Raw genomic sequence first — 56959 nt, 5'->3', positions numbered from 1 at the left:
GAGTTTAGTCCAAATTTTTATAAAACAATGTATATTTTTATTTAATTAAATAATATAATTAAAAATATAAATTATACAATTAACAGTAGCGTTATTCAGTTATAAAAATATATTCAGTACTATATATGATAATTTTATAAGAATAAAATTTTCCTACACCATTGATATGTCACTTATTGATTGGCCTCTTTCAACACATTTAATATATTTATAAAATTACCTTTTCAGTTCTTATATTTTATATAAAACATGTTCACACAATTTATGACTTCTAAAATTGCAAACTGAACAATAGTATGATTATTTATTTCCAATTAATAATCTTTGTCTATATTTTAGTTTTTTTAGACGGTAGTGTTGCATATAATAAAATGATAGTTAAAATATAATTATAAATGAAGTTAACAAAGATTAATAAATTAGTTAACTAAAAATAATTTTTTACAAGTTCAGCTACTAAAAACTGTTATTAATTTTTTTAAAATAATATATTATTTTAAATAAACATATATTTTATTAATTTTTATTTTTAAAAATTATAATAAGTTACACTTAAATGATTTTAAATAATTGTTAAATTAGTACTTAAAATTTAGACTATATTATTATTAATATATGAGTTAATTTATATTAATTTAATTTTTCATTCATGATAAATGTTAATATACTTTACCTAATGATCAACTAAACCCATTTTAACATAAATTGACTAAAATATCCTTCAAATCTATAAGTAAATACAAACAAATCAGACAACCTCGATCTAACCAAATCAAACATAAACCAACCAAATCAAATATAATCTAACCAAACTTAATTGTATTCAAAAATTAAATAAAAAATTATTTTTCAATTTTAAAAAATTAAATAAATAATTAGTTTGTATCAGACTCACCGGCGTGGGTCTAGTGTTTGTATTTATTATTTGAATATTGTTTTTTTTCTGGCGATGGGCGGTGGTGGCTGGAAAAAACTAGCGGCGGAGGGCGGCAGTTTCCGGTTGAGTGGTCTGATTTAATTGAGTTGATTAGCGATTTAGGTATGGTTTGATTGGATAGATGGATTATGTTTGATTTAGTTGGGTGGTTGATTTTAGATTTTGTTAAATTGGATTGGTTTGGTTTTTGTTATTGACTTTAGGGAACATTTTTTAAAAAATAAAGAATTTAGGGCGGTTTTTTGGACAGATTTTGGGTAAAAGAGGCTTAGTTGATCATTAGGTACAATTTAGAAAGTTTAGCTGCCAATTTTAAAATTCAGGGATTTAGTAATAGGGGGCCTAAGTTGGAGTGTCATAACTGATTGATAGTCTAGTTTTAGGAGTATTTAGAAAAATAAAAAAAACTCTAAATAATTAAAATATAATTTCCAACAAAATATAAAAATTAAAGTTATAACTTTATAGATATATTAAACATATTGAAAAAGATCAATCAACAAGTGTCATGGAGTTTATACAATTAACATTTTAAAATGTTCATTAGCTATGCAAGCCAAATTAAACATCCATTGAATGAATAAACACTATAAATTAGAATATCAAATTAGAATACAGTCATATACTGCCTCTAAAAAAAAACAAATACAGTAATATACTACCTCCAAAAAGAATATGGCACGTCGGCACATAATATTTATCGTATTTAACTATTTCACACGAATTATAAAAATAATAAATATATCTTGATTAATATATATTTTTTAAAAAATAAAAATAGATAATTGTCCATATTATTTTTATATTTGACTAATTGTTTTAATCTTACTAAATTAATTATAATTAGGAATAAACTTGAAAAAATAGCAATAAATATTTTTTTAAAATTCTAAAGTGACAATATTATAGAACAGAAAAAAATTCAAATCCGATAAATTTTTATGAACTGGAAAGAGTACTAAATAAGTTAAGGACAATAATAGGGCGGGGATCTCCCGTTTCCCAACATATCTCCGATGGAGTGGAAAATTCCCATCAATTACCCCCATAAACACAGAAATGAGAGAAAATCATTTTCCATCAACGGGGATGGGGACGGGACAGGGAGTATAGTTTCCAACCCATGAGCATTTCTATCCCATTCTTCATGAGAACTCGATTTATATTTATGTTACATTATATTTTTTAGTATATTATTTATTTTTTAAAATAATTTAATTTAATTTTTTTAGTATATATTTTATTATAAATATATAATATCATAAAAATAACAATAACAATATTTTTTTAATATTCCTTTAAAAAAATTTATAAAAATAATTAAATTATTTATAGATTTATATTAAATTATATAGAAAATAGGAATTCCTATGTGGACGTGGATGTTTCATCCCCATATGTTAAATAAAAATGGGGATAGAGATTATGCAAAGACACGGAGATAGGAATGGCTTCTGCATCTTCACCCGTCCCATTACCATCCCTAAAGTAAGTTTCCCAATCAAAGTAAGCATTTCAATTAAATTAAATATATTAGAGGTCATTTAATTTAAAAATAGAACTCAAAATGAAAAAAATAAATAAAAAATGATGGAATGAGTAGCCAATACAAAAACCAAACTAACTTTAGTTTGATTTGATATTGTAAAAAATTTAATCTTTTAGTTCGGTTTTGTCTTAAAAATTATTGGTTTAGTTAAAATTTGATAAACCGAACCAAAAATCCAATCAATTAGACATATCTCTTTATAGCTCTAAATTTATGCGTATTAATTTATTTAATTAATTGAATTTCAAATATTGAATTATCATTCAAATGATATAAATATTAATTAATATTTTATTAGATCAATGAATAATTCTTTTCTAAACGCTCCTCCTCTCCAATGTATTTTATTTTTTTACTAAACTCGAAGTTGAGTAGTTTATAAATGAAATTCAAAATCAGAAAATTTAAGGAGAAAAAATCATAAATACTCATACGGTGGGTAAATATTCCCACATATACAGATTGACCAATCTGTGTTGATGCATTACTGGGTTGACTTAACTTTATTTTAAAACTAAACTTTATGAATTGAAAAATACGGTCTGTATATCTTTTTCCTTATTCGGTCCATTGAAGATCTGGTTGGACTTGACCCAAATTTTCTCCGGCAAACAATTCCCTCCCCCTTCCTTTAAAATTGGAAACTTCAATGACATGACCCATTTGGCTTCTTATACTGGTATTTATCTATGTTCTTTTATTCAATTCAATTTATATTTGTTCTTCCCAATTTTTGATTTATAATTTTTGCTATAATTAATTACTTAATTGTAGTGGTTAAATTGAGTTTGATATTAGTGTTTAGCTTGAGCTGGGTTTGTGCTACTGTATTTGCATGTCGGATTTTCCACCGCCGCCGACACAGCAGCAAGAGGATAAAGGCCGGTACGAGCACCTCTTTGGACGACTTAGTTGGAGACGATGGTTTGAAGTGGTTGGCTTTAGGATAGTGGTGGTAAACGGGGTCTATCATTTTTCTAAATTGAATCTAAAATCCACTTGGACTACATTATATTTGTTTATAACTACATCTGGAAAAACAATCTATGAACACCATATGTTCGATGAAATGACAAAGAGAGAGTTGAAATGTTAGTTTTATTTCTCATGTTTTCAAAATACTGAAATGCAGATTGTGGTCTTTTGTTAACTGCACTACAAGTATTGGATTTTCCACAACCTATGGAAAACCACTCTCAGTATTAGATATTTAAGCACTATACAAATTGGTAAAGAATTTGTCATTCTTGTCACAGTTATAATATAATTCATATCTAATTGTTTAGTTAATATGTCATCATGGTCTGTGTTGCATTGTTAATATAACACTCTCAGTATTAGTATTTTAAAAATATATGCATTCAGTTTATTCTCTATATATATACAATTACAATGATCTATTATTCATCTCAAAGTATAAACATTTACTTTACTGTAAATTTACTAACGGTCACTCTCGATTTATTTAAAAATCAATTTACTATTTTTATTTTTAAATTATAAAATGTTTAAATAAATTATTACTTAGTCGACTATCAGTTTACCAATAATATTAAACTGATAATCAACTAACAGTCAACCGATAGTACACTGGTAGTCAACAGATAGTAGACCGATAATAAACCGGTAGTCCACGGATAGTAAACCGGTAGTCAACTGATAGTGAACCGGTAGTCAATCGATAATAAACTGACAGTCAACCGATAATAAATCGGTAGTCAACTGATATTAAACTGATAGTGAACCGGTAGTCAACTGATATTAAACTGACAGTGAACCAATAGAAAACCGATAGTTAACCAATAATAAATAGATAGTGAACTAATAATAAACTAATAGTAAATTTGTATTTTAAGTATAAAGTATAATTAATTTTATTATCCGTTTACTAACAGTTTACTATTCGTTTGCTAAAAGATGGATTAATTTACTAACCGTTTACTAACAATTTACTATTGTTTTACTAAAAAGACAAAAAATCTAAAATTATTAAAATTAAGACGTTACATTGTAATTTCATTATTATTTTGTGCCAAATTAAATGAGCAAAAATAACCTTTGTTGAATTCATTTACGTACACAATTTTAAAACGGGACATACAATTCATCTCTCTCTCGGGTCTTTTTTTTGTAAAACTCCGTCATCTATCTAAGGCAAAGTGTGAAAATGGAGAGTTTTTTTTTTGAAATAAAGACCACTAATGAAGCACAATAGAAACATGTCAAATTTTCTAATTTTGGTTATTAATCAGTTTTTGTTAATCAGTTTTCAATTTTCCAATTTCTCATTAAAACATGTTAATTATTTTTTTTTTTTTTCTAATTAATGTTCAAGTGATAGTAAATCAGTAGTCAAACAATAGTAAACCCGTAGTGAACCAATAGTAAACCGGTAGCCAACAGATAGTAAACCAGTAGTGAACCGATAGTAAACTTGTAGTGACCAACAGTAAACCGGTAGTCAGCAGATAGTCAACCGATAGTCAACCAATAATAAACCATCAGTCAACTAATAGTAAACCGATAGTCAACCAATAGTAAACCGTTAGTGAACCAACAGCAAGCCGGTAGTGAACCGATTATAAACTGGTAGTAATATAAGTTTATAAAATATTTAATATTAAATGCTCAATAATACTGGGCGATAGAATATTTCACAGGCAATTAACATAGCAATATGTTATAGGTCAAAAAAATCCAAATAAACATCTATATAATTTCATTTGTAATGCCATCATAACCATGACAAACAAAGAAATAATTTCATAAGATAGTGGTTGACAATACAGAGTATAAATCACATATAAGAAGACTTTTAGAAAATCTTGGTTGACAAAATCTCAAAGAAGTGCAGCAGGTACATGTAAAAATAGTTATACATGGCAGGAAGATATTTGAAGACAGCAGATAGTAAACTGTCAGTCAACCAATAGTAAACCGATAGTCAACCAATAGAAATGTGATTCAACTAATTAATTGAATGATTATATACTTGTTTAATCAAAAGTACAAAATGAAAGAAGAAAATAAAATAAAAAAATTGCTACATCATTCTACAAATACAATTAAATTATAATTAAAAAATCATCCCTCATCTTGTTGCATTCCTTTTGTCAAGAAGCTTCATGCCAAAAGCCTAACTCACAAAGCAGTCCCCAATTTAGCACTTTAACATCTTTAGGCCAAGCAAACCTGCAAGAATTTGACTAGAAAAGGACAAGAGAAGATGTGCAAATGCAACAAGGTTCAACAAATGTAAATCCAAAACACAATACTAGAACCACACACAGTTAACAAGTAACTTAAGTATGATTAAAACTTAATATGTATCATATTTTTGAATCAAAATGCTCAAATATGATAATGCTAGATTCAATTTTGACCGTTTAACCAGATTATAAGTGGGTCTAGCAGGTGAATCCAAACATTGAGAAGCATAAGCATCATTATCAAGAAAAGATGTAGCTTTTCTAGAAAGAGCCCCCCAAAGCCATTCATTCAAATTCTTCATTGAAGTGTACTCGTGTGACTTTGAATCCTACAGTAACCCACACAAACAAAAACAAACCATTAGGAACAAAACCCAAATAAAAACAATCAAAGATTAACAAAACTTGATCTGGGTACTTAATAAAATTACCATAGAAGCCGTTGTAGTAGAAACGGTGGTGGCAGCCGAGGCGATGAAAGATGAGCGGTGGTTAAAACCATAAGCAGATGAGAGAGAGGAGTCTCTACGAGCAGCAGAAGAAGCTCTAATAGCTCTGGCAGCGAGAGAAGTAGGAGACGATGAGTTAGTTTTATGATCTTCCTCGTCGTCGTCTTTTTCCTCGTCAATACGAAATGGAGATTTCTCAAAGCAAAATCTATCTTAGCAGCCATGAATTTCAATAAAGATAATAGAAAATGAACTCATGAATAAAGAAGCCAAAGATTAGAGGAAAATTTATGAGATTTGGAATAAAGTGTATATCTCAATTTTTTGACAGTAAAAATATATATTTAAAGAAAAAAACTGAAAGCAATTTAAAGTGTACAGTATTTTTGAAGGTGAAATGGCCGGATAGTATAATTGAGATTATTTTAGGCTTACACAGTGCTGAATCTAATTTCCTCAAATTTAAGTCCATTCTAAAGATGCTATAATTGAGATTCAGCTCAGCTCCTTTACACACCTATACTGCTATACATGAACTTTCTAAATTGGGCTTCTTCAGACTAGCCCATTTACTTAAGGCCCTGCTCTTACATACCCTAAAAGCCCAAGAAATACAAACTTGATCTCATCTCAGGGAAACATCACCGGCAATTTAACACGGTACAGAATCATTATAATACAGTCCCAGAAAATTGAACTTTCATATGATATCATTTTCAATCCAATTAAAAAACTAAAAAATAACAAATATAGACCAAAAATTAATATTAAATAATTACTCACTGTCGACTTTCCAAATCTTGCACACAAATTTCATCTCTAGCCCTAGACGATCTATCCCTAGAAACCATCCATCTAAACGACCCGAACCGCGAGCCAGCTGACCCACTACCCTTCTCCATCTCAGGCCCATTACCACGAAACGACGACGTATTCCCCTCCTGCAACGGCGGAGCCGACGGTTGTTGAACCACTCGCTCCTCAAGCTGAACCCCAACAGTCGGTTCAACCGCAGCTCGACATATAGGACACGTAGTATGTGACCCGAGCCACATATCAATACACTCTGCATGAAACATGTGCTTACAGTTAGGTAAAACCCTAACCAAAGAACCATCCACTACGTTAGCCAAACAAACGGAGCACTCGCCGTGATCGTCAAGTAACTTGTCGGTTTGGTTTTTGTATTTAAACGACGGAAATGAAGCTATGACCAAAGGATCAAGCCCTAGTTTAGGTTCTTCAACGGAGAAATTCGCAATTTCCGGCGCGATTTGGCTTGTGAGTCGTTGAATAGCTTCACGTCGTCGCGTTACTTGGCGTCTTTGTAGATATCTAGCGTAAAGATGAAGAAATATAATGAGCATCACCACCGCGAATAATGAGAAGATCGACGCGATCATTATTTTCCGGCTAACGCCGAATTCATTATTATTATCGTCGTCGTCCGTCATGGTTTGTTTGTGTGTATGGTAATGAAATAAATTAGGGTTTTTATGGATTTATGAAATGTGTAGAATGTTACTTGTGGATTTTGAAATTTGCTATTTAAGCCGTTAACTTGTTTAAATTTGATTAATGTGTGAATTTGTGGAAATTGTGTTTGAAATGGGGCTTTGAAATATTTGTTGAGGTAGGAAGTTTTTGCACCTACACATCTTTCTCAATTTGACTTCGTGAACAATTGTGTTGATTTCTTGTTTATTTTATTTTATTTAATGGGGCAGTTATTAATCGTTTGAAAAGTAATTAATTTGAACGACATTTTCTGCTTTCGCAATTTAACAAGTCATCTTTGATTTTCAATTTTCATGACTTGAATCTGTATATATTACTACCTTATAAGATTTACCCTAATTACGCTTTTGATTTATATACTATATAATAATGGGTAAAAATAGTCAAATTGGTTTTAAATTTATAACTCAGATTAATTTTTTTTTTATCTATTTTGATTAAATAAGGATATTTTATATTTTCAAATTAACTAAGACAATATTCTCTATTTTTAAATCAATTAATTAAGGATTATATTTTTTTTTGGTCAAAATAAATGCATAATTAGGTCATTTTGGTTTTTAAAATTGTTCATATTATATAAATTTGTTCTCGGTTGATTTATAAATTAAAAATATTATTTTAATTATTTAAAATGACTGAAAATGAATTATTTTATCTTATAATAAATTGAAAGACTTGATTGACCCTTTGCTAATACAATAACTCAAAACTGCCTCACTCTTACGTAATCTGTTGTTTTTTCCTTAGATAAACAATAGATAAAATGTTAACCATTGGCAATTCCCATTGACTCTAAATTTATTTAAAGTCATCAGTCAAGAAATTAATAACATATACTTCAATGTATGGGGACGAATTTTATTTGGTGAGACAATATTTTATATTTTCCTCTTAATTAAGTGGACCAATTAATTTACCTTCAAATTTCATATTCCTCCCATCACATTAGGAGGTACAATTTTGTTTCTTCAATTGCACCAAATTTATATACACTATTTAAAATTATGCCAGATGAAGATCGTTTTCTATAAAATACGTAATAAAAAAAAAGACTAGAAATTTGCTGTGTACGGATATGTTGATATTATATTACTAAAGTATAACATCTCAAGCAAGGTCCCGTAGCTCAGTTGGTTAGAGCGTTGGTCTTATGAGCCGAAGGTCGCGGGTTCGAGCCCCGCCGGGACCAGATTCTTTATTTTTTAATTGTTCAATTAGTTTTTATATTTTCTAACTAATCAACGGCCCACATACAGTAATCTTATCATTATCCAACTAATCGACGGCCCACTACAGCCTACATCAATTTAAGGCAGTAGGTGTTAAAGGACAAACTCCACCATAATCCAAGAGAAATAATCATAACAATAATTAATTTTTAATCTGCTTCTTGATTCATTTTAGTACAAGAATTATTCTTTTTTTTTTGAAATAAGTACAAGAATTATTCTAAATCGTTTAAAATAATTAAATTGACAGATTAGAATAAGTCGTAAATGAGAAAGAATCTCATTAATAATTCAACATTCTATCTTAAATCTTCAAATTTCCAAGGTTGCAAATTTGATTAATTCTTACGGTAGGTAACTTAATCTCACAACTACCATGATATTTAGTTTAATGATATCCAAATTAAAGTAAATTAAATAACACAGCATATGAAGTTTATGAAAACCTTTGATGTTGAGCTGGAGGACAAGTCATCATGAGCCATGCCACCTTGTTGATGAAGCTAATTCCTTGTTTTTTTTAAGCCCATCCGGTTTTCAAGGCTTCGCCCTGACTAATCCGGATACGATCCGTGTCGTGCACCTGGCATGGTAGATGAGTCTACCAGTGGAAATTTTCTGCATTCACAAGACTCGAACCCGAAACTTTGCTTAAGCGATATCAAACCGCTTACCACTTGCACCAAATCCATTGATGAAGCTAATTCCTCGTTGTTGAAGTATCAAGTTCTCTGTGTTACACACACAGTGTGTGTTGCTCACAACAATACACTCATGCACAGTGTGTGTGCATACAATATTACTTTAGAGTTTGTTATGCATATTGTTTAAGGAAAGGTTGGGCAGAGAAATGTAAGCATATTGGTGTTGGGGGCGGATTTAGAGGGGGCGAGGATGGACGGCGGTTTCCTTTTTTTTCCGGAAAAATTACTCATAGGGATGGCCTGGTAGATGAGCAGTCTCCTTATGAACCAGTGGCTAAAATAACTGAACCGGGCAGGGCGATTGAATCAGAAACCGGCTAGCTGTCTAATCCAATTAATTCTATAAAGCAAATTGAACTAGTTAAATGGGACTGCACCGGCGATTGATCCAATTTGATTCGACACTTATTCCATAATTTATTATATATATTATTCAATCGGTTGAATAAAAAACCAATAACCTCATTGATTTGGTTATCGGTTTGATTTTTAGTACACCATTTGTAACTATAACTTATATCTTATGCCTATCTGACATATTGTCTTTTTAGGATCTATATTATATTACTTTAGCAAACAACTGTTCTACCGTACGCTATAATTTTATTTTATTTTATACAATATTATATGATATCTAAAATTATTAACCCGACTAGTTTATAACGAGTCGGGTAAGATCCATTAGGATGGCTTCATATTAGTATTATTTTTTAAGAAAAAAATTCTATTAATATTAAAGGAGCCAAACAAATTTCATAATTGTCGTATTTTAATTACACAATATTTTATGAGTTTTTTGTTAGAAGTGACAATTTGATGGATGCAATAATAATTTTTTGTAAGAGCAATAATAAAATTTTGAAAGACAACAATGCCTCTCTCTATCTATCATCTATTGTCATTATTTGTTTGGTTCTCCCGTCACAATTGAGCACACAATTGTTGAATTTTACAAACCAAACAAAGAAAATAATACACATAACTATAAATCGAACCAAACCGAATAATTAAACTGAAATTAAAAAAAATAATTAGATTTATTTTGATATTGTAAGTTTTCTGCTGTAATTTAATTCAGTTTTATTAAATAAACTTAGTTAAATTTTATTATAAATCAAACTAAAACAATCAAACTAAATATAAAACTTACACCAAATCGAATAATTTAGTTTGATTTAAAAAGGCAACATTTTCATAATTAAATTTTAAATTTTAAAATTATTTTAAATTTGTTTAACCAAATGCACACCCTACCGACCGGCTACATTATACACTCATATGTCTCATTGTTTATGCAAATTTGTTTATTATATATTCATCATTCCAAATAAATTCTGAAGATATACATATATTTATGTTAGATGGGCCCTGGCAATCCATATTTCTACACCCACCTTATATTCCTTTGTTTGCTAATAATTATTTTGGAATTTGTTAATTTCAGGCTTTTCTTCTGCTTCACTACAAGTACCATTGTCGCCACCTTTTCTTTCTTCAAGATCTTGAGTGTACTCTATATTTCTATGCCACTGTCAGTCCCCAATTTCTTGCAAGTCCCTGTATTTTTCACTCCTCTCTCTTTGGTATGTCTTATTTACCCTTGTTCTTTTGTTTTTGTTGTTGTATCATAAGATTTTATTTTTGGCTTTTAGTTCATTTCTTGATTGACCAATGTGAGTTTTTAGATTGAAAAGATCTGAAAATATTTGAAATTTAGCTATTTTTAGTTTGAATCTATCTTATTTTTTTTAATTTAGTTGTCTGGTTGTTGAATTAAGAATTGAAATTTGAATTCTTGGTTATATGTGAGATTGAATTGTGTTGTCAAAAATGAAATTAATAAAGATAGATTCTTTTCAGATACCAGCAGTTAGTTTCTTCTGTTAATGGTTAATTTGTAACTACATGACATTTGTGAATCCACCCCTTTTTGAGAGGTATGATGCGCGGGGACTTGGCGTTTTGGACACGAAGCTTCATTTTTAAGATAGGAAACCTTAAATGTCCGTGTTCGAGTGTCATATTTTTCCGTATTTGTAGTCGGTGCTACATAGACTGTAACTATTACTCATCATCATTATGTGATTTATTTGCTTTAAAGCTGAGACAGAGAGCATAATAAGATTATTGAATGCAATATATCATGATCTTGACTTGTACAAATTTAGCTTTTGGAAGATGAGTAGAATGATGATGTTTCTGTTAAATTCAACCAGTTCTCAGGTTTATGTTAAGTTCGAGTTGCAGCACACTATGGCAAAAAAGGGTTCCGGTGATTGGTTTAAGACAATAATTAGCTTGAAGAAGGTGAAGGATAATAGTTCAAACAAAGGGAAGGTATGCAATTTTCCTAAATTTGCTGTGATTACTATTGATTTAAGTTTATCCCATTTTCGTAATGATGCATCTAAGTTTGCTTTGTGAATCTTGTTATGATTGTGTCGATTACCATGGTTTATTTAATAAAAACTGCTTGATAATTTGCTTGAAGATAGTGGTCACTTTATGTACTAGCTGCAGAAATTTTGTTAGAGATATTTTCTCATTTATTTATTCCTAAATATGAGGCAGGGGTCTTCAGCTTCTGCTAAATCAAATGGCTTCAAGTGGAAGAATCGACTACGCAAAGAGTCTGTTAGCAGGGACAATCAAAGAGATCTTGACATTCCAATTGAAGACTTGGCCGCCACCAAGATTCAAACTGCGTTCAGGGCCTATAAGGTATGTCTAGAACTTTACATACATCATACGACTCAATTTCTTGCCAGTAAGTTGAGTTTCATTTATTTTTTAGTTTTTTAATTGGATTGAGAATGATCTATATAATAGTATAAAAGTGAACCCAAAACACTGTACATTGAACAGTGTTTTGGGTTCATTTTACTCAAAATACCAAGGCTTTTGAAATAATAACTGTAGTTGAGTTTCATTTAATCAGCTGTAATCCAGTTAAATGTGCTCGTCAGTTTACTCCATATTACCTCTGTCAAACTTTTAGTGGAAATTGGAGTTGATGTTCTACAAATAGGCATCTATATATAGAGTGTTATTTTGGATCTTGTTATGAAGAGGCAGATATTTGAACCGAGTTACCTAAAGTGCAGAAATTACAATTTTGTCGTCACATACTAAATATAGACTCTTACATTCAAGCTATTGAAAATTTAAAACTTGGAGATTCAGTAAATCAAACTGATGCTCAGCAGGGTTACATTATCTCCAATTTACTGGTGAGACAAGAAACAACCAGTTGAAAACCTTATATTATATGTGGACAAGTAAGAACAAAGCAAATTATTTAAGGAATTTTTCACTGTATAGATTTTTGGTTTTGCTTAATTTCCTTTTGATACTTATTGATTTTAGCTTTATATATGATTCCGGAATGCATTTGTCGAAAGAACCCTAATCAAACTTAAATAAGTTCAGTAAGTAACCACCATATAGGAAGTGGAAAAGTGAACCTTACTTCAATCAGGATTCGGGTGCTACCGTATTAACTTTGTTACATCCGTGGGTAGCATTCTTTCTATTGGACTAAGACATTTGTTCGGCGATAATTGACGCTATTAACCAAAGCAGTGCTTGTTTACTAGTCCAATCCCACTTGTATGCATATTAATGTTAAAGTGTCTTCAAATGATGCAGGCAAGAAAAAGTTTACGCCGTTTGAAAGGAGCTGTGAGATTACAGAACCTGACCCAGAATTACACTGTTAAGAAACAAGCCACTACAACATTGTACCGTCTTCATTCATGGAGCAAAATACAGGCAGAAATTAAATCCCGTAGACAATGCATGGTGACAGATGGCAGAATTAGACAGAAGAGATTAGAGAATCAATTAAAACTTGAGGCAAGGCTGCATGATCTAGAGGTTAGATTAAACCATGATAGTAAATTGAATACCAGTTTATGTATCCTTAATAAATCTTGTTCAGCATTGGTCTCAGATTTTGCCGTCTCTTATGTGTTAGCTCTAGATGGCAGTTCTTTGATGTCCATAAAATATTCCAGTTTCAAAAATATGAGCCTGCTTCTATAATTATCACTCTCTTAGTAACTGTTCAACTAAATGACAGTTAGAATGGTCCGGCGGATCTGAAACAATGGAAGAAACTCTTTCAAGAATACATCAGAGGGAAGAAGCAGCTATCAAGAGAGAACGAGCAATGGCATACGCCTTTTCTCATCAGGTAGGTTGCTTTTTATTTCCTTATTTCTCGAAAAAGAATCGACTTATGATTGATTCGCTATGAAAGATCAAAGAAATGAAATTGATCACGGAAATCCCCTGATATTACAGTGGAGAGCCAACTCGAGTCAGTACCTCGGGCTGGTTAACTATGAATTCGGCAAAGAAAATTGGGGCTGGAGCTGGACAGAAAGCTGGATTGCTGCTCGTCCATGGGAAACTCGAGTCCTTACTAACTCCGCAAGTCCGAAAAAAGTACAGAAAAAGCAAGCAAACAAAGGCGCGAAAAACACTAACTCACCAACTGCAACTAAAACACCAGTTTCATCTAAACAATGTTTGTCCAATGGCAAAGGAACTACGATGGCTCGAAGATTGTCGTTTCCGCCAGCCGAAAAAGCAGCTCAACTCGGAAGCATTAAAACTGAAGAAGCAAACTCTAAAGGTGAACAATTAGTGTCTTAAATTTCAGCCAGTTCCGTTCCACATAAGAAAAGTTATGTTATACATGTCCAATTTTTTTCATTGTGTACAAGGGAGTGGTGTTATGATATAGATATTCTTTAGTCTGCAGTTCAGAACAATAAAACAGGCCTGGATTTTTGGAACTGAACTGATCAGCTTTCTTTTGTTCTTTAAATTTTTTTTTGTCCTGATTTATATTATTTTGAGCATTTACTTGTATTTAAAATGTAAATATACAGCATTTTCTTGGAGTGAAATTTGGATAAACTTGGACCTGAGGTTCCTGCATCATTAGCCATTGTATAATTTATCATTATGAATTTCTGGTGAAAGAAGCAAATTGTAGTAGGTTTGGCTATTATTGTCAATCAGTATTGGGAGACTCAGATTTAGGTCTCCTTCCTTAACCATGAGTTTAAGTTTGGATAAATAAACAGCTCATCAACAAAGTTGAAGGTTTCGTTGATTCCTCACATGGGATTGCATTGGGTTCGGTTTGGTGATTTTCGGTTCAGTTTACGTTAAATTTTTCTAGGTCAAACCCGAATGGAACTGAAATAAACTTCCAGATTTTTCTTATCATTTTAGACCTAATTGAACTGAATTTTTCGGTTCGTTACATTCGGTTCTTGCACATCCCTCAAATAAAGCTTTAACCATTTATTACAATAATATGTCATATGATTTGAACCTAGCTAGGGTGATCGGTTTAGCTAAAAATCAATTGATTCAACTAAAACTAAACTAATTAAATTATTTTACCTCTTTAGTCGAATTAAATAAAATCTTAATAATATAAAACTGAACCAATTAAATTGCTCAATTAATTTGGTTCATACGATAAAATAAATAAAATTTAAACATATTTATTTGGCTAATTTCATTAATTCGATTAACAGAACTTGTAAAACTTTTAATCACAACAGAATTAAAAAGATTACTAACCAAACCGATTGAACTATAAAATTAACCAAAAATCTTCAACTAGATTAGGAGAAATACATAGATTAATTCAGTATAATCAAGTTATTGTTCGCCCCAACTTGGACCCTCATTGTTGTTGCTTGTGTTAATGATTGCGCAGTGTTTGTTTCATGACTTCTATCCTCAAGTACAACCTAATTGGTAAAATTTACTGAAAACCTCTTCCATCTGATTTTTAGTTTAATTGTAACCTTCCTTAAGTATTTAAAATAAAATTTAAAATAATTCCTACAAAAAATTATAAATAATTTTGTTATATTTCTATGAAATAAATCCATGTTTGAAACACTTTTAATACAATTAAATAAATTAAAATCGAAAGTAATTAATAACCGAATATTTGAACTTTTTAAGTCATTAATTTTTAATTATAGGTATCCATTTTAAAAATTTGGATTGAATCTATCATATCTACAAATACTTTGTGCAAATACACATATGGTTAAAGTATCAAGCAATTTAAATAAAATAAAAAGAAAAAAGACAATTTAGTAGATAATAAATTAAAATGACAACAATAAAAATAAAACAAGCATATGTCAATCCAGCCTTCCAATTTATATGTCGGAATAAAATGACTAACATTTACTCTTTTAGTAGATCAGATATGAAAATTCGTGTCTCAACTTAAATAAGTCACGTATTTAAAATATACAAATTAAAAACTATACCATAAAATATAAATTTTAGGATCTAATTAACGGAAAAACTAATAATAGTTTATTCAATTACTCCTTCCGTCTATAAATGATAGGCTTATTTTATTCTCACACATATTAATAAAATTTAGTTTATTTAGTTAAAACAATACTAATTCCCTATTACTCATAAAGTAAATATAAAATTACTTTTAATATAAAAACTATCAAAAAGTATTAATTATTGTTCTTATCGAAGTCATTATTACTTTAATTTAGTTGGCTAAAGCTAAAAATGGAAACAAGCCTATAATTTGAAACGTTTAAAATAGAAATAAGCCTATCTTTTATAGACGGAGGGAGTACAAGATATCGAGATACAAATTCGAAAACCGAATTGGCCTCTTTTTTAAAAAAATAGTGCTAATAAAAAAAAAACTTAATTACTTAAAAACCACCCATCTTGAATTTTTTTCCGTTTATACCCTGACCTAGGAAAAAAATTCATTTATACCCTGACGTATAAGTTTATGTTTCACATCTACCCCGAAACACTAAATTAACCTCTTTTCATTTAAAAAAAATTTAAAATATTCCTTCATTTAGAGAAAAATTCATTTCTAATTAAACTCTAATTAGTTTAGGTTAAAAATGAAGATCTATTTTAAACTTTTTTCTTAATAAAAAGAGATTAATTTAGTGCTTCGGGATAGAGGTGAAACATAAATACATACGTCAGGGTATAAATGAATTTTTTTTCTAAATCAGAAAATAAACGAAAAAAAAGTTCACGGTGAATGGTTTTTAAATAATAGGGGTGTTTGGTTCAGCTTTTTGGTGGAGCTTTTGGCTTTTGCTTTTCAAAAAGCTCCACCAAAGTGTTTGGTGAGAAATTTTTCAGAGCTTTTTGAACCTCTAACAGCTGCTGTTTGAAAAGCTCCATTTTGGAGCTTTTTTGCCAACAGCTGATAGCTGTTTCATTATTTAGACAAAATTACCCTTACTAGAATATATTCTTTTTTTATATATAAAATTATTTAAATTATTTTTAAATACTCTAATCATTTATAAAGTATATAAAATTATTTTATTTATATTAAAATAAATATAATTTAATAATTTTTTGAAAAATTTATTACAGATTTATAAAAAAAAATATCTAAATAAATTTAAACTAAATATTGCTTCTTATAAAAAAATAATTATTAATACTTTTATTAAATAATATATGATATAATATATTCATAATTTAATATATAAAAACAAAAATTATGCCTTTTACGGTCATTTTATATATAAACAGCTACAGCTAATTAAATCTCACCAAACACTAATGGTCTATCAGCTACCAGCTAACAGCTAACAGCTATCAGCAACAGCTAACAGCCACCAGTTATAAGAAACAGCTGAACCAAACAGGCCATAAGCCTAAAAAAAAATAAAAGCAAAGGAGAAAATCTCCGGACACAGTGACGAAGCGAGCTCCAAAATTCAGATGGGGCACAAATTCAATTTATGAAAATTAAAAATATCATACCACAAAAAATATAACCAAAATATATAGTTACTAAATTTTTTGATATAAAATAAAATGGAAACTTTAAAATTGCATTATGTAAAATGCATCAATTTTTTTAATTTTTTAAAGAATCTACTTAATTTTTCTTTCAAAATATTGATGATTTTTAAGAGTAGTTTGCTACATATAATAATTAATCAATATATAAATCAATTTAAATTAATTCTACATTAAAATTATAAATTTAAATTTTAAAGATTATATACCTTCAAATAGAAGTCTGATGAATGGTATTGAATTTTTTATATTAACAAAAGAGGATTTAGAAAACAAAAGGAAAAATTAGTCAGAGTTGCTAATACACATCATGTATATTTGTAGAAATTAAATTTACCATATTTGAATAAGGTTAGAAAATTGAGAGTGAAAATTTAGAATGAATTAGTTTGAATCGGAATTATAGAATCTAACAAAAAAAAATTAGGCTGATTTACATAAAAATTAGAATTAACTATACATTCTAATTTGCTATGTATGTCTGTTCTAATTAGTATTTTAAGCTAACCCAATAAACTTTGCTATACAATTAACTTTTTGACGTCATTTATCTTTATCTTTAGCAGGTGAAATTGTAGGTTAATATATTAGGCTAGGAAATAGGATCACTAGTTTAGATTAAACAAAATTCAGCGAGGTAGGGCCCAGGCACTGCCTGGCCCTACCTTGCATCCGTCTCTGTCCGGACATTAATAGAAGCAAAACAGCAAAAGCAGTGTCTCCTTAATTTGATCATAAATATAGTAAAACAATCTCGTAACTATGCCAAAAAATCATCACCCAACTAATGATCTCCTTATTAAGAACCAAGCTATCATTGTCACCGCCACCACTCTGTAACAGACCACCTTTTTTTTCTTCAATCATGGACACTTCTTCTTCTGGCTCAAACAGATTGCTGGCTTTAGCCAATCAGCTTCGCTTCTACAAGCCACCATCTCAATCCCCAGATGAAATTGAAGAGCAAAACATCGAAGAATCTGCTGATAAGGTTGTTTCTCAACTGGGTTTTCAAGAATCTGTCACCCAAATTTCTTATGATCCTCAAAGATTTAGGCCCAGAAGAGCTGCTGTTTTGGTTTGTATCTTTGAAGGTGATGATGGTGATTTTCGTGTCATTTTGACTAAGAGATCTTCTGAATTGTCTACTCACTCTGGTTAGTGGGGTTTTGTGTACCCTTTTGTTTGTTTGTACTGAAAGTTGTCAGCTTTTTTGTTCTTATAATTGATAAATCATAGATAGCACGGATAATTCATTCAATCGAGGTTTCCCAATTCGAAAATGTTTCAGTTAGTTGACTTTTAGGATATGAAAATTCATTTTTCACATATGAAACCTTATAATAACACTGCTTTTGCCGTGTTTGAGTGTCCCGTCTTCCTGTGTCCATGTCCGTGCTAGATGTTAATTTATTCACTCTAGATTTTTTATTTCCTATAAAGATTTCAATGTTGAAGTTACTGGACTTTTGGTATCATAGGCATTAGCAGTTGATGATTTCATTTGAGGTGCTGTAGTAAGTAAAACTTTGATTCAATGTTGTTAAATGTCATATGGTTTTGAAAGTTTTTTTTTTTAATTATATTTCTTGGTTTCGAAATGGAACTTAATGATCATGATGTGATTGATTGTGGTGATTCGTAAATTGAACTTAATGATCATGATGTGATTGACTGTGGTGATTGTAAATTGAACTTAATGATCATGATATGATATTCCTGGTTGCAGGTGAAGTTTCATTACCTGGTGGAAAAGCAGATGAGGGTGACAAGGATGATGGTGAGACAGCAACAAGGGAGGCAAAAGAGGAAATTGGGTTGGATCCTTCACTTGTCAACATTGTTACTGTTCTTGAACCGTTTTTGTCTAAGGTGCAAAAATCTCTAAGACTATGCAATTAGTTGATAGACTGTTTCATTCCTCTCTTTGTTGAGTTTTGGAGCGAGTTTGTATGATCAAATTGTAGTGTTCTACTTCATTTCTTTTGCATGAGGAGATAAATGATACACACATGAGACTTTTCTAGTATTATATGTAGGGAATTATCCAAAAAGTCTTAGCTACACAGTTTTAGTACTTGTATACGTCATAACATGCTTTCAACTTTCAACTTTCAACATTAAAAAACGTTGCAGTAGTTTTTGCACAATTTTAGTGTAGGCATGAGATGCAACATTGAGTAGGTTTAAACTAGCTACTTTTACGGAAGCATTTTGCGTATGAATTATTTTGCTGATATGTTTGTTAGACCTAATAAAAACTTGAGAGATAACTTTTCTGTACCTTTAGATTTACTAGTTCATTTTCTTTGCAGCACCTCCTGAGAGTGATTCCTGTTATAGGCATACTGCGTGACAAGCAAGCATTTAAGGCCACACCGAATCCTGCTGAAGTTGAAGCAATATTTGATGCTCCATTGGAAATGTTCATCAAGGTTTTCCTTTTCACTTTCGTGATATAACATATTAGTTTTTATTTACAGAAACTTATGCCTGTTTGGTTCAGGATGAAAATCGAAGAGTAGAAGAGAGAGAATGGATGGGAGAAAAGTATCTGGTCCATTTCTTTGACTATCAAACAGAGAATAAGAAGTATTTGATATGGGGTCTAACTGCCGGAATTTTGATAAGGGCTGCATCAGTCGTCTACCAGAAGCCACCAGCTTTTGTGGAGCAGAATCCAAAGTTCAGGTTTCCAAAAGAAATAAACACGGACACTGCGATGCCTTGAAGAATTAAGGGAAGAACTTCTGTTGGGTTGTAGTCTGAATAATCAAGCTGCAGAAATAAAAATCACAACCCACAAACGTTGGACTAGTGTGATTCATGTGAAATAATGGTTCATAAGCATTGAAACGGCGTGATAGATATAGTTGGTGGTGTTAGACAGAATCCTTTTAGGTTAATATAAATTGAGAGACTAATAAGTCTCAAGTAGAGTGATAACCGACATCGAGTTACATCAACCTCTTGATCTAGGGTTAGGATGATCTTTATTCTTCCTTGTGGAGTTAGAACATGCATTTTGTTTCTGAGCTGATCGGTCGCCACATAATTAAAGATTAGTCATGCATTTTGCAGGAATCTGAAGCTTCTTACCTAATCAAACAAGAATCTGTTTCCTGTGGGAGCTAGTTTGGTAAGAGTTCTGTGTTCCATGTTATTTAGGAGTTTCATCTTTAGCTTTTCTTTGACATCATTTTTAGTTAGGAATTGTTATAAGGCCATTATTGCTCTGTATTTATAAGTATTTCAGCTAATTGTACAAAACACATGTTTCTAATACATGAAACATTGTTTGTTTTACCGTCTTAAATTCTTCGAGCACTTTATGAAGTTTATAATACTCGGTTGTTCATGAAGACGCAAGGTAGATAATTTATTTTGATCTGCTACGAGGCTGCAATTTCCCAGCTTTCTGGTCTATTATGCAGCAAATGATGACCGTTGAAAGCAACTTCGTACACTTTATTCTAGAACTACCTGCGCGAATTCGCGCATTGAAAGAAACTACAGATTGTGCGTTCTGTACAGGTGGAGCGGAATTGCTTGTTACTTTTCCTGGGATTTGGTAAGAGGACGATATAGATTTTTTTTTCTTTTGTTCGATTTTCTTGTTTTTTTGGCGAATTCTCATGACAGATATTGGAAATTGCATTAATGGAGTGAATGGTTAAAGAAAAAGACTTCAACCTCTTTACACATCATTCATTTCAACTGCTTGCCAGCTTTTTTAAACTCATGGGAATATACTTACTCATTGGGATAATTCTAGGTCTCATAATTGCTCATAAAAATCAAGAAATTTGCCAAACTCGCGGTTAACGTTGAGTTATAGCAGCGAAGATTCAATCTTTATCCGTTTTGCCAACTTTAATCAAACAACCTAATATACTGCTAATTTCAAATGAAATATTTCATTATGTTGACCTCAAAGTTTGGAACTTTGTTAGGTAAAGACTCAATCTTTAAACATAATAGGGATAGATCAATGACCAATCCATAACAAACCCTAAAATGGATTCCATAAACATAGGAGAGAAATCTCCAAAACTTATTTCATTAGCCCAACAGCTTCACCTTTATAAACCTGATGAATCAAGAACTACAGTTACTGTTCAAGAATTGGATTCTGCAGAATCTGCAAAACCAATCACTAGAGCAGCAGTTTTGATTTGCATATTCGAAGGAAATGATGGGGAACTTCGTGTAATTCTCACAAAACGCTCCTCAACACTGTCGTCTCACTCCGGTAATACGAAACCTGTTGCCTTGCTATAATTGCTATGAATTTGAGATTTTGTTTGTGAAGATGTTTTGTGCAATGATGGTGATGAAAAGATCATGTGGGGTTTGTTTGAATGTAGGTGAGGTTGCTTTGCCAGGTGGAAAAAGAGAGGAAGGTGATGCTGATGATGTAGAGACTGCCCTGCGAGAGGCTAAGGAAGAGATTGGCTTAGATCCTTCTCTTGTTGATGTCGTTGCTGTTCTTGAACCATTTGTAACTTTGGTATGTTTCCAGGTTCATTTCGTATGCGCTCTACGCAACTTTTACGTTATAAATTTAAAGTTCTATAGTTTTAAAAGCATTTTCTGGAAATGAAAACAAAATGCTGAAATTTAGTACTTTATATGATTTCGTGCAACATAATTTACATCAAACATTATCATCTAGAATAAACTTTTCTTGTTGTTGGTTATTGAAATAACTCGAATAATCATGATATGTTTTTCAAATTGCTACCTATCATAAGTTATACTAGATCCGACTTTTATTTTGCAGCGCAGCATAGCAGTAGTTCCTGTGATTGGCATCCTCTTTGACAGGAAAGCTTTTACACCATCACCAAACTCCAATGAAGTAGAGTCAATATTTGATGTTCCACTGGAAATGTTTCTTAAGGTTCTGTTCTTCTAGTCTTAGTCATTACTTTTATGTTCTAGATTCAATCTCAAAAGCTTTCCGTTAACACCTGTGGTTTCGGATGATGAATACAGGATGAGAACCGCCGGGCAGTGGAAAAAGAAAGGATGGGACACAAGTACTTGCTCCATTTCTTCGACTATCAATCCGAGAACGAAAGTTATGTGATCTGGGCATTAACTGCCGGAATCATGATCACCGTTGCATCAGTTGTCTACCAGCGACAACCTGCATTTTTGGAGCAGAAGCCGCCATTTTGGAGTAGAACTTCTCAAAGTGATATCCCTAAGTTATAGATTCTCAATTTATCATATTTGAAAAATTTGTAGAACATCAAACAGTATTGACTTAACATTAAAGATTGATCACACAAGAAAACTTCAGTATGAAAAGAAGAGTGAAATTTCCATCAGTTTATCATACATTCTCTTTCATCTACTAAAATGTGGTCAACAAAAACAGGAATAACCTGTCAATATTTGCAGAATATCACCAAACTTGAGAAAACAGCTGAAAGACAAATTATGAGTGGACAAAAATTACAGTAAGGGACATATGCTCAGCTGAAAACTTCATAGAATTTCTCAATGACTAGTAAACCTGAGTCGATTGATTCCAGTGGATCTTTCCTAAGACGATGTCTTAAACAGTTGGGAATGACGGTAGCAATATCTTCAGCAGTGACGGTATCTCTATTCTTCAAAGCAGCAACAGCTTTTGCAGCTCTGTTAGTCACAATATCTCCTCTCAAACCGTCAACATTTAGCTCTGAGCAGACCTTGGAGATTTTCACCTTGAGATCACGATCTATCTGAACTTGAGAAAGATTAGCCCTAGCTGATGTAATTTGTTGTTGCAGCTTCTCTTGCTCGACCTTGTAAGATTCACGAAATTCTTTTGGATTTTTGTCAAACCGAGCTCTTTCTTCCACTATCTTCACTCTGAGCTCAGCATCCCTGACCGTTCCCACCTGTGCGTGCATCCCAAATCTATCGAGCAGCTGAGGCCTGAGCTCCCCTTCTTCAGGATTACCGGAACCAATCAAAATAAACCGTGCAGGGTGTGAAATCGAAATACCCTCTCTCTCTACCGTGTTCCATCCAGAGGCAGCAGAATCTAACAGAACATCGACCAAGTGATCATCCAATAGATTAACTTCATCCACATACAGAATCCCTCTATTAGCTTTAGCAAGAAGGCCGGGCTCAAATGCCTTGACACCCTCAGTGAGAGCCTTTTCAATGTCGATTGTTCCACAAACCCTATCCTCAGTAGCTCCTAATGGTAAATCAACCATATTAATTTTGGTCATCACAACTGAAAGCTCCTTCCCTTTCATGACGCTCTCTCTGACTTCAATACCCATGGATTCGGGATCCTCCGGATCTGAGTTATATGGATCACCCAAAACTACTTCAATTTCCGGAAGTAAATCCGTCAGAGACCTAACAGTTGTAGACTTCCCTGTCCCTCTATCACCCATAATCATGACACCTCCAATCTTGGGATCAATCACATTTAACAGAAGGCATAATTTCATCTCATCTTGTCCCACTATAGCAGCAAATGGATAAACCGGCCTCTGGTTTTCTTTAGAAGCAACATTCTGGGTAGCCGAGAAATCAAAGTTCAAGCATGTTATTCCTACAATTCCATAACAATTTCACTATTTTCTTGCAATGTGCAGTTTTGTTAGTTTCATTCAGTTAAGTGATAGAATTGTGTTATTCTAATCTAAACTAACCTTTCAACATTCCTAACCACATTATCAAATGCCAAAAAACTACTAGATCATCAAAAAGACAAATGGCTTAATAATGATAAACGATAATTAAAAGGATTAATATCATAAAAATTCACCAAATTTATATGTTTTTTCAAATTAACCACGCCTTTTAGAAATATCATATTTGGACACTAACATTTATTCTTTCCCAAATCAATATACTAGGTCAATAATCCGTATAATTTGCTGAGGTGGTAGCTGAAAAGTAGATTCCACCTCAGCATATCGGAGAATGGGTGTCGCCTTAGCAAATTATAACTCCGTAATGTGACAGTTGTTAAAAGTTACAATTAAATTGAGAAAACGTGTAAAAAAAAAAAAAAAACCCTCACCTGTTCAACTGAGCTGACATCAGTGGCGACATTGGTAACAGTGAGATGGAACTGAGACCTCCCTTTCTTACCTTGAATTCCAAGCCCTCCATAAAACTTCCTCCCAAAACTCAGCCCTACAAATTAATCCAAAAACAGTAAGAAAAGAGACCAATCACATAAAAACAACAAAAAACAGGAATTGGGCTCATCACAAATACAATGAAATATTGTAATTGAACAGAGAATTGTACCTGGAGTTAAGGAGAGGGAAGGAACTGAAGATTTAGAAATGGAGGAGGAGAAAGACCTAGGAAGAAATGCAGTTGAAGAAGAAGAAGTTCCTAGTAAGGAGAGCATAGTGCAATAATAATAATTATGCGATTATTGCGTGTTTGTGTTTCACATTTGGGTTCTTTTGTATTTTGAGTTGTGAGGTTGAGGATAAGAGGATTAGATTTCTCTATGCTCAGCTGGACTCGAAGTTTTGCTGCTCTTTGGGAGGTTTTTGGGGCAATTTTGTGAATATGAAAGAAAGAAATAATATATTTTTAGTCCTTAAGGATTTTATGATTTTTCAGTTTTGCCTCTGTGTTTTAATTATGAGCATAACTAATAAATCTTAGGCCTAATGTCTTAAAAAACCCCTGACCTTTCATCCCCTTTTAAATCATACTCTGACGTTGCAAATCAGTCAATTTTACCCAATTTTGTATTTGTTCATTTCAATTGTATCCTAAAGCATTAAATTGATTTTTTTATTTGGCAAAAATTCTCTAAATTGATCATTTTTGCATTAAATTAACTTTTTATATTAAAATGACCATTTTTGAAGAATTCTTTTGAAATTTTGTCAAATAAATAAAGGTCAATTTTATGCTTCAAGATACAATTGAAATGAAAAAAATGCAAAATGAGGTAAAATTTGGGAATTTTCAACGTCAGGGTAGGATTGAAAAGGGTATGAAAGATTGAGATTTTGGCATTAAGCCTAAATCTTATGCAGTTACGGGTGTAATTGACTCGATTCCACTCACGATAATATTAAGTTCGAGCTTGACTTGACTATTAAATTTAAAATGCGAAACTCGATTCAAATTCGATTGCATTTTATTTTAAGAATTTAAGCTCGAACATGATAGGATACTTTAGATTAAAATTCGACTCGACTCGACTTAATTATCTGCATAAATATTTAAAATTGAATTTTGATATAGTTTTTCTTTTTTGATAATTAATAAAGTTAAAAAGGGTATAAATTAAGTTATAAGTATAAATGGTAAGAAAGTAAATAAATTTAGCTTGATTAGATTCACGAGTTTATTATGTCGAACATTTTGATGTTTGGATTCGGTTCCATAATGAAACTGGAGTAGCCCGATTTCAAACTCGACTCAATATTAATCGAATCGATTTTACTTTTTTTCAAGTCAATGTCTGTCCATTTTAATTATCACTTAAATTTGAATAGACATGAACGTTTGATTTTTTGTTTTTCATTCTTTATTTGAAACTTCCTGAAGCTTGTCAAGTTCCATACAACCATCCAAAGCCAAATTACAATATTTAACCTCAAAACAACAAAGGCCATCCAGATTTTGCTAAGTATCAAGCCGATTATTATAACCATTTTTACAGTTTCAACAAGATCCTGAACTTAAATTTCAAAGCATAAGGCTAGCTATCAAAGCATTAGGCCACATTCTCTTACTCTGCCAATGATTTGTCAAAATTACAGAGCAATAACATAGAAACTTTTGACATGTAAATCCAACACTACTCAAAGTCTTGGTTGCTAAATTTCTCCATCTCCTTCTTAAAAGCAGGCAGAGCAGATTCTTGCAGAGTCACCAGCACCTTAAACCCATCTTTCTCGCCTACATTTGCTGATGAGTACGGCAAGAAAAAACAAGGCTCGGTACTTCCAACTAAATGCCTCGAAAGTGGCAAGACAGTAACGGGACCTCCCCAACCAAAATCGACAGTCGAATGGCCTAAATGCCTCCAATCTGTAAATCCACTCACTCTATTTCCTGCCGTAATGCCATCTGCATGGTGTGCTGCTTGAAAGTCGATAAACGAATGCACATATTCATCGGTTGCGTTAATCTTGCTCTTCTTGATCACTTCAGCTGTTTTCCAAATGGGTTGCTCTATTAGCTCTTTAGCAAGAAGCTGTGCATACATTGGTACACAGCCATTGCCCCAGTAGCCAAGAGGCAATGGTGGTTTTATCAGTCTCCTTATGTTCATTGCATATGTATACTTCACTACTTCGTCACCAGGAAGTTCTGCAGCTTTAACCCTGTCATATCAATGATAAGTTACAATTTGAAGTTAGCAACATACACACATAAGGATCCTTTTGTCTGTTGTAGCTTTCTTATGACTAGTGCTCAGTTGTGTTGCTCGGAAACGAAATCATTCAATGGAAATGGCGAAACGAGATTTTTTACAAGTTATGTCCGAATTGGGTTGTGACAAAATATGAAGTTTTAGAATTTCAAAAGTATTTTTGGAAATGGAACGCCAACATGTAGAATTCAATAAGTTTTTGTGCAATATAGACAGTGAATGATGCCTAATTAGCCCATGCCAATTTTTTCTGCAGCATTAATCCTATGATGGCTTGTTCTAATTTTTATCTTCATAAAGGATACCATAGAGTGACTATGATGACTGTGATTCAATGCAAGTACTTACAATCAGGGGTGAGCAAAATGTCCGACCCGAACAAATGAGTTTAAGTTGGTTCAATGATAAATTTTGATTCGGGCAGCTAGGTTTAGGATTTTAAAATTTCAGTTTTTGGCTATCAATTCGGTTTGAGATTTATATAATTTGAATTCCCCGAACCGACTGAATAAACATAATTTATGACTTATTTAGTTCAGTTTTGGTTAATATTTAATGTTCAGTCACTCAGTTTTGATCATTCAGTCTATCGATTAGTTCGGTGTTAGGGTTTCGGTTTGGTTAAAACCGAACAGAACGAATACTCAACCCTACTAACATGCATTATTGAGCTGCTGATGAGCTAATCTAAAAGCACTAATAAGCAAAAATAACTTGATAAAAAAACAACTAATTGACTTACTTAGCTCGCCATAGGAATGCACCCAAAGCCTCAAACGTGGTAAATTTAGAGCCACTCTTCTCAAGCAACAAATTCTTGAACCCATCCAACCATTCATCCTTCACATTATAACACTCCCTAACCACCTTACCAACCGTCTGCCCATACGGGTCAGACCCTTTCTCCAAATCCAAAAACTCCCTCACCGGTCCATCAAACCGAGCCGGCTCTCTCGGGCTCAACAAACTCATCCTATCCCAAACAGGCTCAACCGAAATCCGGTCCGCCCCACGAGCCAACTCAGCCATCACATTAAAAAACTGAGTCGCACCGAGTCCATCACACAACACATGGCGAAGTGCAGCACCTAAAGTAAAGCCACCACATTCAAAAACCGTAACTTGAAGCACACAAGGGTTCACCATCCCTTCCTCCAAACTCGGGTCCGGTACCAATCGCTCCACAAAATCATAATCCGGGTCATCAAGATAGTTAACCGACTCCAACGTACAATCAACCGTTGCATTAATAACAGGCACACCTAATTGGTCACCGGAGCAAACCACCTCAAGACGCTCATCTTCACTGCTGCGGCGGAGCGTGCCGGCAAGTGGGTAGTAGTGCACCAAAGCAGAGGAAAGGGCGGCGCTGATGACATTAAAAGGGTGGTTAGTGGCGGTTGCTGAACTGTTGTTTACGTAGACACGAAGGTAGCGGAACGTAACGTTCATGTTACGATCAGTGTCGAGGTGAGAGAGCTGGAGTGTGTGGTCTTGAGCGAATGGTGGAGTTGAAGGTTGGATTATGGCGGTTTCTTTGATGCTGACTTCCATTTTTGTTGAGGGGTTTAATTTCTTGGTCTAGCTTGCTGGTTTTGGTTAATGGTATCTTGGAAATTTTTAATGGTTCATTATTGATGGTTATTATATATAATTTGTGGGTTGTGATGATGGAGTTGTTGTCTACCAACCGCGAGAGTGCGACTTTGTTAGGAGGTAGAGAAGAGCAGAAGAGGATGAGCAGAGCATGTTGTTGAAATTGAAAATTGGGTTAGGTGTGAGTGGACCAGTCAAATCTGGCAACTGGTTCAGTGGGGTGCACGGTGCTCTCATAGCTAATTATTATGAACAAAGGATTAATTCACCCCCTTAGCTTGTCATGAAAGATTAAATAGGTCCAAATTAGCAAAAACAGTCAAACAACTCGAAAATTCGGATTTTTGATATTTGGATGCCTTTGACCCATCCAAATTTTCGGATTAGTGCCTCTTTCGAAAATAATTCCAAAAAAGTGCCTGAACTCACATGTTCCGCATTCTAGAAATGCGGAACATGTGGGTACCACTAATTTTGACCCAAATTAGTGGTGAACCCCACATGTTCCGCATTTCTAAAATGCGGAACATGTGGGTCCAGGTACTCTTTGAAATTAATTTCAAAATAGGCATAATAATGGAAATTTGGATGCCTCGGTATCAAAAACCCCGAAAATTCAGAAAATTTGGTTAAAAACACCCTCTGAGAAAAAAAATAAAGGGAGATATACAATTTCAAAAATTCTAATTAAAAACTAAATAAAAACCTAATTAAACTCTAAATAAATTAATTATTCCTTATAAACTCTAATTATCCCTTGTTAGCATAATTAATATGCTATTGGAGTAATGGCCAAGTATATGACTTGGAGTAGTGGCCAAGTATAAGACTTGGAGTAGTGGCGAAGTATATAACTTGGAGTAGTGGCCAAGTATAAGATACTTTCCTTTATTATTGCTTAGCCTTGCCTATATAAAGGCCTCCTATGTTATTCTAGGATTTAGGCTTTTCTCTTCTATTGTTAGCCTTTATTTCTTTGTATCTTATTCTTCTATTCAATCAATGGTTTCGTATATTTCTATTAATGTTATCATGGTATCAAAGCCAAATTATTCGTCTGGTTGTTAGTCTTTTCTACTCCTCCTTTGAGTTTGTCCTCTCTAATTCGTTGATTTAATTTGTTAGTATTCTATTGATTTCTTTTTAATATGGCTGAAATTCGAGATGATTCGCTTCAAGCAGTTAGTGTTCAGTTAGATGGTAAAAATTATGTATATTGGAGTTATGTGATGAAAAATTTCTTAAAGGGTAAACAAAAGTGGGGTTATATTTCGGGTGATTTTGTCAAGCCTGAGGATGGCACAACTGCTGATTATGTGTCTTTGTTAGATAAGTGGGAAGTTGCTAATTCCAAAATTATTACTTGGATCAATAATTCTGTTAAGCACTCGTGTCACGACCCAAAATCGAGGGCCGCGACCGGCGCTAGGGAATGGGAATTGTAGTTCCAAAACCCGTAGCAAGCCTGAAAATCGCTAAAACTTTTTTTCGCAAATAACAATTATACAAAGACTTTACAAACTGAAGCATTTATATACACTAGTAAAACAATACAACTTGCTCGGGCCTATCGTTTCCGTACCTTGTACGTACTAACCTGGCATATAATACTAGTGTTACATACACCTCATGGGAATTTACCTCCGTGGAATAAATATGACAATCGTAGCCAAAATAAATATAAACACACTGACAACAACTGTAAACAATGAAAAATGTATTAATGTACTAGGCTACTACACTGGTCAGACATTACACTACTGCAGCAATTATGGAAGTCGGGACTCAAAGGGACTTCAGGTTAAAGACGGACTTCTAGCCAAGTTCAGAATCTAGGTACCTGAAAAACACACTATTGGGGGGTCAGCTGTTAAGCTGAGTGAGTTATACTTTACTTGCTATATTATCCAAATAAGCATCGCATTTTAAAAACATTTTTAAAATATATATATACAGTCATGTTTTTAAGCAATTACAACATATACAAACACAGCAAATGCAAACAATTCATTTAATACAAGTATTCGATCCGATCGAAACCTTAATCTTAAACTTCTTAACCTCCCCTAATCCATATCATATTCGAATCATATCGTCCGAGTGGCCGGGTCCCGAGATAGTTCGACCGAGTTACCCGCTACCACGTGGCATAGTCCCGAGATAGTTCAACCGAGTTACATCATGCCACTACTTAATCCCAAGTTGTGGGTCCCGAGATAGTTCGACCGAGTTACCCACCAGATACGGGTCCCGAGATAGTTCGACCGAGTTACCTCGTATCTGCCACAATTATAATCCTCCTTTCCGATACCCAACCATATTCCATTTCATAATCATAAATATGATCAACATTTAATGAGCTCATATCAAACGTTTTAATGTACGAATATCTAGACTCTTATAAACACCGGTGATCACACGGCCTATTGACGCCCAATAGGTAGCTCGTTTCTTCGGATCGTATACAAATTCACATTCGCAAATAATCGACAAGTCATGAGCAAAGTAATACAATTCATATATCAAACAAGTCAATCCATAAACAAACAAGTTGAATATAATTCAATCATATACCAACAATCCAAATCAAACAATTCAACTCAAATAACTAATGCGATGCATTTAATAATAATAATATATAGTATATATAAAATAGTTTTAATACGATAATAAGAGTGAGTAAAATATACTCACCGCTTGCTATCCATAAACTTCGATAATAGCAAAGGGATGCCGCTTCCTTTACGTTCCAAGTTATGTTGGTATTCGCCTCGCCGAGTCTACGTAAATTCGATAATAGCTCGAATTAATAAAAATCTAACTATAGTTAATTAATCCAAAAATTAGGTTTCTAGCCAACTTTGGCTATCGAAACCATTTACCTAAAACAGTCCAACCCCTAAACAAAATTGACATTCTTAATGTTCAGAACGTCGCCTACAACTTTCGTTTAGGTCTCGGACTGAGATTAGCACCCGAAGGTGTCGGAATTTGGTTCCGAAGTTAATAACTTAGGGCTGTCTTAAATTTCAGAACTGCTATGCGCGACATAATGTTCTGATTTATTTGAGCCACTTAGAGGTTGAACTAGCAGAAACTTATACTTAGACATTTATAGATGACATCCTTAAGTTTCCGTACCAACCAACGGAACTTAATTTGGAGCTATATAGCTCGAGATATTGCCCTTGCAACATGGCTGTTTCGCAGCGCAAAAATTCCAGCAACATCGTCAAATTCTCAAGTTATCTCTTTAACATTTCGGTCGATTAAAACAACCTATTTACTCAAAATTACACCAATTACTACAGCCTTTAATCATGTCATTATCACTAACTTAAACTCATTAAAATCTTAGTTCCAAGTTTAATTCAAAACAGTTTTTACGTTACGCTCGAAACTAGTTACGTAACACTTAGCGTTTGTGTCGATCTTAAGCGATACAACCATCGGGGAAGGGTGGCATCAGCCCCAATTTCACTATCCTTAGGCCCTCCCCTGTTTTGGAAGGGGAGGGGCTGCTCCAGCCATGGTGCAACGCACCATGGCTGCTGAAACGCAGCCCCACCGTGCAAAGCACGGTGGTTCCTTTCCCGTAGCCTCCATGGCTTCCAAAAGCCATCATCAACAAACCTACCTCCATTAAACCCTACCAATTAACCCTAACCAATTAACACAACTCTCACATCTCACCACAACACATCAAACTCAGCTCATAATTAATAATTCATGCCATAAACCATCCATTCTAACTTATTAATCATCATTTTAAAGCTTTAAATCATCATCAATACTAAGCTCAATCTAAGCAGAATTTTTACAGCAAAACCATAACCAATAGCTGAGATTTTTACCTTGATTTGATGATCTCAATCAGTAGGTATCGTTTTCCTCTTTCCGTTGCCGCAAGAATCACTCCAATCGGATCAAAAACGAAGAAGTTATGGAGTTTTGAAAATTTTTCATGTTGATTTCTCTAAGGAAGGAGATGAGCTCGTTTTTGGAAGCTGAAAATGGAATTATTCTGAGTTTAAATCACATAAAATAGGCTTTTATATTAATGGCAAAGTATCTCTTTTAATCCTTAAAGTTGCCACCTCCATACCTTTCAATTTCCAACTTTTCTTTCGTCCAATTTAACCCATTAATCGCTTTATCATTTGATCTTCATAAATTTCATATTATTTATGTCCAAATAAATAATATCACCTTAATATCTCATAATTCTATTTCCGTAAGTTTATTTTAGCAATTTCCGACTAAAAACGCTCAAAATTCAATTTTGAGCTAAAACGCACTTTTTCCAACTTTTTTGTCCAAATCTCATTTTAATACTTACCGATAATCAATTTATCGACATTATTTTTATAAATACTAATTCCCGTCAAAAATATATTAAATTTCTATTTTCCGGGAATTAAAGCCTTATTTTCCAATTTTCGAGTTTAAGTGCAATTTATCCACCTTTTCATATTTTCCTTTTTGAGTATAATTCCATTTCATTTATGGAATTTTAATATTGAGATTTTCTTATTAAAATCTCAATATCGACCTACTCGGGTCTTTTTTTTTATTTAATTATTTTCCGATAATTCCTTTTCTGGCTGCTTTAACTGTTTAAATTTAGACACGTTGCTTATTTTGGCAACGTCAGACATACGGGGTATTACATTCTTCCCCCCTTATAAAAATTCGTCCTCGAATTTTCTTATAGCTAAATTATTTTATTCTGGTAAAGATTTTACCATCTCCTTATATCGTCCGCTTTATCACATTAGTGGCGTGTATGCTTGTCACTACAACTATTGCATAACTCCTGCGTTCTCACGTAACTGCTTCACACACACTTTCCGTTATAAACGGATCTCACTTATTATAGGTTGGAAATTTATTCCCGCCATCTGCTAATGTCTCGTTTGAATATGCTCATGTTCATCGTTCTTTCCTCATTACTCTGCATGTCGTATTTGTATTGTATCATACTTGATACAACCTTAAGACGTCCTTTTTAATACCTTTATTTATTAATCAAAATCGTATTTGATTAATTTAAAATAGTTTAATTAAATAACTTAATATTTTAAGTTATTTATCCAAAATTGCTCTTCTGGTCAATTTTGACCCTTAAAATCACTTATATCGAGTAGCTCGTTTGTCAAATAAAATTGATAAACTTATAGTCCGCAATGCTATCTCCAACTTTTATTTGAACATCGAGTAAAATTAATGCTCGATGAAGTCAAAAACTTGCGCTGAAACCGCCTTCTTGAGGTAGTTTTGAGACTGCACTTGTAGGTCTTATAGGCCGTTATTCAAGTCGATGAACCAAGCGTTTAAAAACGTTTAACTCTGAATTAAATTCAGTATCCTTATATTTTGCTATCCCGTCTACAACTTTCATTAAGACCAAATTCCTTTTCGACAATCCCTTAATGTCTGAAATCGTCCTCAAAATTGGCTACTAGCCATACTTTTACCCTTAGGTTAACTCATGTTTTTGGCTCATCTTTGAGCTTGAAAAACAACTAATCCAATTGAATAATGCCATGATTAGATTATCCAAATTTAATTTACGCAATACCATCTATTTTTGTCCATTGACTTTGATTCAAAATAGTCGAGTATCGGGGTTCGAACTTTGTCCAAAATATAGCCTCGTGGGCTTATCTTTGACTCCGTCCTATAGTCGCAAAGTTTTAACATATCTCGTCCTGCCGATACTTTTGAGGTATATACTTAATGTTTAATTATATTTTCTAACTACGTATAAGGTTGAATCCTTCGCTTTATCCTAAGGTGTTCCTCTCGATGTTCAGGTTACCTTGTTCGTCTGATCCAAACAACTCGTTACACTTATCTTATATTCAATTAACGTCATTCCTTTACTTTTCCTCTTGATCTCGATCTATTTCTCGATATGTTATGACCATCATGCACTTCTTTTTCCAAATTAATATTTTTCCTTGTCCTTTAGTTGATTGCGTTCTTCGATATTCACGATAAATTATTATTCCATAATAATTCTATCGGTTTTCTTTTGATCGTTTCTCAAATCTTAATCTTAATATTTTCTTGTTAGGCTGTATTATTCTTGATAGTCTCTACCTTTGTTTCGCATCACATAAACTTCCGAGTTTATCGAAATCTAATGTCATCTTTCCTTGACGTTCCTCGTGTCTTTCACGTATCCGGTCATGTCTATGCTTATCTTTTCCTTTCACGTTTTTGATGCGACACTCTAACTTAATTATTTACTAACTTAGTCAACAGTTAGAATTAGACGATTATTCGTCTGATATCCTTATTAAAGCCTAATGGTATATAGGAAATCTTTCCTTTTATACCAATATCATACTTTGTGGTGTCCTAATATTGAATCTCATGAAGTTGAATACTCACTAAGCATTACTCCTTGTGTTTCACATCCATTTTTTTTTGTACTTCTTATCTCTCAATCATTTAACTTTACTCGTCTATATCGGATTGGTAGCGTCTTTACCATCGTCCGACGTAATCCTTTCCTTTTTTTTTATTATGTTTCTCGATTATATCATCGATCCCATTCCAATACTTCTTGATCCTTTGTCTATCTTAACCCAATGCTTTCCGATCTCCCTATCTCTTATTCCAATGTGCCTATTGTACATGACCTCTCTTGGTCCTAATGAACGCAAGACCGATAATTCCTTTATTATCGTCCATTTAAGTTCTTTATCTTTGTCTTATCATTTTCCCGATCCTCTTGCACTTTTGTTTTGATATTTCCAATATCAACTATCAATAGGAGGTAAAACTATTCCTCTTTCGAACCTGTCGACGTATTACACTCTGGATCGTCCGTACATCTTTATATCGGACTCTTACTGACATCTAATCTATCAGTAAGGTCGATCTTAGGCTTATGTCGAACTCTTACATTTGACTCTTTTTGTTTGCGGCTATTCCAAATTCATATCCTCTTAACTTATTTCTTTACTCTTCATCTTAGGTGTCTTTCTGTCAGACTACCTCACTATGATCTACTATTTCCCCGTTTGTTCTTATCGAGTACTATGCGTTATACACTTACTGTTCGATTCTTCTCATCCTTCCATGGTCTTTCCCGTGGCCCGTATGTTTTTCGGGTCTTTTATGTTTTCTTTTCTTTTTGATGCACACTTTCTATGTTTACCCCATCTCATTCCTGGGTAAGTACCAATCATAGGTGTCTCACTGATATCTTACACGTCTCGCATCGATAAATATCGATATTTTCTTATTATTATTAGGGCTCATTTCTTATATTGGGGTGTATTTTATCACATATACTCATTCTTATTTATCAAGAATCTTTTATTATTCTTGTCGCAGGGCTTTACATCCGAGTTTCTCACAAAAACAAATACATTTCAAACATTGCTGGTCGACCAGTCTTTCAAACTTTTCTTTCGATTCAAATACTATAACTTTAAATTGTTTGAAAACATTAGTACAATTGTAGCTCAGAGTGATGACACCTCTCATCACTAAAGAGTTGCTCGATAAAATCACGTTTTCTTTGATGTTTATACAAATATGATGCATGATCTATATTTTTGAAAATCATTTTTTTTTTGCATTCCTAACGTGATCATGATATGCCATATGCGATGTCTGAGCACAATTGCACTATTAAAATCATAAGATTTTTGTATCTTTTTGAAAAATCGTAAGTCCCTTCAGATTACACACTCTGCGACATAAATGGCTTTTTATTATTATTTATTGGGGTTTATTATGCTTTTTTATTATTGGAATTTTCGTCATCCTTTAACACTTATCTAAGTGTTTTATAGTCAATGCCATCCTCTTCTAGCATTGCTAGACAAATATTTTGTTTCCCCGTCTTCGATACTCACCCATCTTCACCATCTCAATCATATTCTTATCTCACGTAGTCCTTAGGCTCACGTGTCAATCTTTCATAGCGTACTTTCTTTAAAATCGTTTACCATCCTTGTGGTAATAGAAACGTAATATAGGGGATTACGTTTCACGCTATATATATTATGTATGTTATGTATTTTATGCATTCTTAATTTTCAAGTATCGTATAAGTAACTATGTTTAGAATAAAGCATATATGCGCGGGTTTCTCAATCTATCTCTATAGGCATTACCCTAACAATACATAATTCTATCAATGCATGCCATATCAATCGATCACAAAATAAACAACGCAATACAAACATTTCAATCACATAAACATGTTTGGCACATAAGCATAGAATGCATTTCGTACTTGAGGGCGTCTCACTGGACTCACCCTTCTCGGGTCGCAATGCCACATCCGCGTCCTCTAGCGCGTCTAGCACTGCCTCTACCTCTATGCATAATTGCAGGGTAATGCCAAATACTAGGAGCAGTACTCCTACAAAAAGGGAATATCGGTCTTTCACGTTGAAAGAAAAAAGGTGGAATGGAATCGTCATTCCACTCATGATCGCTGGCTATCTGACGAGCTCTAGCGAATAACATTCCAAAATACTCAGGTGCATCGTTGTATAGCTCAACAAAGTCGGGTCCTAAACTCCTAATGTACCGACAATTAACCTCTTCAGATGCTTCCTCTTCAGATGGGTTTTCCTCACTCTCCTTACTAACTTCCATCTCTGGGAAAATGGTCCCACCTCGAGTTACAAAAGATCCTTCAATGTCTGATAAGCACTTGTTCTGATGTATCTCCGATAGTCTGTCAGTATCTACATGAAATCCATTTGATAAATAGAAGGCGCTTCCTCCTCTTCTAATACAATATGTAGCTGAGCTCCATTTTTGCTCATATATGCTGAACAAGAACAATACTTAATCATGTGATACTGTCCAAACCACTTTTTCACAATATCCAATGATTTAATATATGATATGCACTATCTAACTTAAACCTTGACTAACTATCTAAGCATATCACATTCACTTAAACAGTTAAACAGTCTCACACACACGCATTCCATTCAGCAATAGACAGCCTATAACATCAAGCAAATTCAATTAGACACATATAATCAATAAGGCTCGACTCTATACGCTGCAGTAGTTCCTACGTACTTAGGGTCAAACAGACACTTTTCACAGACTGGCAGTGGTAACTGGACCAACTGCTCTGATACCACCTTTGTCACGACCCAAAATCGAGGGCCGCGACCGGCGCTAGGGAATGGGAATTGTAGTTCCAAAACCCGTAGCAAGCCTGAAAATCGCTAAAACTTTTTTTCGCAAATAACAATTATACAAAGACTTTACAAACTGAAGCATTTATATACACTAGTAAAACAATACAACTTGCTCGGGCCTATCGTTTCCGTACCTTGTACGTACTAACCTGGCATATAATACTAGTGTTACATACACCTCATGGGAATTTACCTCCGTGGAATAAATATGACAATCGTAGCCAAAATAAATATAAACACACTGACAACAACTGTAAACAATGAAAAATGTATTAATGTACTAGGCTACTACACTGGTCAGACATTACACTACTGCAGCAATTATGGAAGTCGGGACTCAAAGGGACTTCAGGTTAAAGACGGACTTCTAGCCAAGTTCAGAATCTAGGTACCTGAAAAACACACTATTGGGGGGTCAGCTGTTAAGCTGAGTGAGTTATACTTTACTTGCTATATTATCCAAATAAGCATCGCATTTTAAAAACATTTTTAAAATATATATATACAGTCATGTTTTTAAGCAATTACAACATATACAAACACAGCAAATGCAAACAATTCATTTAATACAAGTATTCGATCCGATCGAAACCTTAATCTTAAACTTCTTAACCTCCCCTAATCCATATCATATTCGAATCATATCGTCCGAGTGGCCGGGTCCCGAGATAGTTCGACCGAGTTACCCGCTACCACGTGGCATAGTCCCGAGATAGTTCAACCGAGTTACATCATGCCACTACTTAATCCCAAGTTGTGGGTCCCGAGATAGTTCGACCGAGTTACCCACCAGATACGGGTCCCGAGATAGTTCGACCGAGTTACCTCGTATCTGCCACAATTATAATCCTCCTTTCCGATACCCAACCATATTCCATTTCATAATCATAAATATGATCAACATTTAATAAGCTCATATCAAACGTTTTAATGTACGAATATCTAGACTCTTATAAACACCGGTGATCACACGGCCTATTGACGCCCAATAGGTAGCTCGTTTCTTCGGATCGTATACAAATTCACATTCGCAAATAATCGACAAGTCATGAGCAAAGTAATACAATTCATATATCAAACAAGTCAATCCATAAACAAACAAGTTGAATATAATTCAATCATATACCAACAATCCAAATCAAACAATTCAACTCAAATAACTAATGCGATGCATTTAATAATAATAATATATAGTATATATAAAATAGTTTTAATACGATAATAAGAGTGAGTAAAATATACTCACCGCTTGCTATCCATAAACTTCGATAATAGCAAAGGGATGCCGCTTCCTTTACGTTCCAAGTTATGTTGGTATTCGCCTCGCCGAGTCTACGTAAATTCGATAATAGCTCGAATTAATAAAAATCTAACTATAGTTAATTAATCCAAAAATTAGGTTTCTAGCCAACTTTGGCTATCGAAACCATTTACCTAAAACAGTCCAACCCCTAAACAAAATTGACATTCTTAATGTTCAGAACGTCGCCTACAACTTTCGTTTAGGTCTCGGACTGAGATTAGCACCCGAAGGTGTCGGAATTTGGTTCCGAAGTTAATAACTTAGGGCTGTCTTAAATTTCAGAACTGCTATGCGCGACATAATGTTCTGATTTATTTGAGCCACTTAGAGGTTGAACTAGCAGAAACTTATACTTAGACATTTATAGATGACATCCTTAAGTTTCCGTACCAACCAACGGAACTTAATTTGGAGCTATATAGCTCGAGATATTGCCCTTGCAACATGGCTGTTTCGCAGCGCAAAAATTCCAGCAACATCGTCAAATTCTCAAGTTATCTCTTTAACGTTTCGGTCGATTAAAACAACCTATTTACTCAAAATTACACCAATTACTACAGCCTTTAATCATGTCATTATCACTAACTTAAACTCATTAAAATCTTAGTTCCAAGTTTAATTCAAAACAGTTTTTACGTTACGCTCGAAACTAGTTACGTAACACTTAGCGTTTGTGTCGATCTTAAGCGATACAACCATCGGGGAAGGGTGGCATCAGCCCCAATTTCACTATCCTTAGGCCCTCCCCTGTTTTGGAAGGGGAGGGGCTGCTCCAGCCATGGTGCAACGCACCATGGCTGCTGAAACGCAGCCCCACCGTGCAAAGCACGGTGGTTCCTTTCCCGTAGCCTCCATGGCTTCCAAAAGCCATCATCAACAAACCTACCTCCATTAAACCCTACCAATTAACCCTAACCAATTAACACAACTCTCACATCTCACCACAACACATCAAACTCAGCTCATAATTAATAATTCATGCCATAAACCATCCATTCTAACTTATTAATCATCATTTTAAAGCTTTAAATCATCATCAATACTAAGCTCAATCTAAGCAGAATTTTTACAGCAAAACCATAACCAATAGCTGAGATTTTTACCTTGATTTGATGATCTCAATCAGTAGGTATCGTTTTCCTCTTTCCGTTGCCGCAAGAATCACTCCAATCGGATCAAAAACGAAGAAGTTATGGAGTTTTGAAAATTTTTCATGTTGATTTCTCTAAGGAAGGAGATGAGCTCGTTTTTGGAAGCTGAAAATGGAATTATTCTGAGTTTAAATCACATAAAATAGGCTTTTATATTAATGGCAAAGTATCTCTTTTAATCCTTAAAGTTGCCACCTCCATACCTTTCAATTTCCAACTTTTCTTTCGTCCAATTTAACCCATTAATCGCTTTATCATTTGATCTTCATAAATTTCATATTATTTATGTCCAAATAAATAATATCACCTTAATATCTCATAATTCTATTTCCGTAAGTTTATTTTAGCAATTTCCGACTAAAAACGCTCAAAATTCAATTTTGAGCTAAAACACACTTTTTCCAACTTTTTTGTCCAAATCTCATTTTAATACTTACCGATAATCAATTTATCGACATTATTTTTATAAATACTAATTCCCGTCAAAAATATATTAAATTTCTATTTTCCGGGAATTAAAGCCTTATTTTCCAATTTTCGAGTTTAAGTGCAATTTATCCACCTTTTCATATTTTCCTTTTTGAGTATAATTCCATTTCATTTATGGAATTTTAATATTGAGATTTTCTTATTAAAATCTCAATATCGACCTACTCGGGTCTTTTTTTTTATTTAATTATTTTCCGATAATTCCTTTTCTGGCTGCTTTAACTGTTTAAATTTAGACACGTTGCTTACTTTGGCAACGTCAGACATACGGGGTATTACAACTCGATAGGGACCCAGTTAGCAAAATATGAGACAGCTAAGGAGGTTTGGGATCATCTATCTAGACTGTACACACAGTCTAACTTTGCAAAACAATACCAATTGGAGTCTGATATTCGTGCTCTGCAGCAGAAAAGCATGAGTATTCAGGAATTCTATGATGCTATGACAGATTTGTGGGATCAGCTGGCTCTCACAGAATCTGCTGAATTACGAGGCTTTGGGCCTTATATTGCACGAAGAGAGGAGCAGAGATTAGTACAGTTCTTAATGGCTCTTCGTGATGAGTTTGAAGGACTTCGTGGGTCCATTCTGCATCGTCATCCGCTGCCTTCTGTTGATTCTGTTGTTAGTGAACTTTTGGCTGAGGAAATTCGTCTTAAGCCTTCTGTTGTAAAGGAAGTTTCTACGGTCTCTACTCCATCAGTCTTCGCCATGCCTCCACGACCAAACTTTTATTCTCAAGTCAGGCCATATGGAACTGTTGCTCGTGATGAATGTAGTTTTTGTAAACAGAAAGGTCATTGGAAATCACAATGTCCAAAGTTGGGTAAAGGAAAGCAGCAGTATACTCAGCAACAGCCCCATCAGCAGTCTCAGCAATGGAGTTACCGACCACCAGCTCCTCATAATGGACCTCCTCTTCTTCCTCGCCCTCACAATGCATTGACGACTTCTTCTTTAGATCCATCAATGGTTGAGCAGTTTCAACAGTTCCTTGCATCTCAGTCACATGCCATGGCAGCTTCATCTCAAATAGGTTTGTCATCTAGTTCGTCAGGTATACCTTCTTCCTCTTGGATTTTAGATTCTGGTGCTTCGAATCATATGTCACCTAATTTGTCATCTTTTACTTCTTTGACTCCTAAAGTTTCTGTTCCTGTCATGAGTGCTAGTGGTACACCTATGCCCTTGCAAGGTGTTGGTTCAGTTACTACACCTTCTTTGTCCTTATCTAATGTTTATCATATTCCTAGTCTTACTTTAAATCTTGCTTCTGTTGGTCAAATTTGTGATAATGGTTGTTTAGTTTCCTTTTCTTCTTCTGCTTGTTATGTTCAGGATCCAAAGTCTCAGGAAGTGATTGGGACCGGCCATAGGGAAGGAGGACTTTATATATTGGATCAGCTCAAAACTCCTAAGATTGCGGCTGCTGTTCCTAGTGTGGATGTTTCGTCTTTTCGTTTGAGTCAGTCTTCTTCTGTGTTTTATTTGTGGCATTCTCGCCTTGGTCATGTCTCTAGATCTCGATTACAATTTTTAGCGTCTACAGGAGTTTTAGGAGATTTGAAAACTCATGATATTTCTGATTGCAGTGGTTGTAAACTTGCAAAGTTCTCTGCTTTGCCTTTTCCTAAAAGTAATTCTTTTGTTGTTGCACCTTTTGATCTCATTCATTCTGATGTTTGGGGACCCTCTCCTGTTCCTACAAAGGGGGGCTCTCGTTATTATGTCTCTTTTATTGATGATTGCACTCGTTATTGTTGGATTTATCTTATGAAACGTCGCTCAGACTTTTTTGACATTTATAATGAGTTTCGCTCTCTTGTAAAAACTCAACATGAAGCTGTTATTAAATGTTTTAGATGTGATTTGGGGGGCGAATATACTTCTCATGCTTTTAAGGAACTTCTTGCTTTAGATGGCACAATTTACCAAACTTCTTGCACTGATACTCCTGAACAAAATGGGGTTGCTGAAAGAAAACATAGGCATATTCTTGAGACTGCTAGGTCACTTTTATTGTCTGCTAGTGTTCCTAGTGAATTTTGGGGGGAGGCAGCTCTTACTTCTGTTTATTTGATTAATAGAATTCCTACTTCTCATAATTCTGGCTTGTCTCCTTATGAGAGATTGTATGGTTGTCTTCCAGATTATTCTTCTCTTCGTGTTTTTGGTTCCACCTGTTTTGTTCTTCTTCCTCGTGTTCAGCAGAGTAAGTTAACTTCACGGTCTGCCATATGTGTTTTTCTTGGTTATGGCGCAGGACAAAAGGGGTATCGTTGTTTTGATCCAGTCAGTCATAAGCTATATGTTTCTCGTCATGTTGTCTTTCTTGAACATATTCCTTATTTTACAATTCCTGACCGTTCTCACAGTATATCTATGCCTGATCTTATTCACATTGATCCTTTTACTGCTGATAATGATGAGATACCTCGTGATGGCCATCCTGACACTCCTATTGGCCCCTCAACTACAATCACTACCCAATCATCTTCTGAGACTGCGGATACTACTGAACACCGTTATCCTGTACGAAATCGTAAGTCTACTAAACAACCTGATTTTGCTTATTCTTGTCTTTCCAGTTCATTTTCTTCATTCCTTGCTTCTATTCATTGTCTTTCTGAGCCTTCATCTTTCAAAGAGGCAGTTCTTGATCCTCTTTGGCAACGTGCTATGGCTGAGGAGCTTACTGCTCTTCACCAAACCCATACTTGGGATTTAGTGTCTCTTCCTGCAGGAAAACGTGCTATTGGTTCTCGTTGGGTCTATAAAATTAAAACTAAGGCTGATGGATCTATTGAAAGATATAAAGCTCGCTTGGTTGCTAAGGGTTATTCTCAGGAATATGGTATGGATTATGAGGAGACTTTTGCTCCTGTTGCAAAAATGACTACAGTTCGAACTCTTATTGCGGTTGCTTCTGTTCGTCGTTGGGATATCACTCAAATGGATGTTAAAAATGCCTTTCTGAATGGCGACCTTCATGAAGAAGTCTATATGGTTCCTCCTCCTGGTATTGATCACCAACCTGGTGAAGTTTGCAAACTTAGGAAGGCTCTTTATGGTCTCAAACAGGCTCCCCGTGCCTGGTTTGAGAAATTCTCTACTGTGATTACTTCTCTTGGTTTTTGCCCAAGTAACCATGATTATGCTTTGTTTGTCAAGTGTACCTCGGCTGGTCGAATTTTGCTTTCGCTTTATGTTGATGATATGATTATTACAGGTGATGATGTTGTTGGTATTAACTTATTGAAGTCTAAGTTGACTCGAAGTTTTGCCATGAAAGACTTGGGTCCCCTTCGTTACTTCTTGGGTATTGAAGTTGCTTCTTCTCCAAAAGGGTATCTTCTTTCTCAATCTAAGTATATTTCTGATATTTTTGAGCGTGCTCGCCTCTCGGATAACAAGACTGTTGATACTCCAATTGAGCTCAATGCTCGGTACTCTATTTCTGATGGGTCTCCACTGCCAGATCCGAGTCTTTATAGAACGGTTGTTGGAAGTTTGGTTTATCTCACTATCACTCGCCCTGATATTGCCTATGCTGTTCACATAGTCAGTCAGTTTGTTACTTTTCCTACTACAGTTCATTGGGCTGCTGTTATTCGCATCTTGAGATATCTCCGTGGCACTCAGTTTCAGACTCTTTTGCTTTCCTCTACTTCATCTTTAGAGTTATGTGCTTACTCTGATGCTGATTGGGCTGGTGATCCTACTGACCGCAAATCTACTACTGGATTTTGTATTTTTCTGGGTGATTCTCTTATCTCTTGGAAAAGTAAAAAGCAGGATGTTATATCTCGGTCTTCAACAGAGGCCGAATACCGTGCTATGGCTTCTACTACTTGTGAAATCGTCTGGCTGCGATGGTTGCTTGCTGATATGGGCGTTTCTTTGCGGCGACCAACTCCTTTGCACTGTGATAATAAGAGTGCTATCCAGATTGCTCATAACTCGGTTTTTCACGAAAGGACCAAGCATATTGAGATTGACTGTCATATTACTCGCCATCATCTTCAGAATGGCACATTGACATTGCCATTTGTCTCTTCCTCCTTACAGCTTGCAGATTTGTTTACTAAATCATTGTCCTCTTCGCGCTTTCGTTTTTTGACTGACAAACTCTCGATGCTTATTGCTATCGCATCATGAGTTTGAGGGGGAATGTTAGCATAATTAATATGCTATTGGAGTAATGGCCAAGTATATGACTTGGAGTAGTGGCCAAGTATAAGACTTGGAGTAGTGGCCAAGTATATAACTTGGAGTAGTGGCCAAGTATAAGATACTTTCCTTTATTATTGCTTAGCCTTGCCTATATAAAGGCCTCCTATGTTATTCTAGGATTTAGGCTTTTCTCTTCTATTGTTAGCCTTTATTTCTTTGTATCTTATTCTTCTATTCAATCAATGGTTTCGTATATTTCTATTAATGTTATCATAATAAATCCTAATTAAACCTTAATAATATTATAATTTTTAATAACTAATATACCTTATGATGATTGATGAATTAAAATATTTATTTCTATTTCTGTTGTCGCTAAATCTGACAATGGTACTGTTCAATGACACTCTTTATCATTTTATTTTTGTCGATAATTTTAATTAATGGAAACTAAAAAAATAAAAAATATTTAAAAAATATCCAAAAAAATATTTAATAAGTATTTTGTATAAAAATATTTGTAAAATTATATTCCAAAAATAAAACTTAAAAACCACAACACATTTTATAATTTTTTATTTTATTTTTTGCTTTGGTTTTCTGTTCTATGTCATGTTTCAGCATATTAAAAAAACAGTTCCAAACATTTTTAATGTAATTATTTCTTGAACAATTTTTGAATGGATTTTAAATAATTTGAAAAATAAATTAAACATATATTTTTTTATAAATTTAAAAAGTATAAACAGAATATTAAATAAAAAAATAAAAAATAAAATTTTAAAGTCCAGTACATGTTTTACAAATAAAATTTGAAATGGAAGTTACAAATTAAGAAACAAAAACAAAAACAAATCTTAACGGATCATACCCATGGGTCATTTCGGGTTTTTTCTCTCTTCAGTCACAACCCGCGCTCTATAACTTAAAAAGCTATATAAACTCAGTACGTTCAAATAAACCTTCATTTCATTCTTCATTTTGCTTCTGCATTTCAGAATTGCTCATTTTCTCTCCAGTTAAGCATCAGTTTCACTCGTTCAAACAAAAAACCACAATTTCAAGGTAAATCTCTTGTTCTATCTTTAATGCTGAAAATCATTTATGTATTGAGCATATTAGAGACACAAATATAGTTTTCAATACACAAATTTAGCCGTTTTTTTTTGTGAATCGATCACTAAATAATTGCGTTCGAATCGAAATTAGGTTTTCCTGAACTTCTGATAATATCTTAGATCATTTCTAGCAGTTACTTCGCTTGCATTAGTGAATTATTGGATGCGATTCAAATGTACCTTTTAGTTCGTAATTTTGTTTGTGAAATCTTCAATGTTGTGAAATTAGGTCACACTGTTATTCATAGTTTTTCGATGCAAAAACGTGTTTGAAATCGAGCTCATATTTTCAATTTTGAATCGTTAGGTCATGTCTCTCTATATATGATGCTTTTCTAGCTAATTATTTGACAGTGTACTGGTTATATATATATAGTTCATGAACGATTGAGCTTTCCTTATAAGATTCATAGATCTGTGTTGTTTTCTATTCAAAATGTGTGATAAAATTTAAAAATGAGCTTAAATGTGATGTTAGTACCCTTGTTAATGTTAATTTACCACTGAATTGGATGATCTTGAACATCATGAACTTATTTGCACAGATTATTTAGATAGATTTTTGAATTTTTTCCAGGTTCAGAATCATTGAGTGGATATTTGAGAATCTCCTTGTTGTTTTGCAGGAGTCAATTACAAGAAGCACCTACTGTCAAGATGGCAGAATCACAGAGGGGAACATCTGCATCTTCTGTTGATCCCAAAAAGAAAAAATCATCTCTAGGTATTGTTTGTACTGCTCTTTTACTATACCATGCTATGAAGGATATGAAGCCTTTAAGCTTGAGTTTCAATATCATATAATATAGGGAATGTAGTAAGAGAGAACTAAAAGGATACACGGTGTGATTTCTAGTTATATAGTTGTCAATATCTTAGCATGATTGAATTCTGTAATTGTATGTGTTTTAGAGGACTCGAGCATAGCATATGAGTGTTTGAACTACTGAACTCGAGTATAGCATACGAGTGTTTCAAACAAAAACGCATGAACTCTCTTAAACTCCTTTGTAATTGCTATTCTCCTTCAATATAAACTATCTTGGTTGGCCTCACCATCCCACCTCTTACACAGAGGTCTAGAATAGATCATTTGGCTATAAAGTATTTATGTTTGATGCGTGAAGGTGTGAGCATCGTTACCTGCAAAGCATTGTATTTGTTTCTTTGATGTTTATATCATGCATGAATAACATATTAAACTCATAAATTCTTCTGACTGCAGATGATGAATTTGGAACTGAATTCCTCAGCTCCTGGAAAACAGGAGACGACATGATGGATTTTAATTTTGATTCAGTTTCAAGTGGCAAGAAGAAGGCATTCAACTTTGGTAAATTGTAAGTTCTGCAAAATTCTATGTTCCTAACATTGCTTTCTGATTGAATATGATATGTTACCGTGAACTTTGTTACTTTTTTATGATCCTTTATCCATTGATCCATATCCCTTTCATTTTTGAATATGATACGTGTTACAGTGACACTGTTCCTTACATACATTTCTATACTATCATATTCTATGCAACATTGTAAACTGTCATATTTACCATAATAGTTATTCCTTTATCAGTCACATGTTCTGTCTCAAAATAAATTGCTTTGCATGCGGGTAATAGCTTGAACATAGAATAATTACTAGTGCAATAGATGCATGTAGCAGTATGCATTCACCATATTAATACTTTAGATTAATATTTATTCTCAGGGATATGGACTTTAATCTAGATGGTGATTTTGACAAGTTAACATCCTTCAAAGTGGACATGCCTGACCTTGATTTCTCATCTCCACCCAAAAACGCTGCACAACCCAAGGAAAACTTGAAAGGAGATTCTTCAGATGGAAATCGTCAAGGAAAACAAGACAGCTTTAACTTCTCTTTTGATTTTAATGAGTAAGTAGAAAAATTATTAGGAGGATTTATTATATAATTTGTTTCTGCAGTCTGAATTTATGCTAACCTGCACATTTTTGTTGCAATGTAGGTTGGATGATTTCAACTTCGGTTCAACCTTGGGTAAAGGAGAGAAAAGGTCTGTGAAGAACCTGGATAATAAAAGGGTGGGTTCAGACAGCACTGAACATAAGGGTTCAAAAGTTAACCCACCCGGCACTGATGATGGGAAACTGCAGGGATCAAAAGTTAGTTTGGTTGATGGGAAACTGCAGGCCTCAAAAGTTAGTTTGGTTGTGGCTGATACAGACCAAACTGAGAACCTTCTAACATCAGATGATATAATTACTTCAGTTGCTGAGATTGCTATAAATGGTGCAGGGACTAGAATTTCTTCAAAAGACAGTTTTCCTTCAGTATCTGGAAATGTTGGAGTCCAGGTTGTGTCGCATGGAGAAAATTCTTTGCCAGATAAATCAATTTTTCTCAGTGCAGAAGAAACAGATCACCAGTGTAATTCCCTGGAGATGACCATGCCAACAGTGCCACGTCCTCAACAGGCTTTGCAAAATTTACCTGTTCAAGCTGTTGATGCGAATGAATTATCTCAAGACAGTGAATCAGATATTCTAGCTGATTCTCAGATTTCAAAAGCAACTTTAGAACCCACAATAGAAATTGATGCTTCAGACAGAATTATAGCTGGTGAGTCTCATGATGAGAAGTCACAGTTGAAGGATTTGGCTGCATCATGCACCAATAGATCTGAGAGCTTTGGCGGTGAAAATGAAAAAATAAATAGTGAAATTCCAGCTGAGAATATAGACACTGACTCAGATATTCAAGCCGGTTCACAGGTTTCAAAAGCAACTTTAGCACCCAGACCAGACGTTGATGCTTCAGACAGAATTATAGCTGGTGAGTCTCATGATGAGAAGTCACAGTTGAAGGATTTGGCTGCATTATGCACCAATAGATCTGAGAGCAATGGGGGTGAGAATGAAAAGATAAATAGTGAAACTTCTGCTAAGAATATAGCACGAACTGAGCCAGTCTCAGATGACTCAGATCTTGAAGCTACATCTGCTGCAAGTATCTTACCAGAAGGACCACATAAGTTCAAGGTTGATAAGGATATCCAGAAATCAACTTCAAAACTTTTAGTCCCATTGAGAAGGTTAGACGATTTAAAAACTACTTCTGTAGTTTCCTATCTGTTAGCTAATTAGTACAACCAATATAGGTGTTAGGAATGAGACTATGATCACAGTTAACTCTTTGGGAAAGTTTAAGGAAATGGCTTTTTTAAAAGAAGAAGAAAGCTATTAAAAAAAATTTACATTGATCAGAATCTATAGATTATAGCTGCTGGGATTAGAAAACTCTCCAAATAGCTAGTTATTAGTTAATGTGAAGTTTTCTGGTCTTAATTAATAATTATACATGTATTTTGTATCAAGAGCATTAATGCGTAGAGTCAGTTTGTATCCCTAATGCAGTGTGTAACAGGTTTGTTATGTATTATTGATGTTTTCAATTTTTTTCTCAGTGAATATGTTGCACCTACAGGCAATAAAGTGATGCCGACAAAGGAAAAACATTCAGAACTTGCCCGGTCAAAGTATTTCAAGAGTTCTAAGGAAAGTGAACTCCAACTATGTCAGCCATCTTCAGCTGGTCTGAAGATTTCCTTTTCTGGGAGCAAAGGAATTTCTTCCCTGTCTCCTTTAAATGAGAAAAGGTAAGATATGTTTTCTGTAAGAAGTACAGGTTCTATTGACAATAAGATAATTTACATTCCGCTAACAGGGAGAGCTTCAATGATAAAAGTGTGCAAATTCAGAGAAAATTGACCGAACAGTTGACAAAAGAAGAGCCTGCTTTGCCTGGAAGTCAAAAGAAAGTTACAACTCTGTGTAGGTGAGGCGTCTCCGCATAAAATTGTGATTACACCATATTTAGGCATGCCCCTTGTAGATTTCACCATGTGCAACACTCATGCTGGATTCTCACTGAACAAAAAATGAAAAACTATGTAGGTCACTTTTCATATCTATATTGAAAATTTTACCTATCAAAAGCATGGAGAAGGTTAGAGGATTTATGAACTACTTGTATAGTTTCTGTTCTATTAGCTAATTTGTACAATTAATCTAGGTGTGATTTGGAATAAGACTATGATCACAGTTAACTCTTTGGGAAAGTTTAATGAAATAGCTTTCTTTTTGTAGAAGAAGAAAGATACTGAGAAATTTTTGCATTAATCAGAATCTTTAGATTATAGCTGCTGGGACATTAGATATTCTCCAAATAGCTAGTTATTAGTTAATGAGAATTTTCTAGGTCTTAATTAATTTTATACATGTATTATGTGTAAAGAGCATAAATGTGTAGAGTCAGTTTTTCCTACACTGATGCAGTGCAGAACAGGATAATATTGTATTATTGATGTTTTTTTGTTAGTGCATATGGTGCACCTGCAGTCGATAAAGTGATGCCAATAAAGGAAAAACATCCCGAACTTGTTCGGTCAAACTCTTTAAAGAGTTGTAAGGAAAGTGAACCCCAAGTATGCCAGCCATCTTTAGCTGGTCTGAAGATTTCCTCATCTGGGAGCAAAGGACTTTCATCCTTGTCTCCTTCAAATGAGAAAAGGTGAGATATTTTTTTCTGTAACGAGTTCGGTTTCTATTGACAAAAAGATAATTGCCTTTGGGCTGACAGGGAGGGCTTCAATGTTAAAAGTGTGCAAACTCAGAGAAAATTGACTGAAAAGTTGACAAAAGAAGAGTCTGCTTTGCCTGGAAGTGAAAAGAAAGTTAAAACTCTGTGTCATGTCAGGTGAGGCGTCTCTACATAAAATTGTGATTACACCATGATTTAGGCATGCCCTTGTAGATTTCTCTATGTGCAACTCTCATGCTGAATTCTCACTGAACAAAAAGACGAAAACTTAGGTAGCTGTTGCTCACTTTTCATATTTATATTCGAAACTTTTACCTATCAGAATCATTTTTTAGGTGAATTCACTATACTTGATATTGATAATGATTAAATACGTTCTCACTCTGGACTGCTAATCTCATTTATCATAAATTTGTTCTCTCATATACCTAAACATTTTTCTCTGAAGAGTCTGTTACCATGTTTTGATGTTAAATTGACATCACTGGTTGCTGTTATGGATTTGTAGAGACCTGGTTCATCTTCTTCATTTGAAAATAGAAATGGTCATATTATGTAAATCACATTGTGTATTAAGTGAACCATGGAAAAACACTGTATTGTCAATGTATCTTTCTGAACCTGCTTATTTATCGTGCAGTGGCAAGGTCAATTCTGCAAGCACAACTTATAATGCAACTAAGTCTAACACCAAGACAAATATTAATCCAACAGCTGTGGTTTCAAGCATGGGATCAAGTTGGAACTCAAGGATGACTTCTGTTGAAGCTCTTAAAGCTCGGAAGAGTATACCTGATATTTCTAGTTTGAAGATTTCCAGGTCTGATGAAAATATGAATCTCATGTTTCTTTAATACATTTTCTTGCGAAAATATTGTGATTTAACTTTTGAAGTTTGCACGTTTCTTAACATAGAACTACGGGAGTGAGCAAAGATCAGTCAGATGCTGCACTAAAAAATGAAACGAGCTCCTTGAGAAACACAGAGAAAACTGTGGAATTACAAGGAGTTGCAGCATTCAAGATGGTTCATAATACTGTTAATGCTGAGAGAAAAACTTTGCTAATCCCATCTTTGAAGCGAAAAACACTTGAGGTGCTCTATTTCTTCTTCCCAAATTAAGCTTAATATGCTGAATTGACTCTATGTAAATTTTGCCGTAAATATTGTCTTATTTTGGAGCAACGATGAGTCTTTGCTGGAGATTTTCATGGAAATATTATTACGCTCACTAATTGCTTAAGGTGCAACTTTGCAGGTGTCAAATGATGATATGGTGCAACTGAATCCACAGAAACGTGTTTCTCAGTCACCAAGCGGGTACATCATAATTTGGTTTCAATAATTGTTGCAACTCTAATTTATGGTTACTTTTTAGATAAACATGCTTCCTCTCCCAAATCCTTTCAGAAACCTGAAGCGACCTCTGGAAAACACAGTTGAAGAAGAGGTCTGTATTTTTAATTGTGCATCGATAATGACTGCCTAAATTTACATGGACATAGGATCAGCTAATATTTAACTAGATAGACATATTACTAGCTACTTTCTAACTTCTCATCATAATATCTTTTCTAACATTGCGATCATGATTAATCAGCCAAAGAGTGTTATTACAAGTGTTCTCCATAACCATCCTACCATTGGACTTGAACTGCCTCAGCATATCAGTACAAAAGAGCAAGACGTTTATTTCGATGTGGAATATAATGAAAATGTTAAAAAGGCTGAAGCTTATGCGAAAGAGCTCGATGATGTAAGTGAACCTTGAAATAATTACTCCTCTATTCAACGATTTATATATTTTACTCCATATACTGTGTTCAAACTTTGATTATGGAATATAACATTTGCCCGAGTGGCTTGAAAATACAATAGAGTGGGTAACCTTGAAGCAGGGTGACACAGAATATTTTATTGCAGCTTTGCAGCATGCTGAAGAAGAAAAACGAGGAAGCCAAAGAATTACTTGTTCGAGCTGTTGTGAATAACAACAGATTGCTTATGCTTAACCATCCCATGTTCGACGAGAAGATATCCTTTCACGCGTTATTGCAGATATTATCTGTCTTCTTTATATCTTTAATTTTAACATAAATTTGTAATGTTGTTCCTTCACAACGGAAAACATTGATTTGGCTCAGAAATTTGCTGAGAAGTTGATGATCAATTGTCCTTAGATTCAAACAATGGGAACAGTAAAAGGTAATTTTCAGGTATGCAACTTAGCTATTATTACGCCAAATGTGATGTTGAGATGATTAACTTCGAAGAAACTGTTACATATTCTGTTAGCATCTTTACTGCGCGAAGCCTAATGCCTGAGATTATCCTACATTAATCATATAGTCTTCTGTTAGTCGGATTTTCCCGTAATATTAATTTTATGACACAGACATCATAATACTGTCATATCTTATTACTGGTTGCACTTATTAGGATCAAATTGACCTAGATTTTCACTTGTCGTCGGTATTTTGAGTCTGAACTTAAGGGCTAGGTCTCTTTTCTTAATACTGTCAATATATTTCTTCGTATCATTATTAATTTTTATAGGTAAAATGATTTTAAATGTCTACAGTTTTGACCATTTTGTAAATATGTTCTTGAAAAGTTAATTTTGATCCCTTAATTTTACAAATTTATATAAATTTATCAAACTCTTACTTTAAACCTATTTTCAAACACATAATCTTCATTTTAAATCCATATACACTATTCAAACTGAAAAAAAAAATCATTATACAAAATAATTATTTGAGTTAAAAAAAAAGTACAAAATAATTATTTATGAAATTTAAAATTTATAAAAGTAAATTTCAAAAATAGTTATTATATGAAATTTGATTATAATTGTCTTAATATAAAATTGACAGACTGAAATGTCCAATTTGTTTTTAGAAATAATATTGTATTTGGCTCTGGTTATAAAATAATGGCCTAATGTCTTAAAACCCCCCGACCTTTTAGCCCCTTTTCAATCATACCCTGACGTTGAAAATTTGTCAATGTTACCCTATTTTGCATTTTTGTGTTTCAATTGTACCCTGAAAAATTAAATTAACGTCTTTGCTTTTGGAAATTTGTTTAAAACATTCTCCATGTCTCGCATATATTAATTGTATATTTTTAAAATTTATTTAAATTTAGTTAAATTAATTAAGAATTTAAATTAGTGTTAATTTGATTATTGGTTTTAGTTAGTTTTTAAAAATAAAGGACTTATTTGTACTTTTTTGAATAAAAAAGAATTTAATTTCATGTTTAGACTTAATTAATTGAATGATTTCATCATTTAAGTAAAAAAATTAACAAAAATTAAAATATTGGGGTACAATTGAAAACGGAAAATTTAAAAGTGGGTAAAATTGATAAATTTTCAACGTCGGGGTGGAATTGAAAAAAAGTTTAAAGATGAGGGGTTTTTGAGTGATTAGAACTAAAATAATCAGTGTTGTCTTGTAATAGAGCAGTATGAAGAAGGACTGAATAATTAGTGAGGAAAATAAACCTCGCCAGTTGGACACGTGGGTAAATTAATTAGCTGCTGCAATTGCGAGGGAAATCAACCTCCCCTTTCTTTTTTAGCGAATCTAACCCGCTCGTTTTAAAAAGTTAAAAACCATCTAAAATCATTTCGAACCTCCCTCCCTCTGCGCATTTTTATTTTATCACAACAGTACAGGTAGAAAATTAGGCGCGCCATATTTTTGTCTCATTGGACAACTTTCAATGACCGGGCTGATTTTAAAACAAAAAAACCCTCTCCCTCCAACTAAAATCAGAATCATCCCTCAAAAACTTCAAAATTTACCTCTCATTTTCCCCTCCAAAATGCCACTTGTACTCAAACATGTATATACCCCAGTCTTCCCCCTCCATTATCACCGCAACATCTTCCTCTATCTCTCACACTGTCACGCATTTGCAATGGCCATTCTCTCTCTAAATGATAATGCCAATAAAGAGAACATCCCTCCTTTCTTTTCCGATCCGCGACTCAAATTAGCCGTAAAGAAGCCTCCGCTCTTCTCCTGCAACAAAAGAAGAGTTAGGATACCTCTTGAGGACATTACCAATCTCATAAATCAGCATGCCTTCCATCCAATTCAAGTTCCAAATAATAGAATTGATGCTACTGTTTATATAACATCCTTAGCTAGTAAAGTGAGATCTGGTAAAAGGAGAACTGGTGGGAATGTTGATTCAAAATGCAAGAAGACCTTGAGCAAACATTTTAGATAGTTCAGCAACATTGCATTTTGTCAATCTGTTTTATTGGTTGTCAATCTCTGTTGACATTTTTTTAGGGTTTGTTAGTCCAACATTAGTGGGGTTAATTTCTCATTCTTATAGTAATACATTACAATTTTGTTCCTTCATGGGTTTCCTTTTATTTTTCACTGTTTATCAGCAATACATCCAATTCCTAGCATTTCTGGTTATGTGTTTTTGTTTGATCTCTTATCTGCACTTCAAACATTATAATCTATTTATCGATCATATGTTATGTAGCACGGATACGGAAACGGGGAAACAGGACAGTTGGGTAGACTTGTTCATGGGCCTAGGAATCCGGCCTACCTGCCCAGACCCGTCCCTCTAGGTCGGACTTGGACACAATATTGTGTCTCAAGCCCGAGCTTAAAAAAAACCATTATTTTAAAGCTGGTTCGAGCCCGTATTTATATAGTGTAAGGGCCGGATTTGCGTAGAAAATAGAACCCTGAACCGGGCTCGGGTCAGGCTTGGACTTTCATAAAATTAGTAAAGCCCGCCAAGCCTGGCTCGAGCCCGGTCCATGAAGAGGTCTAAGCACTAGCACGATAAAATGTTGTTATTTTAAGATTTTTTAGGTTAAAAATGGAGTTTTCTTTTTGAAATGTCAAATTTCTGACACGAATATAAAATGAAAAACATTGATTGAATGAAGTGTGTATACTATTTAGACCAAATGTTACGATATGGTGAAGGAAACAAAGGTGCACATAATAGAATTAAGTATTAAGCTTATGTCTAGCTTGATATTATTAATTATGCCTAAATATGCACTAGTTGGCCACAAATAATTTATAAAACTAGCTTCAATTTTCAGGGAGATTGCTTAAATAGTATAAGCGCCAATAACATTCTACTAAAATCGTGGGTTCATTTTTTTTTTTCCACAAACACCTTTCCTTTCCAATTATAAAAAGAATAAAGGAATTAAGAATGAGTGATGCTTGAAGATGAATTGTCGGCCGGTCGAGTTTCATAAGTAATTCATTCTAAATTTATATAATAATAGTATCTTGAATAAACAGTCTAAAAGAAAATGGTGGAAGTAGATTAGAAGCTACAAACATAAAACAGAAAATTGTTAAGCCACAAAACATATATTAATCAACTTGGGGTAGCAAAGAATTCATTAGAAGAATGAGAAGAAAAAAATGGAGTTATCTCTCTATTGCTGGCCGCCCAGTACACGTGTTTGCAGAAACTCTTGAGGCAGAGTAGTGCAAATGAATAGTTTTTCATAAGTTGCAGACAAAATATTCGTACGGACGGGCCTATATTATATAGTAAATCCAAACTGGTTAAATGTCGGTATTTGTTTTAATTGCTATCAAAAGGTTGCAAAATTAGAGATTAATTGGATAACACAACAGAACAAAAACATAATAGAAAATGGGATGTAGCTTTCCACCCACTTTGAATTTTATAAGGAAATTAAACATTGATGCTCATCTTTATATATGTACATCCTTTCAGCTTGATTCTCTACAAAACAAGAATTTCATCTCAATTCAAAGAAAAAAAAATGTCCAACTTGACATGTTATGTTTGCCTATTGCTGATACTGCTGACTCTTTCAAATTCCGAGTCTCGCCCTCTTGATTCGTCTTTGACGAGAAGGAACTTAATAAGGTCGATTCGGGCAATGGGTGAGAGTCGAGTTTACAATGTCAGCCAAGGCAATGAAAGAATGAGCACAAGCCAGTTTGGTTCCAAACGCGTCAGTCCAGGGGGTCCTGATCCACAACACCATTCTAGAAATCACTAGTGAAATGATTGAAAAATTCTTACTTAGACCGAGTCCATGCCTTTATTTACAGATACAATCAATATGATGTTAAAAATTTTGAATTCTCATTTTCTAACATCTTTGAGTCCATGAATAAAACATGATTCTGGTTTGGAGATAAGAAATTTTTGTCAAATGACATATGATGATAGGTACTATCAGTAGACTAACGGTAACGGTTTGGCGTTTTTGTAGAGAATTTCTCTGTTTCTTTTAGAGTTCTTAAGGAATTTAGAGTTCTTTATAATTCTAAAAATATGTCTCTTTGCTATGCATTATACTTCTGCTAAAGAATTGTACTTTCCGTAGTCTGCCTCTTGTAATTAGGGGTCTGGATGGATCGGTTCGGTAACCTAACCGAATTAACTGTTACCAAATTTCTCTAATTTTTCATAACCGTAACCAAATTTCTCTAATTTTTCATAACCGTAACCAAATTACATATAATCAAAATTATA

General features: G+C 33.8%; 7 protein-coding genes, 3 long non-coding RNA genes and 1 other non-coding gene across 12 annotated transcripts; 6 read left to right on the top strand and 5 right to left on the bottom strand.

Annotated features, from left to right (window-relative positions):
• The first annotated feature begins 2930 nt into the window (after positions 1–2930).
• On the top strand, positions 2931–3581 carry LOC126674510 (uncharacterized). The gene is made up of 2 exons (XR_007639551.2): positions 2931–3165; positions 3285–3581. It is a non-coding gene; the product is annotated as an uncharacterized LOC126674510 (long non-coding RNA).
• Positions 3582–6605: 3024 nt separating this feature from the next.
• On the bottom strand, positions 6606–7760 carry LOC126671623 (E3 ubiquitin-protein ligase ATL41-like). The gene has a single exon (XM_050365404.2). It carries the CDS (start codon positions 7596–7598, stop codon positions 6924–6926), a length of 675 nt encoding a protein of 224 aa, XP_050221361.1. The 5' UTR covers positions 7599–7760; the 3' UTR covers positions 6606–6923.
• Positions 7761–8780: 1020 nt separating this feature from the next.
• Positions 8781–8854, top strand: TRNAI-UAU (transfer RNA isoleucine (anticodon UAU)). Its single transcript has one exon. It is a non-coding gene; the product is annotated as a tRNA-Ile (tRNA).
• Positions 8855–10941: 2087 nt separating this feature from the next.
• On the top strand, positions 10942–14548 carry LOC126675255 (protein IQ-DOMAIN 9). The gene is made up of 6 exons (XM_050369865.2): positions 10942–11181; positions 11815–11935; positions 12170–12319; positions 13247–13474; positions 13680–13793; positions 13904–14548. Exons 2-6 carry the CDS (start codon positions 11852–11854, stop codon positions 14255–14257), a joined length of 930 nt encoding a protein of 309 aa, XP_050225822.1. The 5' UTR covers positions 10942–11181; positions 11815–11851; the 3' UTR covers positions 14258–14548.
• A 3596-nt stretch (positions 14549–18144) lies between these two features.
• Positions 18145–20771, top strand: LOC126671715 (nudix hydrolase 15, mitochondrial-like). Of its 2 annotated transcripts, none has more exons than XM_050365503.2 (4): positions 18145–18549; positions 19185–19327; positions 19771–19890; positions 19962–20771. In XM_050365503.2, exons 1-4 carry the CDS (start codon positions 18243–18245, stop codon positions 20184–20186), a joined length of 795 nt encoding a protein of 264 aa, XP_050221460.1. In that variant the 5' UTR covers positions 18145–18242; the 3' UTR covers positions 20187–20771. The 2 variants fall into 2 exon arrangements, with proteins under 2 accessions (XP_050221460.1, XP_050221459.1); XM_050365502.2 differs by having other exon boundaries at positions 18146–18612.
• Positions 20772–20849: 78 nt separating this feature from the next.
• On the top strand, positions 20850–22799 carry LOC126671716 (nudix hydrolase 22, chloroplastic-like). The gene is made up of 4 exons (XM_050365504.2): positions 20850–21707; positions 21823–21965; positions 22239–22358; positions 22454–22799. Exons 1-4 carry the CDS (start codon positions 21473–21475, stop codon positions 22673–22675), a joined length of 720 nt encoding a protein of 239 aa, XP_050221461.1. The 5' UTR covers positions 20850–21472; the 3' UTR covers positions 22676–22799.
• LOC126671714 (magnesium-chelatase subunit ChlI, chloroplastic) lies at positions 22741–24948 on the bottom strand. Its single transcript, XM_050365501.2, has 3 exons — positions 24731–24948; positions 24498–24613; positions 22741–23985 (listed from the first exon to the last, which is right to left on the bottom strand). Exons 1-3 carry the CDS (start codon positions 24834–24836, stop codon positions 22939–22941), a joined length of 1269 nt encoding a protein of 422 aa, XP_050221458.1. The 5' UTR covers positions 24837–24948; the 3' UTR covers positions 22741–22938.
• Positions 24949–26072: 1124 nt separating this feature from the next.
• On the bottom strand, positions 26073–28639 carry LOC126674416 (spermidine sinapoyl-CoA acyltransferase). The gene is made up of 2 exons (XM_050368862.2): positions 27574–28639; positions 26073–26781 (listed from the first exon to the last, which is right to left on the bottom strand). The coding sequence occupies exons 1-2, from the start codon at positions 28383–28385 to the stop codon at positions 26253–26255; spliced, it is 1341 nt and encodes a 446-aa protein (XP_050224819.1). The 5' UTR covers positions 28386–28639; the 3' UTR covers positions 26073–26252.
• A 1260-nt stretch (positions 28640–29899) lies between these two features.
• On the bottom strand, positions 29900–32539 carry LOC130015341 (uncharacterized). The gene is made up of 3 exons (XR_008790436.1): positions 32282–32539; positions 31122–31207; positions 29900–30279 (listed from the first exon to the last, which is right to left on the bottom strand). It is a non-coding gene; the product is annotated as an uncharacterized LOC130015341 (long non-coding RNA).
• A 5103-nt stretch (positions 32540–37642) lies between these two features.
• Positions 37643–40284, bottom strand: LOC130015340 (uncharacterized). Its single transcript, XR_008790435.1, has 2 exons — positions 40025–40284; positions 37643–38022 (listed from the first exon to the last, which is right to left on the bottom strand). It is a non-coding gene; the product is annotated as an uncharacterized LOC130015340 (long non-coding RNA).
• A 5303-nt stretch (positions 40285–45587) lies between these two features.
• Positions 45588–52859, top strand: LOC126675498 (uncharacterized protein At4g18490). Its single transcript, XM_056105262.1, has 15 exons — positions 45588–45802; positions 46482–46579; positions 47081–47195; positions 47563–47751; positions 47843–48928; positions 49301–49492; positions 49561–49671; positions 50215–50406; positions 50476–50592; positions 51077–51256; positions 51352–51532; positions 51696–51757; positions 51848–51887; positions 52038–52193; positions 52361–52859. The coding sequence occupies exons 2-15, from the start codon at positions 46513–46515 to the stop codon at positions 52532–52534; spliced, it is 2862 nt and encodes a 953-aa protein (XP_055961237.1). The 5' UTR covers positions 45588–45802; positions 46482–46512; the 3' UTR covers positions 52535–52859.
• The last annotated feature ends 4100 nt before the right edge of the window (positions 52860–56959 follow it).

This window comes from Mercurialis annua, linkage group LG3, assembly GCF_937616625.2.
Source record: "Mercurialis annua linkage group LG3, ddMerAnnu1.2, whole genome shotgun sequence".
Classification (NCBI taxonomy): Eukaryota; Viridiplantae; Streptophyta; class Magnoliopsida; order Malpighiales; family Euphorbiaceae; genus Mercurialis; species Mercurialis annua.
This window is presented reverse-complemented; position numbering and strand designations above follow the sequence as displayed.

What these genes read in the sequence shown, in the direction of transcription:
- LOC126674416 (XM_050368862.2), bottom strand. Translation starts at nt 28,385, where the DNA reads ATGGAAGTCAGCATCAAAGAAACCGCCATAATCCAACCTTCAACTCCA. An exon ending in GCATTCCTATGGCGAGCTAA is followed by an intron (nt 26,782 to 27,573) that starts GTAAGTCAATTA and finishes TTGATATGACAG; the next exon opens with GGTTAAAGCTGCAGAACTTC.
- LOC126671716 (XM_050365504.2), top strand. Translation starts at nt 21,473, where the DNA reads ATGGATTCCATAAACATAGGAGAGAAATCTCCAAAACTTATTTCATTA. An exon ending in AACACTGTCGTCTCACTCCG is followed by an intron (nt 21,708 to 21,822) that starts GTAATACGAAAC and finishes GTTTGAATGTAG; the next exon opens with GTGAGGTTGCTTTGCCAGGT. An exon ending in CACTGGAAATGTTTCTTAAG is followed by an intron (nt 22,359 to 22,453) that starts GTTCTGTTCTTC and finishes TGATGAATACAG; the next exon opens with GATGAGAACCGCCGGGCAGT.
- LOC126671623 (XM_050365404.2), bottom strand. Translation starts at nt 7,598, where the DNA reads ATGACGGACGACGACGATAATAATAATGAATTCGGCGTTAGCCGGAAA.
- LOC126675255 (XM_050369865.2), top strand. Translation starts at nt 11,852, where the DNA reads ATGGCAAAAAAGGGTTCCGGTGATTGGTTTAAGACAATAATTAGCTTG. An exon ending in ATAGTTCAAACAAAGGGAAG is followed by an intron (nt 11,936 to 12,169) that starts GTATGCAATTTT and finishes AATATGAGGCAG; the next exon opens with GGGTCTTCAGCTTCTGCTAA. An exon ending in CAAGGCTGCATGATCTAGAG is followed by an intron (nt 13,475 to 13,679) that starts GTTAGATTAAAC and finishes ACTAAATGACAG; the next exon opens with TTAGAATGGTCCGGCGGATC.
- LOC126675498 (XM_056105262.1), top strand. Translation starts at nt 46,513, where the DNA reads ATGGCAGAATCACAGAGGGGAACATCTGCATCTTCTGTTGATCCCAAA. An exon ending in CTTTTAGTCCCATTGAGAAG is followed by an intron (nt 48,929 to 49,300) that starts GTTAGACGATTT and finishes TTTTTTTCTCAG; the next exon opens with TGAATATGTTGCACCTACAG. An exon ending in TCTCCTTTAAATGAGAAAAG is followed by an intron (nt 49,493 to 49,560) that starts GTAAGATATGTT and finishes TTCCGCTAACAG; the next exon opens with GGAGAGCTTCAATGATAAAA.
- LOC126671715 (XM_050365502.2), top strand. Translation starts at nt 18,243, where the DNA reads ATGATCTCCTTATTAAGAACCAAGCTATCATTGTCACCGCCACCACTC. An exon ending in TGAATTGTCTACTCACTCTG is followed by an intron (nt 18,613 to 19,184) that starts GTTAGTGGGGTT and finishes TCCTGGTTGCAG; the next exon opens with GTGAAGTTTCATTACCTGGT. An exon ending in TTGAACCGTTTTTGTCTAAG is followed by an intron (nt 19,328 to 19,770) that starts GTGCAAAAATCT and finishes TTTTCTTTGCAG; the next exon opens with CACCTCCTGAGAGTGATTCC.
- LOC126671714 (XM_050365501.2), bottom strand. Translation starts at nt 24,836, where the DNA reads ATGCTCTCCTTACTAGGAACTTCTTCTTCTTCAACTGCATTTCTTCCT. An exon ending in TTCCCTCTCCTTAACTCCAG is followed by an intron (nt 24,614 to 24,730) that starts GTACAATTCTCT and finishes ATTAATTTGTAG; the next exon opens with GGCTGAGTTTTGGGAGGAAG. An exon ending in ATGTCAGCTCAGTTGAACAG is followed by an intron (nt 23,986 to 24,497) that starts GTGAGGGTTTTT and finishes TCGGCTACCCAG; the next exon opens with AATGTTGCTTCTAAAGAAAA.